This window comes from Lonchura striata, chromosome 1 (genome assembly GCF_050655825.1).
Source record: "Lonchura striata isolate lonStrDom1 chromosome 1, ASM5065582v1, whole genome shotgun sequence".
NCBI classification, from domain to species: domain Eukaryota; kingdom Metazoa; phylum Chordata; class Aves; order Passeriformes; family Estrildidae; genus Lonchura; species Lonchura striata.
In genome coordinates, this window is record NC_140703.1 from 683,992 (window position 1) to 753,359 (window position 69,368).

Genomic DNA, 69,368 nt, shown 5'->3' on the forward strand with positions numbered 1-69,368 from the left:
CATGGCCAGCCACTTTGGGATCATGCCAAAGCCATAACTGGGGGCACTGGGCAGAGCTGCCCACACAGCTGGCACAATCTGGCACATCACCGTACCCGTGTGCTACACAAGTTTTGCTGCCACTGCCGTGTAGCTCACTGGTAACAGAAGATTCACAACAGATAATGGTTTAAATCAAATAATGTGATCCGAGCCCTGCTCTACTAACACCATTATCTCTTTACCTTTCCATTGCTTGCAATAATCAGGTAGCGGCAAGTTAATGAATTTCACAGCACGCGTCACATAGCACCTTGTTACATAGCTGTTTCTTCTGCATCTGCAACAAAATGAAGGGTAAGACTGTGAAATTACTGACAGAAGGCAAGTAACAGTGTCTACTGACCACGGGAGAAAAGATGCCTCCAAGAGACTCATTCCATCATTCCCCTCTCTTTGGCAAATTACAAGAAATTAGCCCTTTTTATTTCTGGAAGAAATACACCACAGAGCAGTTGTGCCACCAGTGCACTGTCACCACGCTGCACCCGTGGGCAGCTGATTCTGCACTGGAAACCAGAGAGCAGGAGAGCAGAAGCCTGGGGATGGGGGCTTGGTGGTATGCCAGAGAAGGCAGCTCCATACCTTTCACAATTCTTTCCCTTCTCAGTGCACCTGCGGCAGAGAAGGCCAAAGCTAAGACATTTTATATACATTTTTTTGATCACCCTGTTAGCTTAAGCGGAAACTTAAGTCTTCCCAGAACAATAAAATTATATAGCATGCAGAGAGAAACGGGCAAGCACCAGAAGCCCAGGGATCACTCCCAAGGGAAAACTAAATTCAGTTAGGGATGAAAAGAGCCAGAAGGTAACATGAGGGAAGGTAACAGGACCTCGCAGCCAGCAAGAGGATGGGAGAAGAAGCTGTGCTATCAGCAAGTACCAGTGCTGCAAATGCAGGGAGCGCCATGCAGCCCCGTCTCTGCCAGGAAAGGCTCATGGAACAGAAGAATGAGCACACGGGCTGCCTCTCAATCTCCTGGCAGGAAGCTTCTCTACTCCCCTTGTGCCTGGACACAAAGCTTTGGGCAGTAAAGAAGGGAGAGGCACGGTGGCACCCGTTCAGGGACGAGCCAAGCTACGGCACACCCTGCCCTGGTTCAGTGCTGGGAACCGACGGTGATCTGGCTACAAAAACCACAGGAAAGATCGTGTTTGACCCCGTGCAGCTTTTCTCTTAGAAATCACTTTAGACACTCTTCTTGTGACTAGCGCTCAGCGAATCCTACCAGGACAGAATGGGACGTGCTGCAGCAGCAACCCTGACCATGGCATGGCTGTCCCTGCTACCTGCACGGACACAGCTCGGCCACAGAGAGAAAATCCTTTGTGCCAGGAATGTTTACCAGTGCCAGGTGCTGGTAAGCACTGCTCAGGGTGCTGCTGGCACCTGGGATGGCTCAAAGCTCCATGGTTTGTGGCAACAGCCAAAAAGCACGTGCCACCTCCTGAGGAGCTCCACCTGCAGTATCCTGGGCTATTCAAAACCCACTATTCCCTTGTGCCTTTGTCTACCTGGAGTCATTCAGGGAAATGAAAATACACTAACTGAATTAAGAAATCTGTTAAGAGACATTTGTCTTAGGCCTCTGATGGAGAATTGAAGCACCATCAATTGCCTTCCTTCCTGCTCCTTTAATTTGCAGAATGAGTGTCCATACAGACTTCTAATGAGGTTTAGTTCTTCTTCCTGAAAAGGTAGCTTAGTTTAACTTTCTTCTATTCCTCCTCTAGACAACTTATGAATTACAGTATTAAAGCACCCTGACTCAAAGGATTCTTGCACTGTGGGAACACTTCCTGCTCAGAGTTTTTCAACAGTTAAAATCTCTGTGCTATCTTTTATGCCAGATTTAGTCAACTAGCCCAAATGGGTCCACAAAAGACATCTGTATGGATGAATGCAATTAAAATCTTCTCCTTCTCCTACTTTCACTCCATTGCTGGAAATGACACAAAACATAAGAAAAAACCCAGTACCTGTTCCATTTTCAGACTGAAGCAACAGCATATTCCTGGCTGCTAATGCAGCAGGGGCAACAGCACTGCAGGGAACTGTTTGGATAATCACATCTTCATTTAAAGAGAACCCAACTTCTTGATCTAAACCATCACTGCCCTCCATCAGAACAGCCAGCATATCCATGAAATCTAATAAGTGAAGGGAAAAACGTAAGCAGAGGATCCAGACTAACTGGGAAAACAACAGAGGTAGAATGCAACATTCCAGGAACACAAGGTATCTTTCTAGATTCCCCCCCCAAAAAAACCCAAAACAAAACAAAACCGAAGATAAAACCAACCAACCAAACAACAACAAAAAAACACCAACAAAAAAAAAACCCTTAAATTAGTAACAACAAGATAAATGTTTCTACCTCAATAAACCCATAACGCCTCGAACCATTCCAGGGAGGGCGGCAGGAGGGGCGGGCAGAGCCAGGGCCCCGCTCCGCCGCCCCGGCGGCATTTTCCGGCACGCGGCCGCTCCCGGCGTCTGGAGAGGGGCGCGGGGCCGGGAAAGGCGGCGCAGCCCTGCTCCGATGCCGCTCGGCCGCGGCCCGGGAGCGCTGCGACCGCGCCTCCGCCGCCCGCCGGCACCGGCCCCGGCCGCCCTCGGCCCGCGGAGCCGCCTCCAGCCCTCCCCTCACTCACAGACACCGCCCCGCTCGCCGCTCGCTCCCGCCCCTCGCCCCTCCCGCCGCTTCGGCCGGGCTCCGGCTGGGGGCCTGCAGTACCGCCCTGTGCCCACAAGGCGGCAGCACTTGTCCAGAGGGTCCGCGACACGATGGCGGCCCGTGGGGACCTTGACGGAGAGAGGCGTTTTTCGCCCATGCCTGTCGGCTCCCGCCAAAAACCCGCACGCTCGCGGTGCTGCTGACCCCACAGCCCGTGTGCACGGCACCAGAACCGCCGCGGAAAATCCCGTCGGGGGGCGCCGGCGGTGCGCGCAATTCAGGCAGTGTAAAAAACAGACACGGGTCCTCGAATTTCAACGTCCTCGTTTTCGCGCCCTCTCGAGAAGGTCAAGCGAGGCCGCTCCACGCCACTCCCAAGATGGCGGCCGCGGGCTGCAGTACCGCTCTCTGCCCACACGGCGGCAGCACCGCGCCGTCCCCGCCGGCACGGCCTCGGCAGCGAACGCCCCAAAGCGTCCGCGCGGGAAAGAACGGAACAAAAAGCCTGCCTGCGACCCGACAGGAACCGAAAGAAAAAAGCTTTCCTCCTAAACTGCATTTCAACAAGGCTTGGTTTTATATTTTTCAGATTTATACTCACAGTCGGATTGGTAATGGATATTGACGTATAATCGTATTTTTTAAATTTCTTAACATTTATTCCTATTCTAATTTTTATTTCACTTTTATGTTTTTATATATACACCTGTAGACATTGATTATATATTTCCATATTTAGAATGATATCAAACTAAAATGTATATTCATATCTTTTCCATTAAAGCCCTGCCTCCAACCAAATAAAAACAAAAAAAGCCCTTTTTTTAAACGATTTTCGAATATTTTTATATTTTTTTCATCATTATAGTCACATTTGAACTTCTACTTTATATAGATGTATTTATAAATATATTTTATATATATATATAATAAGGTAGCGAGATAGATAAATTATTTTTTAAATTCTATTTTGTACACACTGCTAATACTTATATTTACTTACCTTTAAATTTTCATATAGATCTTAACGTATTTAGGATATATTTCTATACAAAGACTTCTAATTTTATTTTATTTCTAGTCATAATTTTAATAATAAAACCCCTACCTACTACCAAATCGAAAATAAAAATCCCCTTTATTCTAAATTATATTTAAATATTTCTATACTTCTATTTTTGATTTTTACAAGTACTCATCTATTCTATCACAACATATTGAGGTACTATATTTCGATATACAGTATTTATGACATGAAATGCGTTATAATAAGACACATACAGTAAAATACGCATTAGGTACTGTATTGATTCCTATTGTTTTGTAATATTCATATATCCACATGTATTAATTATACATTTCTGTATGGACATTTATGTTTATAATCGATATTTATATGCATATAAACATATAAAATACTCCATATCAAACAAGGTTATACCTAATTGTAATGGACAGCATTATTTATGTTACATGTTTAATGTATATGTTTTCCATTTACATTTAAAATTGAAGTTTCATATTCCCATTATCATGTTTATGCATGTGTTCTATTTCATTAGAGTTATAGTTAAAACACTGCAGTTATAATCGAATTCCTAAAAATAAAATGCCAAAACAAACAGCATCAAATTCCCACCAGTACCGTCCAAAAAATTCAGAAAGGCTCCACCAGCCAAACAACTACCAGCAAAAAAAAACCCGCACTACACTCCTTTCACTAGCAGCTCTTATCACGTCACAAAAACGAAACAAACATTTTAAAAACCCTATAGACACCCACACAGCAAATCACAAAAACCACTCTAAAGGAAAAAAAAAAAGCCAACTAACTTACCATACTCCAAACCATACAAGAGACTCCCAACGATTCTAAAAAAAATAATAACCAAAACTCTACCACTACTTTAACTCATAAAGAGAACCCAATGCTCTATAAAATTAACTAAAAAAACCCACCAAATAATTACAGATATAAAAATATGGGAACCACGAAGAAACAAAAAATTCACCCCCCAAATAAAATAAACACCTAAAGAGATCCACCATGGAAATGCCCATGCTCCCAAAAATAAAACCAATAAAAACAACAACCAAACACATCAAACAACAACAAAAAAAAATTAAATTAACAACAACAAAATAAGTATTCCTAACTCAAGAAACAAAAATTGCCTCAAACCATCAAAACACAAATACCACCTAGAAAGAAACACGTCGCCAAAAGAGATATGTAACCACAAACAATATCTCCCAAGTTCTCTGCAACAATGAAACATACACGGCAATCAAATAAGCCAAACGAATGAAACCCCTATAGTGTAATAAACAAGAATGCATTCATCAATATTTAAAAAAACCTCACCGATTAACTCCAGGGCACTCCCTCAAGCCCAGCAAAACAAATACTACGCCCTCGCGCTAATAAAAGCCTCCACAACCGAATTGAAAAACGACCCTCTACTCCATGCTCCGACCCATAAAAACCAGTGTAAACCTTTAGAAACGCATCCTTAAAAAACCTAAGAACCGATCAAAAATAAATCCAACAACAACACTCAACCCAAAAACAAAAACCTAGCCATGAGCAGCCGAAGCAAGAACGGTAACAACCAAGAAGCGCCCGGGGCCCTTCTGCTACAGCGACTCTGATCAAAAGCCACCGATCCCAGGAGCTCCTCAGGAGCGCCTCAAAAGCAGCGCAGCGAGGGAGGCTGGAAGATGCGGAGCCGCGCTCCCGGCCCCGGGCGCAGCGCGGCTCCGGCAGGAAAGCGGCTCCTCCGGCAGGCAGAGGCGGCGCCGCGCCGGCAGACCCCCGCCCGCTGCCCCCGGCCCGGCGGGGCCGGCACCGGGCCCGGGGGGCCCCGGCGGCGCCCGAGCCCCGCGCCCGGAGCGGACGGAGCGGCGGCACCGGCCGGCACCGGCCCCGCCCGCGCCGCCTCCCCCGCCCGCCGGCCCGGCCAAAGCTCCGCTCGGCTCCGCACGGCTCGCACCGGCGCGGCTCCGGCGGGCCCGCGGCAGCCCAGCCGCGCCCAGCTCCCCTTCCGCCCCGGCCAGCCCCGGCACTGCCGGCAGGGCTCCGCGCCGGACCCTTCGCTGCCGGGCCGGGGGCAGAAGAAGCGCCCCGAATGCAGCGGCACAGCCCGACCCCCGCCCTGCCAGCGCTGCCACGGCTGCAGCTCCCTTCCTCTGCAGCCCCGACTCTGACGCCACGCTCCGGCGCTCACCTCACCCCAACAAGGGAAAAGAAACGTAGGCTTCCCTTCAATCGCGTCCTCTAGAAGAGAAGAAAAGAAGCGCCTTGCCTCAAACCATGGCAAAAGGGGGCTTTTTACCTCAGTCCAAACCCCTTAAAAGGCGGGACAACAGGACTGCCCCCTCCAATTCAACCTCAGGATGACGAAATTTCAAAGGGAAAGGGGAAAAGTCCCCGTTATAAAAGCGCACCGGCTCACCTGCTCGGCTGCTGCTTCTCGGCACAAAGGTTTGTCCCTCAGCTCCTCCTTTGAGCAATGCTTCACGTGCCCAAGTGTGTATCCAGGGGATTCCCCGGACCCTGTCCGAAGCGCCCACCGTCCTTCCAGGAGACAGCCCCGGGAGCCCCCCAAAAACTCCTCTCCTCCAGCAGCTCCGTGCAAAAGCCAGCAAAGACAAACCCTCGCCCTAAAATAACCTCCCCCCGGCAGGAGCCGCCCCTCCTCCTCATCCTCACAGCTCACACCTGGGGCTGCTCTGAGCCCTCATCATCCTCACATCAGCTCACACCTGCCGCTGTTGCCACCCTCCAACAGCGTCTCTCCATCTCCAGCACACAGCCCACTTCTCACAGACACTGATCCATTGGAAATCTGCTACGGGTGTTGTCTTTTCTTAATCCATCTGGGTACACGATTAAAGCACGTACATGCATTGATGGTCATTGAGAGAAAGCTTTCCCCTGGAGAAAACAGTCCTTTTGCTGGCACACTTTGATACACCTTCGCAAAAAGCAGAATCAGCACCAATTCCTAAGACCCCTGCCGAGGAACTCAGCCCTCCTTGGGACACCCAAAGCAGCAGACCTCGAAAAAGGAGGGGAAAAGTCAAGCTTGGAGGGGAAAAAGAGGATAGAAGTACAGCAGCCTTTAAAAATGCCTGCACGGAGCAATAGTGGGAACCAGTCACATTTCTTCCTTCCTTGCTTTCTGTGATGACATAAATAGGAAGTAAGAACACGTTAAACAAAAGGCAGAGCTAGGATTTGACAGGTCTTTATTTTGGCAGGCTGCATGGCAAACGCCTCTTCCAGGACTGCGACACGTTTTGGGGAATAGCTGAGAACGGAGGCAAAAGGTGCCGGGAGCCCTTTCTGTTCCCTTCAGCCCCTTGCTCCGCTGGTTTCAGGGCACTCGCTTGGTTCGTTCCTAGAGAAAAACGCTAGGGCATGATTTTCAAAACTACTGCCCGTCCCCAGTCAGAGTTTCCTACATTCGTGGGTACAAATGAGTGGATAGAGAGAGGGCTTCTTTCCAAATGAGTTTAGCCATAGATTCCTGTTCTTTACCAATAGCTATAAAAACGAAACACTTGCCAGGTTTTGGTATTCTACACACACCCCTCCCTGGGAATTTTGGGGCAGCTTTGGGTCCCTCTGCGGGACGGCACCCAGCGTGACCCCCTCCCCTCATTCGCCACCCACCCGCTCTTATCTTTTCTTTTTAGTGGTTTTTGTGATTTGCTGTGTGGGTTTCTATCTGTCTTTTTAAAAATATTTGTTTCGTTTTTGTGACGTGATAAGAGCTGCTAGTAAAAGGAGTGTAGTGCGGGTTTTTTTGCTGGTAGTTGGCTGGCTGGTGGAGCCTTTCTGAATTTGTTGGACGGTACTGGTGGGAATTTGATGCTGTTTGTTTTGGCATTTTATTTTTAGGAATTCGATTATAACTGCAGTGTTTTAACTAGAACTCTAATGAAACAAAACAAATGCATAAACATGAAAATGGGAATATAAAACTTCAATTTTAAATATAAACGGCAAACATATAAATTAAACATGTAACATAAATAATGCTATCCATTACTATTAGGTATTATATTGTTTGCTGTAGAGTATTTTATATGTTTATATAATATAAATATCCATCTAGAAATGTATAATTAATATGTGTGGATATATGAATACTACAAAACAATAGGAATCAATACAGTACGTAATGCGTATTTTACTGTATGTGTCTTATTATAACACATTACGTGTCATAAATATTATATATCGAAATATAGTACCTCAATATGTTGTGATAGATAAGTACTTGTAAAAATCAAAAATAGAAATATAGAAATAATTAAATATAGTTTAGAATAAAGGGGATTTTTATTTTCTATTTGGTAGTAGGTAGGGGTTTTATTATAAAAATTATACTATACAAAGCAGTTAAAAGTAAGTTGTACCATATCGAAATACTTGTGCTGCAAAAAGCTGATCTATGAATGTGAACGTCAATATTATTGTCCCCTCTATAGCATCCGACGACTGTGTCGGGAGAAAGAGGGTGAGCAGCGGGCTCGCAACAGGCGGAGGGCGGGCAGGGGGACGCGGGCACTTCACTGTTTTTGCGCGCCCTCCCCACTCCCCGCCACCGAGCCGCCTCCCCGCCGCGTCGCCGCCGCTCCCCGATCCGAGCTGCTAGCGCGGAGTCCGCCTTTGCCGCCCGGAACCAATGCCGGGCTGCGCCTCTCCCCTGCCCCGAGTGCCGACGGGCGGCTGCAGTTCGGGCTCTGCGGGGCCCTTTTCGCCGGGAGCCGGGCACGAGCACGGGCCGAGAAGGGGACAGGGGGTCTCCGAGCGGAACCCGGGGCGCCCGCGGGCCCTTCGAGCAGCGCGGGCTCCGCCCCAAGCTGCCACGGGCCCGGCCGCGCAGCTCCCGAGCCCCGCCAATCCCGGCCCGCCTTTCTCCGCCCTGTCCAATCCCGGCCGCCCTTCCAATCCGGGCGCGGTTCCTGCGATTTCGGCCCGCTCAGTCGCGGCCCGACTCCTCAGCCTGGCCCCGCTCCCCCGTGCGCTTGAGGCGCCGCTCCCGGCGCCGCTTTGGGAGCCGGCGGAGCGCTATCCCTGCTGCCGCAACCTCGGCAGGCGCTGGGGCCGGGAAGGGCGGGCGGGAGCTCCCCGTCAGGCGCCGGCCGGGATTTCTCCCAGGGAAACGGGCTGACGGCGGGGAGCGGGCGGACCCGGCCCCTGCAATGGCGGCGGCGGGAGCGGCGCGTGAGGGGAGCGCGGGGTGGTCGCGAGCCGAGCGCGGCGGGAATGGGCGGGCTCGGATTGGTGGGGCCGGCGCTGCCTCGGGTTGTGATTGGCTGGCTGGCCCGGCTCTGAGGCATAAGTAGCGTGCGTGGGGGAGGCGGGGGCGTCAGTTCGGCGGCGGGGCTGGAGGCGACGGGAGCTGCGGAAGCGCGTTCCGAGGAGGAGCGCCGCTGCGCCGGGACGGGTCCCCCGCGGCTGCCGATCCGAGGAGCGCTGGTGAGCACGCACGCGACTCCCGCGTCTGCCTGCGGCGGCGTCCGGGGGCCGGCGGTGTCCAGTTGTTTGCGCCGCGCCCTGCCCGGCTCGGGCGGCCAGAGGCTGGTGCGGGGCCTGGCGTGGCGCAGGGGGGACCGGCTGCTGTCACTGGGGAGTAGCCCTTTCGCGCTTTCTGGATTTAAAGTAACATTGAGAATACTGGGAATAAAGCCGGTTGTTTGCTTTCTTACTATTTGATTTTGATTTTACTTAATAATTTTATCTATATTGCATTACTTCATTGTTTTGTTCGTTTTATTAAGTTTAATTTGTTTCTGTTTGTTTTCTTTTTCCGATTTTGATTTAGTAAGGGTTGTGCGGCTGGGGCTGAATCACGGGTTGTGAGGTCACCGGAGACATAAAGGCTCAGGGTGTGGAATAAGGACTTTGGCACGAGTCAAGCCCAAAACAATGTGGAGCAGTGGAAATGCTGGGGCTGGAGTTGGATAAATGCCCTGGGAGAGGGGCATGGAGCCGCAGTGCAGGGCCTGCAGGAGATGCCTGGGGGTTCCCAGCTCCTGCCCCGTGGTACCAAGCAGAGGCTGAGGATGTGGGGGCTCGGAGGGTTCCAGGGCCCACGCAGCAGCACAAGGGCACCTATTGGGATGTGGGAGCAGGGGCCCGGTGGCTATTCCCAGCCCCTGGGGCTGCCTGGGGGAGGTGAGGGGGCCTTTGGGGAGGTGCTCGGCTGAAACCCAGGCTGTGGGGGAAGGTAGATGTTTGGCTTCAGGGCTCAGGGGTCCCTAAAGTTGGGATCCCATTAGGGTGGGTGGGATAGCTGCAAGAGGCATTGACATTATGACAGTAACTGATTTCTGCCCTTATCAACAGCTCCAAGCAGCAGTGAGAAGCAGGAGCAGCTTTTAGATGCAGGCAGTAGGAAGCTGAGGAGCTGGAGCTGAGGCAGCAGAGCCGGAGGACACAGAAATGTGGTAGGGTTCGGGGTAAAACCCCTGTGCAGCTGGGATAGGGAATATGGAGCTGGGATGGGAATTGCATGGCTGGAGCTGAAATTGCTTCAAGGGCTCTGATAGAGAGTGTAGAGCAGTTACTGGGGGAGGGATGGTTAGGATGGGGCAGGAATATAGGCTCAAGAGCTGAACTGAAACCATACAGAGCTAAAGCAAAAGCAAAGATCCTGCCCTGAGAGCCAGAAGCAGTGTTACGTAGCACTGCTGGGAAGGTGTTGAGGAGGAAGTGAAACGGAAGAGATGGCAGTGAAATAAAGCTTGTGGGTGAAGAGCTGAAATCACTGGGGCTGGGAAAGGGGATTTGTAGGGCGGCTGCTGTAATCACTGCAGGGCTGCGAAAGGGGGCTGCACACTCCATAGGATCCGAAGGGCTGGCACAGGGACTGTGGGGTTCTTGCTGCCACATCCCTTTTATGCCTCTGACATGGATGCTGGGGCTGGGCTTGTGACTGAGACTGGATCAGGATGTTTGGTATATATATATTTTTTAATTGTGTAACCAGATGGATTAAGGAAATCGGACACCCGTAGCAGATTTCTGTTGGATCTGTGTCTGTGAGAACTGGGATGCGTGCTGGAGATGGAGAGACGCTGTTGGAGAGTGGCAACAGCGGCAGGTGTGAGCTGTGAGGATGATGAGGAGGGGGCGGCTCCTTCGGTGGCTGATTTAGGGGGTTTTCCTCACATCTCTTTTGCACGGAGCTGCTGGAGGAGAGGAGTTTTTGGGGGTTCCTGCGGCTGTCTTCTGGAAGGACGGTGGGCGCTTCGGACAGGGTCCGGGGGATCACCTGGATCCCCACCTGGATACGTGGAGCATTGCTCAAAGGAGGGGCCGAGGGACAAATCTTTGTGTCGAGAAGCAGCAGCCAAGGAGGTGAGCCGGTGCGCCTTTGTAGCGGGGATTTTTCCCCTTTCCCTTTGAGATTTCGTCATCCTGAGGTTGAATTGGAGGGGGCAGTCCTGTGGTCCCGCCTTTTAAGGGGTTTGGATTGAGGTAAAAAGCCCCCTTTTGCCTTGGTTTGAGGCAAGGCGCTTCTTTTCTTCTCTTCTAGAGGACGCGATTGAAGGGAAGCCTACGTTTCTTTTCCCTTGTTGGGGTGAGGTGAGCGCCGGAGCGTGGTGTCAGAGTCGGGGTTTCAGAGGAAGGGAGCTGCAGCCGTGGCAGCGCTGGCAGGGCGGGGGTCGGGCTGTGCCGCTGCATTCGGGGCGCTTCTTCTGCCCCCGGCCCGGCAGCGAAGGGTCCGGCGCGGAGCCCTGCCGGCAGTGCCGGGGCTGGCCGGGGCGGAAGGGGAGCTGGGCGCGGCTGGGCTGCCGCGGGCCCGCCGGAGCCGCGCCGGTGCGAGCCGTGCGGAGCCGAGCGGAGCTTTGGCCGGGCCGGCGGGCGGGGGAGGCGGCGCGGGCGGGGCCGGTGCCGGCCGGTGCCGCCGCTCCGTCCGCTCCGGGCGCGGGGCTCGGGCGCCGCCGGGGCCCCCCGGGCCCGGTGCCGGCCCCGCCGGGCCGGGGGCAGCGGGCGGGGGTCTCCCGGCGCGGCGCCGCCTCTGCCTGCCGGAGGAGCCGCTTTCCTGCCGGAGCCGCGCTGCGCCCGGGGCCGGGAGCGCGGCTCCGCATCTTCCAGCCTCCCTCGCTGCGCTGCTTTTGAGGCGCTCCTGAGGAATTTTTTGGGTCGTTTTCTTTTGTTCGTAGTTGGTGTATGAGAACGGTCACGGTGTACTTGTTGGTTGTTACGGTTCTTGGTTCAGGTGCTGTGACAAGGGTTTTATTGGATTGAGTTTGTTGTTGGATTTTTTTTTTTTTTTTGTGCGATATGTTGGATGTTTGTTTTGTTTTGATTATTTTCATATTGTGAAAATGATTGTAGTTATCTTCTTAAAGGATATGTTTTTTTAAGGTTTTACACTGATTTTTATGGGTCGTAGCCTGAAGTACAGGGTTGGTTTTTAATTAGGTTGTGGTGGCTTTTATTAGCATGAGTATGTAGTGTTAGTTTTGGTGGGCTTTAGGTAGTGTGCTGTAGTGAATTAGTGAGTTTTTTTTTTAATCTTGGTAATTGCATTTTTTAAATTTTCCGATAGAGGTTTTATTCATTTGGTTTGTTTAATTGTTCTGGACGTTTTATTGTTACCGGTAATTTGGGACTTATTGTTTGTGGTTACATTTCTCTTTTGGTGACGTGTTTATTTCTTGTTGTGACGCGGCAGGCACTCCCCTCGCCGCGGCACCCCGAGCGGTGCCGTGCTGGGCTGCGAGAGGGAAGAGAATGGGCGGCCGCTCCCCCTGTGAAGCTCTGCTGTGGTATTTGTATTTTGATGGTTTGAGGCATTATGGGTTTATTGAGTTAGGAATAATTTTTTGTTGTTGTTACTGTATTTATTTGGGTTTTTGTTTCAGTTTGATGTATTTGTTGGTTGCTTTTTATTAGTGTTTTTTTTTAGGAACTTGTGTATTTATACAGTGGATTTTTTTAGGTAGTTATTTATGTGGGTGCTTCTCTTTTTATTGTCTAGTGGTTTAGGTTTTTGTTAATCTCCTTTATTACTTTGATTTTTAAAGCTAACTTAGCAGAATACTGGTTACTCTTTGAGTTAGTGTAGAGGTACGGTTTTAATTTTTAGCAGCTTTCAGGGTCTGTTGTATGGTTTGAAGTTTAGTAAGTTGGTTGGACTTCTTTTTCTAGTGGGTTTTGTGATTTGTTTTGTGGGTTTCTCTAGGGCTAGGGATTTTCTCTAGGGATTTTTATTTTTGTTTCATTTTTGTGATGTGTCTCACTGACAACTGTGAGTGAAAAGAGTGTAGTGTGGGGTTGTTTTTGCTGGTAGTTAGTTCTATGGTGGTGTATTTTTAGTCTCTGTTGTTTGTTTTTGGGTTTCTTTTGTTAAAGTTTTCATTTTGGGGTTAATTTTTAATTATTTTTAAGGTTTTAGGGCGATTGAGATTTTTTTATATGGATGTCCTGTATGATAACAGTTAATTTATTTGCTTTATGTGGCATTGATGGCAGGGTAGAGGACATTTTTGTATAGAATGTGTATTTTAATCATAGTACTAAAATAATACCATGGTAAGAGGGGCTGTGTTTTATTGTTTGTTTCTGAGGTGGTTTGGCATTTTCTTGTAGGTTGGGGTTTTTTTTTGTTGGCTCGTGGAGCCATTCTGGCTGTTTTTGATGAAATTGGTGGGACTTTGATGCTTTTTGATTTTGCTTTTTTTTTTTTTTTTTTTTTTTGTGGTGTAATAGTCTTTTAGAAGAATTTGGATGATTTTAAAAGTATTTTTGTTATACTTTTCATCTAATGTTGCTGGATTATTACAGATGTTTTGGAGCTTTATTTTTTTAAGTTTCATTTGGATGAATTTATGCTGGATGGTAGGACTGTGTTCTTATTTTTGGGGCAGTTGGTTGTAGATGTATTGTATGTTTTTCAAGTGAAGGTAAATCAAGGTTTGTATTTGGTTGTTAGAGGAATAGAGAAAAATGTTTTGGTGATGTTAACAGTGGTGTGTTTTTTTTGGGTTTTTGATTTATAGTAAGTCTGGTACGGTAGTGTTTAATGGTGGAGTTCTTTAAGGTATGATAGTTTATAGTTAATTCTTATTGGTTTTAGATTTGTGTGTAAGTTAGAGGAGGTTATTGAAGGGTAAGCGGGTGTTTTAGATGAGTTTTAGTGTTTCAGTTGATAGAGCATTTTTTGGATGGGAGTTAGAGTATTTTGAGTTGTTTGGTGTCGCTGGTGATGTATTGTTGAGGTGGTAAGGAGTATTTGTTGGGTTTTTTTAAAGAAGGTTTATTGTAGATAGTTTTAGATAGTTGTGGTGGGTTGCTTGATTGTTTTATGTTTTTTAGCCTTTTTGTAGTTATTTGAAATATGTTAGAGTTTTTTGGGTTTATTGAAATACTTGATTTTGAGGAAGTTCCTATTTAGAATGTATGAATTTTTTTGGCTTAAAATAAAAAATTTATATTCTAGTTATAGTGAGGATTATTTTTTTTTTCTTTTCTTACTGCTATATTTTGTGATATTTGTGTTAGGTAGTAGTAGGGATAGCTTTACTTTTATACGTTGAAACGAGGGTAGTGCATACTGGTGTTCATAAAGGTTTAATATTTTTATGGTTCTGATGTGTTAGGTTAACGAATTTATAACGTTTACAAGACTTTTTTTTGTTTTTATTTCAATACAGGCAGGGTTTTCTTAGTTTTCAGGATTTGTTTGGCATAGATTTTAGAGGTGTAATTGAGGGGATAGGACAGGGTGTCTCTGTTAATCTATTTGGCAATTTGGATACTGGGTAAATAAAATTAATATTTTGGTAGAATTTTTGCATTTCATTAGTTTATTTATTTATGGATTTGTGTGCCTGCAGCTGTAGTGTCTCTGCTGCAACTCTCAGTATCCATTCATGTTTGTGTGCGTTAGGCAGTCCACTCGTGTACCAGCGAGTCCCCCCTGCAAGCGGCCGCAGAGCCGCTCCTTCGCTCTCCTGGGAATTCGGGGAGTGGCACGCGGCTCTGCGACGAAGCCTTGATCTTTGTCACTTGAAGGTGGCACCAGGGAGCCTCAGGAGCGGCCGAGGAGTTGCTGTAAGTGGGGGAACTACTAGTGAGGGGGACCAGGGTCCACTCGAGTTTTGGGAACGCCACCTCACCTCGCCTGCTCTTCAGCCATGCAGACCCTGCCAGGAGGGTGTGGGCGAAGCGTGCGGCCCGAGGAGCCCGGCGTTCTCAAGAGAATAATGGTGAGCAGCAGAATTGCTGAGTTGTGGCTGCTGTGCGGCTGAGATCGTGCAGTGATGTTTGGTGTTCTCGATTGTAGCTGAGCACGGGACCACAGCCCGGTGACCATTGGACATTCCCCGCAGGCGAGGCAGCCTCCATTGGCACGCGACGTGGATTCTCATCCCCAGATGCCAGAGAGATAAGTGGAGGGCTAAGGCCCACAGTGGGGGTGAAAGTGGGGTGCTGGGAGGGCCTTATGAATGAGCTTTGGGAGTGGGGATGTGCAAGAAGCATCTCCTAAGGCCATCTAAAGGCAAAAAGTGTCTGTTTTGATCACAGTGCTGAGGTGCTCAGGGCAGAGCAGTTCTGGTGTGTGTCCTGTCACTTGTCTCTGGTGCACTCTGTGTTCTTTGGGTCTCTCGGTCCTTTCTTCTCCTCAAAAGCTCTCTCTCCCTGTCCTGTGTCATGGGTGTCTGCACGTATCTGTCCCACAACTGCTCTGCCCTGCTGCATAGCCTGTAATAGCACAAGTCCTGGGGACTTGAAATTTGTAATGCAGGGTGTAGTTGGGCTCTGGATTATATGGGGAGATTGACATAACATGTTTGGTGCTGTTAAGTTGTCCTGCAGCCATTTGACACTAGTCCTAACTTCCTTTCAGGTGCTGACAACTCCAATCAGTGGCAGAGAGCCCCAGTCCTGGGTGAGGGTGTTGCCATGATCAGGTCAGTCATTGTTTGCATTTGCAGGAGCAGCCTAAAGGGTGACCGTGTTACAGCAGTGTTCTTTGCCTTTATTTTTAGAAGGTCCAGGCAGATAGCAGCAGTCAAGGCCCATTGTGCTAGGTGAGCAGTGGACCAAAGCAGTTGTTTTTGCTCAGCTTTTATTTTTTGTGGAACTATAAGCATCCACTGTTGTTTGTGTGCTTTAGGGAATCCACTCAGAGTACTCATACCTCTGTCTCCACCTGGCTGATGGACCGGGTTTCATGCACGTGTGGTCTTGCCAGAAGCATTACAGGACCCTGTGACAGAGCCTTCCAATTTTGCATTTCAAGGTCCCCTCCTGGTAACCCACAGGAATGGGCAAGGAGTTGCGGTGAGGCAGGGAAGAGGAGCGAGGGTACACTTAAGTTGCAGCAGTGCCATGTCACCTTGTCTGCCCTTAACCTAGGTGTGCCTTGAGATGACGGTGTCAGAATCCAAGCACGCCTGAGGTGTGTGGCCCGATACTTCTTGGGAGACGGTGAGTAGCAGAATTGTCAGGTTCTGGCCCATGTGCTGTTAAGGTAGTGCACTGACATTTGGTTTTCTTTCTCTTGGCAGAGCAAGAGATAACAACCTGGTGACAACTGGAACTTCCCAGACAGGCAGGAGGCCTCATTCTGCACCTGATGGGGATTTGCATCCCCAGATATGTGCAAGATAAGTGGAGGGCTACCACCCACAGAGGGGATGGAAGAGAGGTGCCGGGTTGGGACTCCCCAGGAGGGGTTTTTGAGTCAGTTTTGGAGATGGGGATATCTAAGAAGTGTCTCCTAAGGCCACCTAAAGGGAAAGTGTCTGTTTTGATCAAAGTGCTGAGGTGCTCAGGGCAGGGCAGTTCTGGTGTGTGTCCCGCCACTTGTCTCTGGTGCACTCTGTGTTCTTTGGGTCTCTCGGTCCTTTCTTCTCCTCAAAAGCTCTCTCTCCCTGTCCTGTGTCACGGGTGTCTGCACGTATTTGTCCCACAACTGCTCTGTCTTCTGCATAGCCTGTAATAGCACAAGTCCTGGGGACTTGAAATTTGTAATGCAGGGTGTAGTTGGGCTCTAGATTGTATCAGGAGATTGCCTTAATATGTTTTGTGATGCTAATTTGTCCTGCAGCCATTTGACACTAGTCCTAACTTCCTTTCAAGTTGCTGACAACTCCAATCAGTGGCAGAGAGCCCCAGTCTTGTGTGAGGATTTTCCCATGATCAGGTCAGTCATTGTTTGCATTTGCAGGGGCAGCCTAAATGGTGACTGTGTTACAGCAGTGTTCTTTGCCTTTATTTTTAGGAGGTCCAGACAGGTAGCAGCAGTTAAGGCCAAGTGTGCCAGGTGAGCAGTGGACAGAAACAGTTGGTTTTGCTCAGGTCTCAATTTTTGGTGCAATTCTAAGCATTCATTCTTGATTGTGTGCTTTAGGGAATCAACTCGGAGTGTGCATACCTCCGTTACTAACTGGCTGATGGACCAGGTTTCATGCACTTTGGATCTCGCTGGAAGCATTACAGGACCCTGTGATGGAGCCTTCCAATCCTGCATTTCAAGGTCCCATCCTGGTAGCCCTGAGGAATGGCCAAGGTGTTGCAGTGAGTCGGGGAGGAATGAGATTCCACTGGTGTTTCAGCAGTGCCATGTCACCTTGTCTGCCCTTAACCCAGGTGTCCCCTGCGATGACGGTGTCAGAATCCAAGCACGCCCAAAGCGTGAGGGCCAAGAACCCGGGCATTCTGAGGAGGATGGTGAGTAGCAGATTTACCAGGTTTTGGCCGATGTGCTGTTCAGATTGTGCACTGATGTTTAGTTTTCTTTCCCTTGGCAGACCAAGAGGTGACAGCTGGAACTTACCAGACAGGGAGACGGCGTTCTTCTGCACCCAACAGGGATTTGCATCCCCAGATATGTGCAAGATAAGTGGAGGGTTATGACCCACAGAGAGGCGTGATAAGCGAGGTGCCAGGTTGGGACTCCCCAGGAGGGGTTTTTCAGTCAGTTTGGAATTGGGGATGTCCAAGAAGTGTCTCCTTAGACCATCTAAAGGTGAAAAGTGTCTGTTTTGATCTTAGTGCTGAGGCATGCAGGGCAGAGCAGTTCTGATGTGTGTCCTGTCACATGTCTCTGGTGTCCTCTGTGTTGTTTGGGTCTCTCGGTCCTTGCAGATATTATTCTCATCAAGAGCTCTCTCTCCCTGTCCTGTCCCCTGGTTTGTCACATCCTGTCCTGTGTCACGGGTGTCTGCACATATTTTTCCCACAGCTGCTCTGCCCTGCTGCACAGCCTGTAATAGCACAAGTCCTGGGGACTTGGAATTTGTAATTTGCAGGGTGTAGTTGGGCTCTAGATTGTATGAGGAGATTGACATAACATGTTTGGTGCTGTTAAGTTGTCCTGCAGCCATTTGACACTAGTCCTAACTTCCTTTCAGGTGCTGACAACTCCAATCAGTGGCAGAGAGCCCCAGTCCTGGGTGAGGGTGTTGCCATGATCAGGTCAGTCATTGTTTGCACTTGCAGGAGCAGCCTAAATGGTGACCGTGTTACAGCAGTGTTCTTTGCCTTTATTTTTAGAAGGTCCAGGCAGATAGCAGCAGTCAAGGCCCATTGTGCTAGGTGAGCAGTGGACCAAAGCAGTTGTTTTTGCTCAGCTTTTAGTTTTTGGTGGAACTATAAGCATCCACTGTTGTTTGTGTGCTTTAGGGAATCCACTCAGAGTACTCATACCTCTGTCTCCACCTGGCTGATGGACCGGGTTTCATGCACGTGTGGTCTTGCCAGAAGCATTACAGGACCCTGTGACAGAGCCTTCCAATTTTGCATTTCAAGGTCCCCTCCTGGTAACCCACAGGAATGGGCAAGGAGTTGTGGTGAGGCAGGGAAGAGGAGCGAGGGTACCCTCAAGTTGCAGCAGTGCCATGTCACCTTGTCTGCCCTTAACCTAGGTGTGCCTTGAGATGACGGTGTCAGAATCCAAGCACGCCTGAGGTGTGTGGCCCGATACTTCTTGGGAGATGGTGAGTAGCAGAATTGTCAGGTTCTGCCCCATGTGCTGTTAAGGTAGTGCACTGACATTTGGTTTTCTTTCTCTTGGCAGAGCAAGAGATAACAGCCTGGTGACAACTGGAACTTCCCAGACAGGCAGGAGGCCTCGTTCTGCACCTGATGGGGATTTGCATCCCCAGATATGTGCAAGATAAGTGGAGGGCTACCACCCACAGAGGGGATGGAAGAGAGGTGCCGGGTTGGGACTCCCCAGGAGGGGTTTTTGAGTCAGTTTTGGAGATGGGGATGTCCAAGAAGTGTCTCCTAAGGCCACCTAAAGGGAAAGTGTCTGTTTTGATCAAAGTGCTGAGGTGCTCAGGGCAGAGAAGTTCTGGTGTGTGTCCTGTCACTTGTCTCTGGTGCACTCTGTGTTCTTTGGGTCTCTCGGTCCTTTCTTCTCCTCAAAAGCTCTCTCTCCCTGTCCTGTGTCACGGGTGTCTGCACGTATTTGTCCCACAACTGCTCTGCCCTGCTGCATAGCCTGTAATAGCACAAGTCCTGGGGACTTGAAATTTGTTATGCAGGGTGTAGTTGGGCTCTGGATTATATGGGGAGATTGACATAATATGTTTGGTGCTGTTAAGTTGTCCTGCAGCCTTTTGACACTAGTCCTAACTTCCTTTCAGGTGCTGACAACTCCAATCAGTGGCAGAGAGCCCCAGTCCTGGGTGAGGGTTTTCCCATGATCAGGTCAGTCATTGTTTGCATTTGCAGGGGCAGCTTAAAGGGTGACCGTGTTACAGCTGTGTTCTTTGCCTTTATTTTTAGGAGCTCCAGGCAGTTAGCAGCAGTCAAGGCCAAGTGTGCCAGGTGAGCAGTGGACAAAAGCAGTTGTTCTTGCTCAGGTTTCAGGTTTTGGTGCAATTGTAAGCATCCATTGTTGTTTGTGTGCTTTAGGGAATCCACTCAGCGTATGCCAAGCCCTTGTCACCAACAGCTGATGGCCTGGATTTTCTGTGCTTGTGAGCTCTTGGGAAGTATTGCAGGACTCTGTGATGAAGCCTTGAAATTTTGTATTTCAAGATTGCATCAGGGTTGCCTTTGGCAATGGCTGAGAAGTTGCGGTGAGTCGCTGAGGTAGGGAGGGGGAGCCAAGGTCCACTCGTGTTTCAGCAATGCCGAGTCACTTTGTCTCTTCTTAACCCAGGCAGACCCTGCGATGACGGTGGCAGCCTCCGAGCCTGGCCAAAGTGTGTGACCCGAGCATTCTCTGGAGAATGGTGAGTAGCAGGATTGCTGGGTTTTGTCCATTGTGCAGCTAAGATCATGCAGTGATGTTTGGTGTTCTCGATTGTAGCTGAGCACGGGACCACAGCCCGGTGACCATAGGACATTCCCCGCAGGCGAGGCAGCCTCCATTGGCACGCGACATGGATTCTCATCCCCAGATGCCAGAGAGATAAGTGGAGGGCTAAGGCCCACAGATGGGGTGAAAGCGGGGTGATGGGAGGGCCTTTAGGATCAGCTTTGGGGGCAGGGATGTGCAAGAAGCATCCCCTTAGGCCAGCTAAAGGGAAAGTGTCTGTTTTGATCACAGTGCTGAGGTGCTCAGGGCAGAGCAGTTCTGGTGTGTGTCCTGTCACTTGTCTCTGGTGCACTCTGTGTTCTTTGGGTCTCTCGGTCCTTTCTTCTCCTCAAAAGCTCTCTCTCCCTGTCCTGTGTCACGGGTGTCTGCACGTATTTGTCCCACAGCTGCTCTGCCCTGCTGCATAGCCTGTAATAGCACAAGTCCTGGGGACTTGAAATTTGTAATGCAGGGTGTAGTTGGGCTCTAGATTGTATCAGGAGATTGACGTAACATGTTTGGTGATGCTTAGTTGTCCTCCTTCTGCCAGGCCCTGAAGGACTCCCCCTTCCCCCCCAGATCTTTATTGGGAAATCCCCCTGACCCCTGCGACCCCCCAAAACGATCCCCCAGGGATCCACCTTGAACTCTCTGGGACCCCCTGAATAGTCCCCAGGGATCCCTGAGAATCCCCAGTGGCCCCCAGGACACCCTGGGCCGCCTCCCCAGACCCGCTGGAGCCCCTCCCGGTGTGACAATTGAGAGACCCCCTCAAGCACTCCATGCCCCCCTTCCGGAATCCATCTGGGACCTCCAACCCCCAGAGTGGCACCCCTGGGACCCCCACATCCCTTCCCGCCCTCCCCGAGAACCCTCAGAGCCTTCCCATAGTGGCAATAAAGGCTCAAAGCAGTTACAGAACCACTTCTACTGTGTCCAGTACCTGCACTGGGAACACTGGGAGGGACACTGGGAAAATCAGGAGGGAAGCGGGAACATTGGGTAGCACACTGGGAGGGAACTGGGGCAGCTGGGAGGACTCGGGGACTCCTGGAAGCGATCTGCCATGGAAAAGGAGACAAAGGGAGCTGATGTCATCCCAGAGCCACAGGATATTCCATACTGAGACCCCGGGGCCACCCAGGACCACGGCAAGGGCAGCCAGGCCAAGAGCCAGGGGCAGCTTTGGTGTGGGAGGCATCTGGCATCCCATTCGGAATTTCAGGAGGCCCAGTGGTGGGCACAGGGCCATGAGCACAAACAGCGGTCCTTTTACCTGGGAAAGAAAACTCGCCAGTCCAGGTTCCTGATGTCAGTTTGTAGGGCTCCCTTGGGACTCTCAGGGCAGCACAAGTTTGAGGCGGGGACAGCTTTGGTCTGGGATACGTTCTTTGATATTTGGATTTTGTGAAGTCAGGGGCCAGCTGAGGGCCAGGGGCACCTGGGCACATACTCTGGCCCTTTTCCATGGGAAAGAAAACTCACCAGTCCTGGTTCCTGATGTCAATTTGCAAGTTGTACTTGGGATCTTCAAGGCAACTCCTCATCGACATGAGGGCAGCTTGGGTCCACAACACCTCCTTCTTCATTCAGATTTTCAGGGGGTGGCCCTTCTTTCGGGGCCCCTGGCTCTTGGACTCTGTTGCTGGCCCTATTCTCTGTGAAACACGGCTCACCCTCTACACTTCCTGATGTTGGTTTCGAGGAGGTGCTTGTCTCTTCCAGGGCAGGCAGAACTCTTGCTGGCAGCAGTTTTGCTCCAGGATTAATCCTGTGCCATTCAGAACGAAAAGATGTTGAAAGTCACTTGGGGCCACAGACCTCGTGACCTGACCTCTGCCCTTTTTCCCTGTAAAACCAACCTCACCCTCCCTGTGTGTTGATGTCTGTTCACTCAAGGCGTGCTGCTCTCCAAGGGCTGCGGGAGTTTCTGGTGTCGGCAGGTGTGGTCTGTGAGAAATCATTAGCTGTTTGCAATTTTGGAAGCGCAATTCCTGTTTGGCCAGGGGAAGGACTGTTAATTATCTTTGAAATGAAAATCTGGCACCCCATTGTTTAAGGGTCTGGCAAGGGGCTGTGTAGGGGAGGGAACACCCCACAGGACCTTTCTTCACCTCATCCCTCACTCCTAGGTGTAGCAGCTCCCTGCGTGAGCAGCTGCTTTCAGTGCAGCTACCTGGGCACACCTGCCAGGAGCTATGGTCGGAACATCCAGCAGGGACCAGGGAGCAGCCGGACCCACCCAGGCACGGAGCATCCCTTGGAGAAAATGCCAAGGGAAGAGCCCTCTTGCCAAGGGGCAGCACCTGAGCAGGCCAGGCAGCATGTGGGGTTCCACGGGAGAGCTTTCAACTTTCCCCTTTTATTATGTCAGTCCTCCCCTAGAACCCCCAGACCTTCCACAGCACTCCCAGAAAAAAGAGGGGTTATGGAGAGAAAAGGGGTTTCAAGTATGGGAAAAAGCTTCCTTTTCCGTCATTTCTTGCGTTCAAATAATGAGGAAACGCACTTCCCCTGCAATTTTAATGGTCTCATTTGAAAGAGTCCCTGCCTTTTCTATGCTGTTAGGGGTGCTAATTGACAGGGAATCCCCATATTCCATTTTTTTCCAGTTTAAATAGAGGGGGAAAACCTTGACAGTGTCGTTTATGGGTTTGAATTAAGAGTAACCATTTTTGTTGTCCTAAGGCTTAAATTGAGGGGGAAGCCCAGCTATCTCTCTTTCTTAAGGGTTTGGATTGAGGGGAAAATCCCTCTGTCTTCATCACTGGAGAGATTTAAAGTGAGGAAAGCCTCTCTTTTCCCAGTATTCAAGGGATTAAATGAAAGGGCAGAAGCCATTTATTTGCCACGGTATCCATTTCAGTGGAGGTAAATTCCCCATTTCCTCATTTTAAGGGATTCACTTGAAGGAGGCTCTTTTAAAATGATTTTTCAGCATTTAAAACTACCTTTCAGGGCACTTCTTTCTGTGCCCTAGGACTAAGTACCTCAGAGAAAGGCAAGCCTAGCACATACTTAACCTTTATGCTGCCCAGGAGCCTATTATTTTTCTTATTTATAATGTAGTTAGTCCTAATTAGTAACCCCAAGAAGAAGACTTAGACTGTTCATATAATTAGTATTTTTCTCCACCCTTAGTCTCATGTTGAGCACTACTTAGTAGTCACTGAGGAATAATTATGTAAGTTAACAGCAAATTACCCAACTTATCTAGATATGCTGCCTAAAAACAAAGTTTTATTTCTTACCAGTTTTTTTGCCCTTTCGCTCCAAGTAGTTGTAGAAAAAAGAGCTGTCATTTCCCTGAAGAGTTTCCTTCTATATCCAGCCCTTTATTCCCCTTGAATTCAAGCCAGAGGAGCCGAACAGCTGCAGCTGCTCTGAGGGCTTTTCTACTCGGTGGGGTTTGCCCCTTCCCTTTTCCTGGGTGCCACGGGAATGAGCGGCGGGCCCAATCAGGGTATATTAACCCCAGCCTTTGCTAAGGGGCTTCATTCCCTCAGCCATTTCACATTAGTCCTAACTTCCTTTCAGATGCAGACAGTTCAGATCAGTGGCAGAGAGCCCCAGTCCTGGGTGAGGGTGCTGCCATGATCAGGTCAGTCATTGTTTGCATTTGCAGGGGAAGCCTAAAGGGTGACCGTGTTAGAGCAGTGTTCTTTGCCTTTATTTTTAGGAGGTCCAGGCAGATAGCAGCAGTCAAGGCCCTGTGTGCCAGGTGAGCAGTGGACAGAAGGAGTTGTTCTTGCTCAGGTTTCAGGTTTTGGTGCAATTGTAAGCATCCACTCTTGGTTACTTTGTTTTATTTTAGGCAGTCATCTTGCAAGATGTCTCTGGTCCGGATGTCTGGATGTCCAAGGCCAGGTGGGTGCAAGCGTAAGGTCTGGGTGGGTGTGCTTTTCAGGTCAGGGGGATGTTGTTTTCACAGTATCTCAGTGTGGGTTGTTTTGCTTTGTTTTTTTGCAGGTGCTGTCGCTGCCCTAGCTGTGTGAAGGAACAGAGGCGAGCGGGTGAGTTGGCATTTTGGCACAGTGACTCACAGGTGACCCTTATGCAGCAGCATGCTAAGTGTGTACCTTTTTGTTTTTCAGGTATCCTCCAGGCAGCCTGTGGAGTCAAATTGAGACTTCAGGTGAGCCGGGGCAGCGGTGTGTCGGAGTTTCGGGGATTCCTCTTTTCGTGGGCACTAGTTGCATTTTCTGTTTTGTCTTAGGTACCCTGAGGAGGAGCGTAGCTGAAGTTTGGAAACGGCAGCACCGAAGCTGATGCAGAGAACGTCTCGCCGTCCACATCCAACTGACATTGGATTCCATCCGGTTGTCTTGCAAAAGCCAAGTGCTGGGGCCAGTAGGTGGGAGATGGGGGGAAAACCTTTACTATCACAGGAGGCTATTTGATGTTAGCTTGGAGAAGAGGCCCATAGTGGGACGGGCCCCTCGGGAGCAAAGGGAGAGGGTTTCTCCTCAGCCCCCCCAGAGTCTTCGCTGGGCAGGGCAGTTCCGATCCCTCTCTGGTTCTCGTGACGTTCGCATCGGCGGCCTTCTTTGACTCTTGACGTTGTCGTGGATCTTTTCACCATAGGAGCCCGCCTTCATGTCTGGAGCTATAGCTACAGTCACCCTGTAGTCATTTCTTCCTTCTCTAGGCCTACTGAGCTTCTTAGGCTTCCTCTTAAGTGCTTTGGCACTAACATCTTGAAAGGAGTTGCATGTCATCATCAAGTGCTACTGCCCTAGGGCTTTCTTTTCTTTGGCATCATCAGCCCATGGCTCATCTTGGGCTAGGAATCTTGGGTCCATAAGGTGAAATTGCCAGGCAGTTTCCACTTGTGTCCGTGTCACGTTGTCTGTGTCCGTGTCACGTTGTCTGTGTCATAGGCCTTTGTTACATCTCCATGCTTTAGCAACATCATTTTGTGCCGTATTGGCCATATTTTGCTCACGTACCTTCCCGGATATCAATTATTCTGGCATTTTTACATATTCACTTTTTGGGTCCGGACGATGTACACGAGATGTTCTCATCCATCTTCATTCTCAGTTTTGGTAGCCCTTCTCATGGACTTCCGTACGGAGCTTATTAGCCCCTCATCACCTGACCACAGTAGTTCCGTAGCATCTGCCTTCTCAAAGGATATAGGGCTCAAAAATTAGTCTTCTGGAGAATTATATCAAGTCCTCACTTATCTTGTATCTCTGTCAGCTTACGTTGTATGCACTTATGATGCACCTACCTGTGTCTGCTTCTATTGTATGTGCGTATGTTGCGCCTACCTATGTTAGCTTATATTGTTTGTGCTTACACTGTATGTACCTACGTTGGCTTATGTTGTTTGTGCTTATACTGTACGTACCTACGTTGGCTTATGTTGTTTGTGCTTATACTGTATGTACCTACATTGCCTTATGTTGTTTGTGCTTATACTGTATGTACCTACGTTGGCTTATGTTGTATGCACCTCTGTTGTGGCAATTATGATCGGAGCTGCCTTGCCCAGGCAAGTAGTCACGCTCAGGTAGAGCAGTTATAAAGCTTTGCCGTTCATCTGTTCTCTGCGGGGTTTGGGGTACAACACTGATGGGCCCAGAGTTGGTATAGCTCCTAGCTCTCAGATAGTCAGTCACTGACCGCCTCCCCTTGTCTCGTAGGTCCCCGGGTCCCTACAGAATTTCCTGGAATCTACCATTTGACATGGAGGTCCTGCGGTCAGAAGAAGCGTTTAAGCATATTCTTCAGTGCAGCGTTTCACGTAAGGGTGGCAGCCAGCGTGTCAGCAGAAGAATGTGTGAGAGTGTGACTGTCTGTGTCTGTCTGTGAGAGTTTGTGTGTGCTTGTGTCTGCAGCTGTGTGTGTGTGTGGAGCAGATACAACCTTGTGTGTATGGCCTTTGCCTTTCAGGGGGGGTTTTCATCAGGCAGGAGGATTTTTTGGGAGTCTCCGGAGCGAGTTGCCGTGAATGTGAGTTTGTGCGTAACGCGAAGGGGGCGTGCACGTCGGCGGAGCGTTTTGCGCCGTTTTTGTTCCGGGTGCGTCATAACAATAAAAGCGTTGTGGACTTTTCTGAAATGGAGACACGGTTATATTGTGTCAATATGTATTTGGCTTGTAGTACATTATATTGTTCTGTCTTTGCAGTTGTTCCTATCTTTTGATGTATTTTGCTGTATGTAAATTGGACTTGTACTTTTGTGCCTAGGTATGATGTATTCTTTGTTGTATTTGTCTCTGTACTTGCATTTGTATGCATTGTTTCCCTGTGTATTGCTGAAGTTTAAGGGAATAAAGATTAATCAGCCCTAATAATGATGCCTCTTACCCTCTGCCCTGCCCACCATTCATCTCCTGTCTTTCTTTGGTGTGGTTGAGTCCTATCATTTTCACCCTTTTTCTCCCTTTGCCTCTTACTTTCCTCTTTAGTCTATTCCTCACTTTATCCTTCCATGTGTAACTCTTTGTCTCTGCCTGTGTTTTCCTTTGTTTCCATTTCTAACACATCTCTATGTTTCTCTAACCCTATTTCCTTCTCACCCTATTTTCTTCCATTCCTCTACATGTATTTCCCCATGTCTCTTTGTCTGTCTCTTTCAATCTAGGTTTCACTATGTTTTCTTCTTTTTTTTTTCTTTGTCAGCCTTTGTCTTTCTAACACTTGCTATCATTGTCTTTGTCTCTGACCCTTTTTCCTTTTCTGTCCAACTTTAACTTTTTTGTCTAACTCTCTATTTCTTTCTCTCTTGAACCCTACCTTGTGTTCAGTCTCTCCATTTGTTTTCCTGTAGGTTTTCAGCTCTATTTCTTCTTTTTCTTGTCTCTCTATTTGCTTTTCTCTTTCATTTCAAGTGCTTCCTTTTCTGTTTGTCTTTCACTCTTTTTCTCTTTACCCCACCTTTCTTTCCTCTTTCTCTGCCTTTCTCTTTCCAATCTGACTTTTTTGGTTTTTCTTTTTATCTCTGACTCTTATTTTTCTTGCTCTGTTTTCTTCTTACTCTCTCCTCTTCATTTTTTTTTTCTCACTCTCTCCTCTTTCTTCTCACTCTCTCCTCTTTCTTCTAACTCTCTCCTCTTTCTTCTTCTTCTTCCTCCCTTCTCTTTTTCTTCCTCTTACTCTCTCCTCCTCTCTCCTCTTCTTCTTCCTCTTAGGCTAAATACTTGTATCAGACATTTTAAACAGGTCTTTTATACAGAAGTGAATACATTAAAAGAGAAAGGAAAAGAAAATAACTGGTAATATATTTCAAAAGTCAAACCAGTATTTAATTTCTGCATCAAGTATTGCAATCAAAGACACCTAAAAGATTCACCTTTCCATAAAATCAAGGTTTTAGTTAGTGAGATGGTGGTTTACTTATTTAGGTGGTTGTTTTTTGTCCTTCTAACAGCTTGTATTTTTAACTGTTCAGTCCATCAGCAGACAGACACCCTGTCCATCTTAACATAGGCTAAGATGGCCATAAAAATAGTGCAGGTGATGACATTGGTTAGCAACCTTTTCTTCTTCATCATCATCATCATCTCACATTAACAAAGAGAGACGAAAGGCACAAGGAATTCAAATTATTAGCTTTGAGAACTGAAATAAAAATCTTCTTTCCACAATTAGCCTACATATAGTGGCATTAGAAATACCACTTTAAGTTCTGAAAGTACTGGAAGGAATTTATACCCAAAGGATCCTAATTCTTTGGTAAGTCAAAGCTGCCATTTGTACCTGTGAACAGTATCACTTGGAGAAAATGCAACACTTAGGAAGAGTTTTAATTGTTTTTTTCATTACTTGACTCTGTCATTTTTTTCTGAAGTTTTTACAGCTTCTTGCATTCAAATGAAGGAAGATTAAGGCTGGATGGTTAAGGTTGTAATGCAGCATTTCAAAGTAATATTAGTGAAGATGTACTAGAAACTGCATTGCTTAGAAACCTATTATTTCAATAATCCTTTCTCAGAACTTCACAAAGGTCCTTTTATTGTGTCTCTGATAAATAAAATGTGATTTCTATTTAGAAAGAATTAAGGTAGTGAAGACTAACTGGAGAAGAACATGCAACCTTATAGATACTGAGGCAAAAAATAAAGCAAAATGGTTAGTTGCTGGTTCCAACTGGTATTTTTAAGTCTGTACGGCTAAGCATCTCTATCTTATATTTGTGATCTTTCTGCAATTTTGTATTTATGGGGTTTATGCCTGTTCAGAGTAATTAGTGTTGTTTACATTAGAACAAATACTGAAATACAAAAAATGAAAAGTTATTGGCAAATGGGATACAGAGTAGCAAATCTGGAAATTAGACGCTGCTGATATTTATCTGTAATGAAATTTGGCATAGGACCAGCAATAGCCAGAAGTAGGTAGAATATCCTGTGATACAGCATCTGAAATTCATCAAAACCCCCCTCCAAATTACCTTCAGTATTGTAAAAGTTTCCATTCTTTTTATTATTTGTACTTTATTAGAGGCATCTTGTCAGTACTACTTTTTCTTAGCCTTATCCGGAGATGCTTTCTTATGTCTGACTCCTGAAAGCCTCTGTGCAGAACCAGAGTTCTGCAGAGCTTTTTCCCCTGTATTCCTTCCCTTTTCTGTCTTCCCAAAAGCTTTTGGGATTTTGGCTTTTACACCATAATTTACTTAATTGCCTTTTCGTGTCAGATAATTCTTATGCATATAACATCTCATTTTTAACTACCTGCTTGGTATTGCTACAACATCAAAGAATTTATAAAATTATTCTTTGTTCTCTTATTAGATTTTTTGCTTTGTCCTTACAGAATCTTCTCTGATAAATAGAAGTGGTAGTGCTTTTTATTTACCGCCTTAATTTCCTGCAGTAAAAAAACACTCTATGTTCATTAATCATTCAACGACAAAGGATATTCTGTATTGGAGCCAAAATTGTATACATTTCTAAGCAACTACAGCATTTTGCTTTATTTTCTTAAATCTGTTTCAGAGCTTTGATCAAATTGCACTCTCCAATTGTTTTCCAAAGGGTGTAATAAGAGAAAAAAAATAACCATTTTTATAACGAAATTTCAAGCAAATAAAATCCTTAAAGGAAATTTGATTCTGTAAATGAGGACTAGGAAGAGGAAGGTCATAAGAAGTTACATCATCGGAGTTTAACCATCCCCTTAGCACACTGATCTAAAACAGGAAAAGCGTATGAAAAACTGCAGAGGTGTCTTCTGAGAAGGTATATGCACATTTCACATACTTCTTGTTCTGTATCTTTCTTCTAAACAGTGATTAAAGCAGCTCCCAGTACAGATCTGTAACAAATTCATGAGCAAATCTGATAAAACGTGTCTTTGAGTAAACTGTGAACCTAACCTGACAACTAAGATAAATAGTTTGTCAGTTGATCTAACCACACCATTCTTTTCTCCTGTATCTGGTTTCTTTTCTTCAGAATTAACCCAGTACTTTCTCCCCCATCGTGCTTTACAAACAACCTCCCTATCTGCTTTTTGTGCCCTATGAAGCCAAGAGGAGCAGTGATGCACAGGAACACTGAAACTCCAATGTCTGGTCAACTAAATCTGGATGATGCTCTTTAGGAGCAGCAGAATGATTTTTCTAACTGCAAAAACTGTTATAATACCACTTATTTAAACTTGATTTCCTGTTCACTTGTGAATTGATTATTTGACCTTAAATTGTTATGGTTTTTTTGACCATAAAGCCAGTTCTGATTTGCTGAGTTGATGCAGTAGAAAATACTTATATTTACATTGTCCAGCTGTTCGCAGGTAAAGTTGCATGATTCAATAGCCACTGGACATGCTGAGTTCTGACTGGCGTGTTAAAATTTTTCTAATATGTGGGAACTCAAAATGTCTCTCAGACATTTTTAGAGGTTCCAGGCCTTGGTCAGAGGCATTCTAGACCCTGGCAGACAGCTGAAAAACAGCTGTGATTTTGAGTTTGAGCCATGGAATGAATTGCCAACTTTGGAGGTGGAACAAGCAATCACAAAAGGTTAGATAGTATAGTAAAAGTAGTTACAAAGTAGAGGGGAAATTTTTTTAGTATTGTACAGGGGGGTTTTCACTTTGTAGGTGGGGGTCAGAAGTTCTAAGATGGAGGAAAGTGGGCTGATCCTGTTCTTCCTCCTTCTTTTTCCTTACCTCCATGTTCTTGGTGATGTTGGCACTGACAGATCGGTTTAGAGTAGAAAAACACTTGGCAACGTAGGTAGTAGGTATTGGGGAATAATTGTAAACATGTTATACGTAATATATCTTATAAAAGATAGCAGCAGCCCTGGGCGGAGAGGGAGACGAAGAAGGCAGCAGATCGAGAGGATGTCAGGGGGTGTGTGTGCCTCTACCCAGGCCGCTGATCAAACAGCCGCAGTCCAAGAACATAATCTGTTAGATAACTAGCGATAAACTGCCTTGAGACCGAACAGCTAAAGCCTGCGGAGTTTTTCTTTGGAAGCACGGGTTGGAGGAGGAATTTCACCACCACATGAGACCCCAGAGCAAGGCCGGGGTTCTCACAGTAATAAAGATGCACCCTTTGTTTATCCACCTTTGTCATTTATACATCCAGCTGTGAAGCTCTCCAGCTTTGCAGTGCTGTTTACTAGGACAATTGAATACCATAACTTCCCAAATTTTGTGTACGTGACCAATCAATATGCAGATTTTATAGCCATAATTTCACACACAGATAATTTGTTAATCGGGCTGCACGCTAAGCTGAGGAAAGCAACACAGCAAATAGTTTTTGCTTTTTTGATAGTTTCTGCCATGTTGAGCTCCCATTCTGTCCATTGGTAATGATTGTACCTCTCATGGGAGGAAATCTGACGGACAAACATACAAAACAATCCACTATTTGGCATAGAGGGAACTAACAACAATAACAGAAGTTTAATATTTTGCTTTCTTTGTCACCTAAGGGTGTGAAAGGTATTCTAGTTCATTGAGTTTATATTCTGCCGCTGATCTTTAGCTGAGGGACACAAAGATATATGTGTTATGCGTGTTTGCATATTTATGTGTTTATATATGCATGTAGATATAGACATATAAAAACACATAAATACACACAGGTGGGGGTGTATGTATATGTATGTATTTATATATATATATATGCCTGAGGTCATATGTGTGTGGGATTCAGTTTGTGTTCTGTTAAACCCAGCCCTCTGTGTGTGTGTGTTTGCACCTCGTCCACAGGAGCTGGTTACAGTGCTGGCTATTGAACTGTTGTTGTTTTCAAGCTGTAATTTATTTGGTAATGATATACAATGTTTCACAGTGATAAGGAGTCAATAATGAATATGTTATGCTTTAACATCATAAAGACATCCTTAGGAAAAAGTCCCTGTCTTTCTCCAACAGTGATCCATATGGTGTGCTACTAAAAGGAGAAGATCTCTGAGTGAACAAATGTGAAATAATACAGACTTAATCTTTATTGCTCTTTTCCTATCAAGATAGCCTTTGTTGTCTGGCCTATGAAGACACTGCAAGACTACTCACTCATACAGCATTGTTTTATTGTTCACTTTTATTTTCTCTAAAGCAGACCGGGGTTGTTTTTTTCTTTTTCCTTTGCATATGTCTTAAGAAGTTGACCTTTAGCATTACTAATGCAATTAATAGTTTTTGCTTCCTATCTCCTATAAATGATGTTGGTGAAATAGGTCACCTGATTTCATGTTCTAGTAGGTACAGTCAGAGAAAATTCTGGATATGTAAATTATCATATTTAATTAGCATTATTTCTATCCTCTTTATTACACATTTTGCAATACTATTGATTGTTGGACCTAGAGTATCTTTTGTCCTCAAGCCACACACCTAGAAGTCACCTAAATCTTCATTTTTTCTGAGGATAATTCAGCTTGGAATAATTTTTTTAAATCTAGATTAAGAGTAAATAATTTAAATGGAAGTTTTGACAGGACCACACGTATAAGGTTTTGAAGTATTTCAAGACTACGAAAAATTGCTACCCTGTCATCTGACTTTTTAGTCTTTATCTAAGACATAAACCACATGTTTGTTTGATGTTTGATTTTTTGTCATAAAAGGAGTAGGTGCTTTATCAATAGACTTTATTTTAATCAATACTGCCTCGATTATTCCCTACATGAATCCAATTTTTATTTCTACTGTCTAGAGTGGGAAAATATGAGAAAGAGTTCCCCACATCAAATCCATCTGCATCATCTCAGAGGCTGCCTTCAGTAGCTTAAACATGACTAAACCCCTCCCACTGTTACACTGGAAAGAGTCTTGCTGACTCAAAACTTTAAAAAAACCTTGTAGTTTTCACTCCATTTAAATGTGTCACTTTTAATAGCAAAACAAGTAGAGAAATTCCAATGTGAACTCATTTTAGAGCAATGACCAAGTATTATGAATATTTGACTGTATTTAATCTTTCAGCTCCTTTTCTTATTGCATCCTTAACCCTACTCCTGAAGGGACTTGGATTTAAATACAGTAGAATTTCCAGTGTTGAGCAAATCTCTGGTTTCATACCTGAAGATCTCCTTAGTTCAAAAATCCACTTTGTAATTAATTTTATTTATGCTGTGCAACTCTGCTTTCCCAGATATTAAAAAGCATATTGGCAAAGAATATGACATTATTTCTTGAATAAAATGACAGGAAGTAATGCAGCAAGATTTTCTGCCTTGAGAGTCACCTGACTTCTCCATTCAGTGACTTTATATTCCTATTCAGGGATTATTATACCTAAGAATCCAGAGTATAGCCAAGAGAATAGTAATAGAGAAGTTCTAACTGTAATGCTGATTTTCTACTGTTTGTTACTATTTCCTCACCCATAAAAGGCACTTGTAATTAATTTTCTGTTCCCTAGGACCACCTGTAGAAGTAAACTTCACTATTGGTGATGAGATTTAAACACGAAGAAAAAAAGCTGGGTAAGTATGAAGTTGTTAAACTCGCTGTCACGAGACTGTATTGTTGAAGACTGTTACAGGGATGATGGGAGTCTGGGATAAGTTTAGCTATGAAAACTTAGTTCCATTTCATCAAGGAGGCTTAAAAGAAGACCCAAATTGGGTTGTTTTTTTTTGCTGTTGTTGTTGGTTTTTTTTTGGTTTTTTTTTTTTTTAAACTGAATATTTTTGGAAAAAATATGAAGTAGTTATCTCTGACATTTCTATTGACAGGTGGCCAAGACATGTCTGGGGAATCGTAATGATTCAACATCTCGTTTGGAAGCAGCAGAAACAGAGACAAGCTTTCAGGTATTCTCTTCCAGAGTAATTTTTGGGGTTTTACTAAAAGGTCTCATGAGATTCAGTTACTTAAAGTAGACTTACACATTCTTCACCAAGTTCTGTCTCAAAAGAGAAGACTACTTAATTCAGACTTTGACTGTGTCTGATTGTAATTGATCTGTTCAAAATTATTTCTGGCTGGTAACAATTTGCAAACTATTAAATATTTAGAAAGCTGGTAGTCAAATTACTTAATTTGACAGTGTCATGTGTATAGCCCTGGAAGCAGGAGTAAGGAGAGTTTTCCAAAATAATTAAATATTAAATACCTATGTGGTTGTTTATATATATATATATAATATGCAGTGATATGAAGCTGTATGTAGCATCAGACTTGTATGGTTTTGCACTTAGAGATCAGGACCCTTTTCTAGGGACAATTCCAATTTTAACAGACTTTTTTATTTCTGTTTATGTATATATGTATTCTATACACCATATTTTTACCTTTACAGAAGTTTCGCAGCCCTCCATGGACTAAACCTGAAGATGAAAAATCACCTGAAGAAAAAGAGAAAAAATACAAAGAATCAGTTAGTACACCAGAATAAAAACTCTAAATGCTACTAACCTACATTGAAAAATGCCAATCACTTCCATTTTCATGTTCTGCTAGCACAAAGGCATGAAATGTCCCAGGTTTCTAAAGCATGCATTTTTCACTATTTTATGAATGTCTGTAAATTAGTCTATAACAGACCAGTTAGTACCTTCCAGCAATAATCCAAAATTGATGTTTGAAGAAGTGCTTTGTAATGCAGTCCAGTTTTTGAACTCTTGTTCTACCTTATCAGTAATTGTATACTATAAATTACCCATTTCGTAAACAACAGTCATTCTCAAGTATATTTCTCACTGTTTTATTTCATGTAATTTTGTGGCAGATTAGTTCTAATATTAAGAGGCAGTCAATGTGGAGGGGGGAAGATATCTGTGTAACCATATTTGAAGTACAATCCTTAAGTGCAACTGCAAAAAGACAACTGTGTGTGTGGGGGGTCCATGTATGCTTACCTTTTAGTAATTCCATCTCAAATCTAATTACTTACACAATAAAATATGCTTATTTTCTTCTTTCTTTCCCCAGTGCTATCTTAACTAGTTCATTTTTGAACACTGAAAAGCTGACAGAATTGGATTTTAAGGGATGGAGATGGAGAGAATCATTACTTTAAGGATTCAAGCAAAAAAAATGTGCAGGTGGTACTGAGTTACAGTGTCATAGCTTGGATGGCAGCCGTGGGAAGTCGGTTTCATCCCTTGTGTTTGTGCTGATCTCGACGGGATGGAATACACTTCCAAGGGGAAAGCCCTGTTTGGTCCACTACAGTTGGCCTTTGATCCCTCCATCGGGGAGGACTGATTGGAATCAGCTCTGTCACTCATGGATTCTTTCAGTTTCTCCTTAGTCACACTATGACAAGAAAGCAGAAAAGAAAGGGAGAAGAGAGAATGTTTTTCTTTTTTGGGTGCATGTCATTATTGGTCTAATTTAAGAATTCATATGCCATATCTTTTTGAGATGCACATCTTTCAGGAATGGTTGGAATAGTAAACTGCCTGATGCAATGCTATCTATCCCTAGCAAGAATTGTCTTAAGCATTTGTAACTTGTAAACTTCCACCTTGGTCTTAATGCACACCTCAGCACATTTTCAACTAGATTTGAAGTAGTTATAATAATTTACTTTGTCTTGCTTTGTATCAGTTTAAAAGCAAATAGACAAATCTTTAACTTAGTGATGCTCTGTCTTCAGTTTTAGCATTTAAGACTTTACCTCTCCTTCAACAGTCTCCTTCAATACCTCCTTGTCCTTGCTGGTGTGAAAAATGCATATTTTATGATTGGCTTTTCGCAAAGGCTATAATGAATATTCTATGTGTAATGTTAGAACGTTATGCTGTGTTAATTCACTTAAGTAGTGTGTTAAATACAGTTTTAGGTTCTAACCTAATGTTAAAATAGAGACTATGTATGTGGGGAAGTTTTTTTTTAGGAATGAGATACTTACTTCAAAGAACACCTAAATCTTCCAAAGCAGAGGAATTTATGGCTTTTATCAGAAGAAGTTAATTTCTTCAGGCCTTACTCAGACTCAAAGATGCCAGGGGATTAAAGGAAACAATTAACATACAACAAACAGAGTTTCTTGTTTAAAATAGAATGCATTCGTAACCATAAAAGATATATAAATATGCAACAAGTATATTAGTTTAAGGGTGATTCCTTTATTCACAAGTCATGCTTTTCGTAACTTAATGTCCGAGAACATCCGGACGTCCGTAATTCTTTACTTTTTTTATTGTCTTGTAATTGTCCTAACTCTAAACTTTAGTACTCTAGTGATATTATTATTTTTATAACCATTTTATTATTATTAAACTTTTAAACTTTTAAAAACCAAGTGATTAGCGTTTTTCACACTGGTATGAGTAATCTTTCACCCTGACATTTTGTATGTGCTCCTCTACTCAAAGATAGATAGTTGCAGTTTCTCTGCCTTTTTTAAAACTAAAAAACCTCATGAGCTGACCAAATGATGACAAAGTACAGCTTAAGACTATCCATGTTAAGAGCCAAAAGACACGAAATCGTGGCTATGAAATTAATCAGGTAAGAGATATGTGGCTCTTTGCATTTGATCCTAAATCTTGCTGAAGACAGTCTGCTTTCTTTCAAAATTTTCAGTGGGCAAGACACTTGTGGTTTTGTCATATCTACAGCTGGCATTAATTTCTAGTGATGCTAAAAGCAGCATTTCTTTGCATGTGACAGACCTTAACTGAGAAGGTCACTGGAACTCTGTTTCAGTCACCTGTCAAGAAAGGATCTGCACTGCGCAGTGGTTGAAGCCCTCCAGCAGGACGAAAGCCAACGAGCACAATGCTTCCTGTAGCTTTAGAAAGAAGCCTTTGTCAGCAGGATCCCCTTCATCAGGCAGCCTGGAGTAGATACTATCCACAGGGCTCCTTGGCTGCCTTGGTCACGGGTTCTTGCCTACAGGCTTTGGACTTGCTCGTGGCTGTTCTTCAAACACGGCTCCTCACGTGGAATCCACTTCTTGGTGCAGAGGGCAATCCCTCCATCTCCCCTTCCTCCCCTGTATCTTCTGACCAGGCTGGAGCTCTCAGTAGTGACACTGCAGTCATGGGATTCATCCCACCACATCCCAGAGATGCAAAAGGCCGTAACTTTCCTGCAGCACAGCGGCTTCCAGCTCCTCCTGTTTCTTGCCCGTGCTGCAGGTGTTGATGGAAGGCGCCTCAGCCTGCCTGTCAGCCGTGTCACCTTCCCAGAGGAACACCCCTTTTCTTCCTTTCTCACAATTTTCTGGTGTTTTCCCGCCAGCTTTTATTCCCTTGGCTTTCCTGACAAAGCCAACCCTAGACTTGCCTTGGCCTCTTACCACTCCCTGGCACTTCACTGCCTTGCATGCCCATCTCCCGCCTTGGATAAATGAGGTTTTTGTTTTAAATTGGTAACTATTTTTATATTAAGAGTTAATAATGTAAGGGCTTTTTAATTATATGGATTATTTGTAATGTTTTTTATTGGTATATTAAGTAAGTAGGTAAAAAATGGATTTTTTTGAGAAGTGCTAGATAAATACAAAGTATTTAAACTTGAAACTTTAGTGAAAGTTACTTAAATGTTTGTTTTAGGTTGGTTAATTGGTAAAGTGATATAATTAAAAGTAAATAAAGTAAATAGAGTAGAAGTATAATATTTGATAGAATTTTATACTTTGAAAGTTATTAAATAAGATTTTTATAATATTGATTTTTATATTTATAAAGAAACCTAAAGTTTATATATTTTGGTGGGTGCAGTACAAGACGTCAGGTGTAAGTTGCAATTCTTGCATAATCTACATTTGTATTTACATAGTGTAATTTATCTGTGTATTTACATTGGTGTTTTGTGGAGTGGTGAGTGTGTTTTTTGTGTGATCTGGTTTTATGTTCCTTATTGAAATTTACTTGGGTTTTTGTACTTGTTGAGATATAAGTAAACTTTATGTTTTGATATAAGAAATAAGTATTGTTAAGTTTTGTTTTATAAAATTGTATAGACTTGCAAGATAATGGTATAAGTTGTTATAATTTTTCAGTTATAAGCATGAAGAAATATAAGAATAAAATAATGTATGTAGTAAAGAAGAAATTGATAATAATTAGGAATTACTTAGATAATATCTATAATTAGTAACATAGGTGAAATTATATCATTAGTAAGTATTAAAAGATGGTACATTATTTTAGAGTTTTTAACAATTGATAAATGTTAAATTAGTAGTAAGTTAAATAATTATGTGTGGATAATGATTTTTTAAGTTTAAAATAATAAGTTTATTTGTTATATTGATAAAGTTAAATTGTTAAGTTAAAATTATTTGAATTTTATTTTTGACGCAGAAAATATTTGGGTTTCCTGTTAATTATTTTATTTAGGTAGATATAGGGTTAGGTTATAGTTTAAATTTTAATTGGTGTATGTTACTTAATATATTTTTATATAATGTTTTTAAAAATAGTAGTTAAGAGTAAAAATGTTAGGATTAAAGATGAATCACATTATTTAATAATTGGATTTTTTAGAAGTGTTTTTAGAATATATTTGAATATAGTAAACTTTTTTTTAAAGATTTGAAAGTGGTTATGGACAGGATTGTGAGTTTGGATTTGGATATTGAGAGTGTGAAGGTGGAGGAAATGTATGAGAGAGCGATTACTTAGTGTGAAACTTAGAAAAAGAAATTAATGTTGTAGTTGAGTTTTATATTGAAGTGATTTTGTAATAATAACTGAGGAAAGTGATCAGATTAACAGTTTGGAGGAGGTTTTTAATGAAATATATTTTTTTTAGTCTTGAAAAATATTTAAAACTATGAGATAAATTTAGGTTAAATTATAGAGTTAGTGTAGAGATTAGTTAGAGAGTTAACTTGTTTTAAGAGCTGTAAAAGTAGAGAAAAAAAAAGTAGGAATTAGAAATTTTATGTAAGAGTAGAGATTGTAATGAAGAACAGAATTTTTGATGAAATTGATGATACAATACACTGTATTTTTTTTACTTCTGAATAGGTGTTTGGTAGTGTTTTCTTTTAGTTGTTTTAATTTGAGTTGTTTTATTTTTTTTAAGAATATTAACCATATACTGTATAGTTTAGAGAAGTGATTTTTAATAAAACTTAGGATAGGTTATATTAAATAACATTTAAATTTAGATTGAATGAATTTTGATAGTAAGGAATAATAAACTTAATTTTAATAGATAAAAAGAAACTTAATGTATTTATTTAAATGTATTGACATTTAATTTTGTTTGATTTTATTAACACTTAACATATTGAATGTTGTTATTTATAAATATTGAAGGTATTTTAAGTCTTTTGGTTTTGGAGACATTTTAGCTTGTTGAGTTAAGATTATTACTTATATCTTTACAGGGTGGTTTTATTTATTGGGAAATATGTTTCTCAGTAATAGATTTTTATTTATGTTACATTTTAAATGGTACTAATTTGTGTAGTGGGTTTTGTTAAATGTAGGATATTGATTAGATTGTTTTATATTTTTTGTGGGCTTGGACAAATATTTATCTATACAGTTAGGCTTTTCTATATTTGAAGTAAGTTTTGATGGGGTTTTTTTTTAAGAGTTATTGATTTAGAATTTTAAGAATATTTGGTGTTTGGAATAAATAAAATCGGGGGTTTTTTGGATACGGTCGAGCTGTATTTTTAGTGTTAGCAAGGACTAGTTTTGGTACGTTATTTTGATTTTTTTTGTTTGCTTACGGGGAGGGTCTCCTGTTAGATGTGGAAGCCTGAGACTGGCACAAGGACTTTTTATCTAATGCTTGATGAGTCTGTTTTATGGGGAGGAGGTGTTATTTTAAGTTTTATAAAATACACTGAGAATTAGTTAAAATCATGGAAGAAACATTATGGTAATTAAAGGGTGCTACGTTTGAAGAGCTATAAATCTTTTTAAATACCTGCTTGATGTAAGGTGAGCTTAATCTCCTTTTTCTGCCCCAGAAAGCATCGGGCACGTCCACATCGATGGCACCACCTCTGCCTACTGCTCCTGCTCCACCCGACCAAAAGCAAGAGCAAAAGTTGGTTGGGCTTTAAGAACTTGCAATAACTTTGAAGCAAAATAAATCCCATTTTCCCCTGTGTTTTTTCCTTTCAGGTGCTGCACTCACCTCTGCGGACACGCACCGAGCTCTCGCTGCAGGAACCCGTCAGGCCTCGGTGGCTGTGAGTTCATGTTCTTCTCCCTGGGGAAGAGGAGAAGAATGTGATTAAATAAGTAAATAAATAAATAAATAAATAATTGCTGAGGAATCGCAGAAATGTTTTCTGGAGCCTTTCCCCTTCGGTGCCCCTGTGCTGTGTGGGACACGGGCAGAGGAGCCTCGGGCTGGAAAGGGGCAGGAGAAAGGCAAAGGGACCCCCCGGTGTCCCCAGGGCACCGTGGGGACAGAACGGACACTGCGCGGGCACGGGGAGGCGAGGAGTGACAGTCTGGGCCAAAATCCCAGCTCACCCCAGGGAAATTAGTGAGGGACATTTTGGAGGGGAAAGCTGAGGTCACGAGTTCACCCAGCCCGGCCACGTTGTGTTTGCACAAAGAGGCACCAGAGGTGAAGGTCAATCCTGAGCCAACCCTGCTCAACCTCTAAGTCCCAGAATAAATCCTACAAGCTGCCCACTGAGGGACTAAAAATACATAAAAGAGAACCAAGAGCATTCCGAGAGCAAACCAGAAGGTTCCTGGGAATCCCGTTGCAGTGATGTCACAGCCTTTTTGACAGAGCTGTAAGATTTTTATTTCAATGCTGCGTTTCTCTCCTGGGATCATTCACTCCGTGGGCTGTGGGGATTTTTCGGGTTTGAACTCCCTCACGGTGGCCCTGACACTGCTCAGGAGCTGGAGGAAGAGCAGAGCCAGTGCTCCTGGCAGGGGCAGGGAGTTTTCCCCCAGAGCAGATCCAGCAGCTGCCCTCCAGCCCGGCCAGGAGGGATCTGCTTTGGCTCCTGCAGGGACAGAACGTGTTCAGGTGCTCCAGGTGACATTCCAGCAGCCTCATCTCCCATCCCTGTTCCTGCCCCTCCTGCTCTCAGCTCCTGCCCCACCAGCTGTGCCAAGGGAATTTGTCCCACCAGCAGCAGGGGAAGGACAAGAGCTCCCACCCTGGCACTTGGATTGTCCCGCTGGGGGATGCTGCCTGCTGGGATTTAGATCATTCCATACATTTGGCTGCTGAAATTTCCCAGCCCAGGGGCTTTAGCACAAAGATTGTTCTTTGTATGGTGCCTGGATTTGGGGTTCAGTATCAGCTTTGCTAGTTCAGATGAATTATACCCACAGCCCCAGGTTCCCTGCTGAATTCCTGCTGGAATAACCTGACAGTGCCTCGTGGAGATTGGAAATTCCCATGCAGAGCTGCCACTTTAGCACCAGCTGTGTCAGGAACCAGCAGAGGTTCCAGGGAAGCTCAGTGGGATCAGGACAAGGACAGGTCTCTATTCCACAGAACTTGCTATTTAAAACCCTCATCCCCCAGCCCCAGGGATGTGTCTGGGGTCACTTGACAGAGTTCCCTGGAATTCAACTGATTTCACTCCCCGGAGCTCAGGCTCCAGTTGATGTTTTAAAGCAGGACAAGGCAGTGGCTGGATGAGCTCCCGGCCTGTGCTGAGGCAGAACATCTCTCCTGCAGAAGCTCAGCTCCTTTCAGAGCCTCGGCAGTGGCCTCTGCATGTCCTTTCCCCTCAGGAAAGGGATGCACATCCCTGCCTGCAGCACATCTCCAGTGGGACCCACCTGTGAGAGTTTTCCATCCCTTCTGCACCTCCAGCTGGCTCCCTGGAAATCTCCAAACATAATTGCACTCCAACCTCTGATTTCAAGGCATCTCCAAGGCTCTTGCTTGGCATTTAGTACCTGTGAAGGAAGATTGCCTTGGCTCAAATGCTGCTGGTGAATGATAGCCTCCGGCTGGAAAAGAGGGAGGAGATTTGGGGTGGCTGGAACATACCTGGCAGCTGTGTGGGAGCTCGGGGAGGTCGGCAACAGGGATTGCCGTCAGAGCCCCTCTGCAAACGGCCCGTGCCTCCATTCCCAGGTAATGCCAGCCGTTCCCTGGGGTCCCTGTCGGCTGTCGCTGTCGGCTGTCCGGGCTGAAGCATCCCTGCGTGCCTGTGGGGAGCAGCCCCTGGCCGAGGAGCCGCGGGCAGCCCTTCAGCCGTGTCCGTGCCAGCGCTGTCCCGTGCGCCGGTGCCCGTGCCGGGACGTGCGCTCGGCACGCTGCGAGCCACGGGCAGGGCACGGCAGCTCCCGCCCCGCAGAGCCAAGGACAGGAGGTGCTCTCTGCCCTTCGGAGCTCCGGCGCCTCCAGCCCCGCACCGGGCACAGCCGGAGCGGGAGCAGCGGCCCCGGCGGAGCGGCCGCTCCCGGCCGCGGCGCCGCAGCCCCGCTCGTCCGGCGGGGCTCCCCCGGGGATGCGGACACGGGACGGGGGAGGCGGGCGCTGCTGCTCGCAGGGGAGCGCGGTGGCCACGGGGCTACCGGGGCGGGGGGGCTCGGCATCCCGCGGGGGCTGCGGGGCGGCTCCGTGTCCGCCCGCGGGGCCGGAGGCGGCGCTGCGGGAGCGGCGGTGCCGATGGGGTCCCGGCCCCGACGCAGCCCCAGCTCCCCGCGGCCACAGCGAGAACGGGACCCGAACCCCGGCGGGACCCGAGCCCCGGGCCGGCCGCAGCTGGAGCGGCGGCGCCCGTCCCGGAGCGGCTCCTCCCGGCCGCGGCGCTGCCGGTCCCGATCCCAGCCCCGATCCCGCCTCGACCCCCCGGCCCCGGCACCCCCTCCCTGCCCGCCGAGGAAGGAGCGGCTCCGCCCGGCTCCCCCAGCAGACACCGGCGGGCCCAGGACCCAAATCCCGATCCCGATCTCAGCTGAGCGCCTCGGATGCCGCGCAGGCCGGGAGCTGCCCCGATCCGATCCCCGCACGGAGCTCCGAGCGCCGGTCCCGCCGCAGTCCGTCCGAGCATCCACACAGAACGCGGGGCGGGCGCGGAGCCGCCGCCATTTACGGGCGGGGGGCGGGGCCGGGGGCGGGGCCAGCACAGGTGCGCGCACAGGTGCGCGGGGCCCCAGCGCGCCTGCGCGGGGCGGGGCCGCGGGTATTTAAACCGCGGGGCGAGCCCGGCGGAGCCATTTGGTGCTGGGCGCTCGGAGCGGGAGGTTGCGGCCGGTCGGGCTCTATATCTCTTTTTCTTTTGCTTTTGTTGCGCGTTTCTTTTCTTTTGTATTTTTTTTTCTCTATGCCTCTCTTATCGACCCTCCCTTCCTCCCCTCCCCCACCCCCTACACCCTCCCCCCCCCCAAACCCCCCCCCCTCCCTCTCCCCCCTAGCCCTCCCCTCCCTCCCTCCCGGGCGGGCCCCCCTACTCTCCTTTCCTTGTCCTCCCTCTCTATTCCCCTACTCACCCCTACGCTACCCTGTTCCTCCATCCTTTCCCTGTTCCTTCTCTCCCCAGCCGGGCTCCCCCGTGCCCCCTCTCCCTGCTCCCCCCCACGCGCTCCCGGTTCCTCCTGCCGCCTTTCCGTGATACCTTTCCCCCTCCACATATTCCGCCTCCTTCCCCAAAGCTGCCTTCAATCTTTCTCTTCCTTCACCCTGCCTTCCCCCAGCCCCCTGCACACCCCGACCTGCCCCCACCTGCCCCCTGTCCCTGTCACCCTCCCCTTGAGCGCCCCCTCTGCTCCCCTGTTCTCGTTCCCCATTCCCCTTTTCCTTCTTTCCTCGCAGCCGCGGGGCTCGGGGCGCCGCAGAATAAAGCCCAGAGGGCCGGAGCCGGCGCCCCCCGCCCTCGCTGGGGTCCCCACACGGGGCCGGAGCCGCTCTGCGGGTCCCCCCATTGCAGTCTAATACACGGCCCGACACTGCCGGGGTGCGGCTTTCCCGACATCACACTGGGGGTCGGGCTGGGGGTCGGGAGGGGGTCCTGGGGGGAGGAGGGTGGGGGGGTTAGGAAGGGCCCCCTCATTAGGAGGGGGTCCCGGGGGAGGAGGGTGGGGGGGGGGATAGGAAGGGCCCCCTCCGGAGGAGGGGGTCCGGGGGAGGGGGGCCAGGGTGGGCCCCCTCCGGAGGAGGGGGTCCGGGGGAGGGGGGCGGGGTGGAGGGGGGGGCCTTCCCCCCTCCAGCCCCGGCCCCTCCCCGGGACCCCCTCCTCCGGACCGGGGCCCGGGGGGGTTGGGCGGGAGGGGGGGTAGGGGGGGGGGCGGGGGGGGTGGGGGGGTGGGCCGGGGGGGGTGGGGGGGCGGGTGGGGGGGGGGGGGGGCGGGGAGCACAGGGGGGCATGTCACTCTGTGCCGTGAACAGACATTAAAAAAAACAAAACAAATGGCCGGCCGTCCCCCCCCCTCCCCTCCCCCCCCCCACCCACCCCCCCCTCCCACCCCCCCCGCCCTCCCCTCCCCCCCCCCCTCCCCCCCCACCCCCTCCTCCCACCCCCCACCCCCCCCCTCCCACCCCCCACCCCCCCCTCCCACCCCCTCCCCCCCTCCCCAACCCCCCCGGGCCCCGGTCCGGAGGAGGGGGTCCCGGGGAGGGGCCGGGGCTGGAGGGGGGAAGGCCCCCCCCTCCACCCCGCCCCCCTCCCCCGGACCCCCTCCTCCGGAGGGGGCCCTTCCTATCCCCCCCCCCCACCCTCCTCCCCCGGGACCCCCTCCTAATGAGGGGGCCCTTCCTAACCCCCCCACCCTCCTCCCCCCAGGACCCCCTCCCGACCCCCAGCCCGACCCCCAGTGTGATGTCGGGAAAGCCGCACCCCGGCAGTGTCGGGCCGTGTATTGGACTGCAATGGGGGGACCCGCAGAGCGGCTCCGGCCCCGTGTGGGGACCCCAGCGAGGGCGGGGGGCGCCGGCTCCGGCCCTCTGGGCTTTATTCTGCGGCGCCCCGAGCCCCGCGGCTGCGAGGAAAGAAGGAAAAAGGGACGGGAAGAGAGGAGGCAGAGCGGGGCATGCGGGAAGGTGGGGAGGGAGGTCGGGCTGCGGAGGAAAGCGGGCGGGGAAGGGAAAGGCCGGCAGGGGGAAAGAGGGACGGGACAAAGGAGGGAGAGAGGGGGAATGGAACGGAGCAGCGGGGCAGGGACAGGTGAGGGACGAGTGGGGGGCGTCGCGTTTGGGGGAGGAGGGAGAGTGGGTTTAGGGGATAAAAAACAGAAATATGGAGAAAACGAAGGAAGGGTAGATGGTGGGACGGGAGGCCGAAATGGGACGAGAAGGAAAAGGAGGAAGACAAAGAAGGGGAATAGGAGCAGAAGGAAGGAAGAGTAGAAGGGGGCACAAAAGGGGAGCGAAAGCAGTCGGCTTTGGGGAGGACAGGAAAACGGGGGAAAGGCAGGGAAAGAAGGGGAATGGGAGCAGGAGGAAGGAAGAGTAAACGGGGGGAAGGAGAGACGGGCGAAGCTGCGGAGCCCGCACAGAACCCACCACCCGCACCGCGCTCCGAGTGAGCAAATGGCGGCTGCAGCGATTCCCGGCACTTAAATAACCTCGGCCCCACCCCACGCAGGTGCCCCGCGGTCCCGCGCACCTGAGCCAGCGCCGGCCCCGCCCCTGAGGCTCCGGCCCGGCCCCGCCCCTGAGGCTCCGGCCCGCCCGGGATGGAGGCGGGGCCATCGCTCCCGGCCCGCCGGGATGGGCCCGGGGCTGCCGCTTCGGCTCCCGGCGGTGCCGCCTCTGCCCCGGCGGGCGGGTCGGGGTCTCTCTCGGGCCGGAGCACCGGGGCGGCGCCGGGGCCGAGCCGGCGGCGGCGGCGATTTCCCGGGGCTGACCGAGACCGGCCGGGGCGCGGGGACCCCCGTGCCGCCCCAGCACCCCCAAACCCCGCCGCTCCCCGCCGTGACAGGGAATTTTCTTTTTCCCGGTGCAGGCCGAGACATTTCTGTGAGAAAACTCAGAACTCAGGGGTACGGGGTCTGAGGGGAGAGAAGAGATTCTGGTATAAATCCAAAACGCGTTGTGAAAAACAACATGGAACGGCTCATTTGCTCTCCCAGCCCGGTTTCTGTGTGACCGTCTGTGATTCCAGCTGCTCCGCTGGCACTGGCAGCCTGCGGGGCTCTAAGGACTTGCCAAGTGCCCAGCACGACAGAAAAGAACGGGAGAACTCCCCGGCTCTGGCAGCGGAGCCTCTCGGCAGTGTCCCGAAAGCCCCGCAGTGCCAGCATCTCTGCATGGAAGCTGAGGGGCTCCAGCGCAGCCCCTCTGCAGCGTTCCTCTGCAGCTGGCACTGCCCAGCGCCCCTGACCAGGGTTTGGGGTCCCTGCACAGCCCCCGGCGCAGCCCCCTGGCTTCTTCCAGCTCCCTTCAGCCAGGATGATTTTCTCGGGGGTAGGAGCACCCAAAGCCAGCGGAACTGGCCTCAGCCACTTTCCGTGGGATCTCTCCTCTTCCTTCCTCACCAAATTCCCACTGTCAAAACCCAGCTTGAGGCACAGATCCCCATCCCCTCAATCTCTCCAAGGAATTGGGCTCGGATTTCCCAATCCAGCAGGGCAGAAATGCTCTTGTCCTTACTGTACATCCTAATTGCAGTAATGGCTCAAGAAATAATTGAAAGAAATTAAAGGAATGAAGAGAAATTAAATAAGAGCTGCCAGCTCCAACTAAGGGATGTTCAAACCCCTTACCAACAATTTGCTTTAATTAACCGACTCAAACAAAGTAATTAACACCACATTGATACAGTATGATTCTTTTTAATCGAGTTATAGATAAATCTTGCAGAATGTAAAAACCTTTGTAAATCCAGAAACTCTTTCAAGAGAGAGACAGGGCACAGCTGCAGAGAGTCTTGGGGAGTTCAGGGGAAAAACCCCAAAGTTTTCAGTGTTTAGCATCTCCCACCCTGTCGTCACTGACAGCAAACACGGCTTCAGCCTCAGGAAAACACGGAGAGTCAGGGATTTTACAGATCCTGGTCTCACCTCAGCCTCTCAGCAGGTACAGTCTGCAGGGAGAGGGAAGAAAAAGGGTCAGAATGGACAGCCTACTTCCAGAAAATCATCACCATTCATAAAGCACTAAGCAGAGCTGTAAGAACTTCCCCAAAGGTTCATTTCCCTGCGGACTGAGGGCTCTCAGTTGAAGCACAGGCTGGACCTGCCAGGGACAGACTCCAGGAACCCCAGAAGTAAAAGCCACTGGGCCAATTCCATAAAACATTCCAAAATCAGGCTCCTAGGATGTGACCATCTCCTCTCTCACCTGGAGGTGGAAGCACAAGGAATGATCTTCCCTCCTGTGGGTTTTCTGGGATCTGCAGTGAACCGCAGGGGGAAGAAAACAAAGCCTGAATGTTTCGCACGACTGGAACAGAAAAGTGGGGAAAAGGGAGGCAGGGGCACTGCTGGGGTGATAACTGGGATCCAGCCTCTCCACACCAATGGAAGCAGAGACTGAGTGACAGAGCCTTTGGGACCACTTTGCTGGGATTCATAGGAAAATGGGTGAGTTTTATTTTGGCAGTAAAGCCAAGCTGCTTCTCACCTCATCAGCCGGGTACAGCAGCAGCACCCGCAGGAACCTGGCCAGGTGGCTCTGCCTGGCAGAGGGCTCCCCACTTCCTGGGCATTGTGTGCTACGGGGCTGTGCCACTGGCCATTAAAACAGTTCCCACCTGGCCCTTCACAAAGGCAAGGTGCTTTTTCCATACAGCAAATGGTTTTTGAATTAAGAAGGTAACACTGGTAATACTCAACTGGAGAAGAAAAAAGTGAGAGCTGTAAAATTTTCCTACGCCAGGCAAAAAAGAAAGCCAAATTAAAACCAAAACAAAAACTAACATAACAATGAAAAAAACAAACCATATCAAGCATGCTTCAAGAGAGTTTAAATCTGAATGAAGTAACTTACTTAGAAGCTTGAAAAGCTGCAATGCTGCAAAAATCTAATGCTGCAAAAAAAAAGGTGCCTTCCCATCCAAACCCATCTGGAATTCCACAATTCTGTGAACAGCTCCGGGCAGAAGGACTAGATTTCCATTGTGGTTCGAAAATGCTGCTGCAAGAACACGAAGAGAGATTTCATATACTGTTAAAGTGGCACAACCACATCAAAAATTACGTTTGGAGGTAAAGTGGCAACTCTGCAATTCCAGCTTCTGATACCAAGGACACACGGAGGGCTGAAACCTGGAGGTCCTTACATGACAGGATTTCTAGATTTCTAGAGTTACCCATCCCCAGTTTGCTGCTTAGGGTTAGAAAAGGTGGAATTCTGTTCTTAAGGGGTTACCACGTACCATCAATGTGAGAGACGGGGATGCTGATGTTTGATCAGAGTCCTGGAGCAGCCTGGAGCACGCTGGCTTCCCGAACCAGGTCTGCTGCCTTGTCCGTGTAGGGGTAGGGCTTTGTCCTCAGCCTCAGCAGGATCTGTCAGCAAAGGTGGAGAGAAAAGTAGAGTGCACCGGCTCCCAAGTGTGGGGGAACCATGTGCTGCTAAGGAAGACCACATGCTGAAAGTGGTTGGAAGCCGGGTGGGTTTTGGGAGGACAAATTCCATATTACTTCTGCAGGATTCTGTCTACAGTTCCTGCTCTACAAACCAAATACATCAAACGACAACAACAAACAAACAAAAAACCACCACATTAAATCAACAACAACAAAATAATTACTCCTACCTCAATAACCCCATACTGCCCCAAACCATTCCAAGGAGGGCGGCAGGAGGGGCTGGCAAAGGCAGGGCCCCGCCGGGCCCCCCTCGCCGCTGCCATCCTTCTCCAGCGCCGCCGCTGAGCCGCCTTCAGCCCAAAACCCACCCAAAAATACCCCAAAATCGTCCTAAATGCCCCCAAAAAACCCACCCAAAACTACCCAAACCCTCCTAAAAATATCCAAAAAACTCACCATAAAATGCCTCAAAACCAACCCAAAACCGTCCCAAAAATATCCCAAAAAATCCACCCAAAAATACCCTAAAACCCACCAAAGAATACCCCAAAGCCCTCCCGAGAATACCCGAAAACCCTGCCCATAAACACCCTGAAACCCCAAATTAACCACTCTGAACCCCAAAATATCCCTGAGCTCCCCATACCCCAAAATTTCCTTCCCCAACCCAAAAATTCCCCCCCGACCCCCAAAATTCACTTCTGGGTCTCGTCCTCGGGGGCCGGCGGCTGCCGGGGCCCCCCCAGGCCCGCGGGCGGCGCCCCCAAACCCGGGGGGAGTTCGGGGTCCGAGTCGGGGTCGTCCTCATGAGCCACCAGCCTGGGGACCCAAAAACCGGGGGGAACCCCGAATCGGGGGGGGACCCAAAATTGGAGGGGGTCCTGGGGGGTTCTGGAAGGTTTTTGGGGCATCCCAGGAGGACTTTTGGGGTCTCAGGGGGTTTTGGGGGTCCCAGGAGGAATTTCAGGGGTCCTAAAGGGAAATTTGGAGGTCACAGGGGGAGTTTTGGGGTCCCAAAGAGAATTTTGGGCGTCCCAGGGAGGGTTTTGGAGTCCTGGGGAGAATTTTGGAGGTTTCAGGGGGTTTTTGGGAGGAATTTTGGGGGTCCTGGGGGGAGGGTTGGGGTCCTGAAGGGAATTTTGGGGGTCTCAGGGGGTTTTTGAGGGTCCCAGGGGGATTTTTGGGGCTTCTGAAGGGAATTTTTGGGTTCCCGAGGCTGTTTTTGGCGGTCCCGGGGCTGTTTTTGGGGGATCCCGCCGGGTATTTTTGGGGGTCCCGGGAGTGTTCTTGGGGTCCCCCCTCACCAGTCCATGGCCGGCTCCACTCCCCGGTTCCCGGTCAGCGCCAGCGCCTTCGCCCTGCGGGACCGGGGGGCTCCCGGTTATTTTTGGGGGGTCCCAGAGGGTTCTGAGGGGTTCCCGGGGGGTTTTTTGGGGGTCCCGGTGGAGTTTTGGGGGTCCCGGGGGCTCCGGGGCCTGTCCGTGTGTCCCGCCCCCCCCCAATCCCATTCCCGGTGCCGGGTCCCCTCCGGCTGCTCCCGCCCGCCCTCCCCCGCTGTCCCCCCGGTGCCGCCGCCCTCAGCGCGCCGGGCCCCGAATCCCACCTCCAGCAGCGCCTCCAGAGCCGCCCGAGCCCGGTCCCACCGCCCGCCGCCATCACGGCGGCGCCGGGCTCCCGACACGTGGGGGACGGCGGCCGGCGAGGGACAGAAAGGCACAAAGCGTTCCGGTACGGACGGCGGCCGGAACGGGACAGAAAGCCTCCCTCGCCGCTGCCATCCTAATCCGGCGCCGCCGCGGAGCCGCCTCCAGCCCTCCCCTCACTCACAGACACCGCCGCGCTCGCCGCTCGCTGCCGCCCCTCGCCCCTCCCGCCGGTTTTGCCGGGCGCTGGCTGGGGGGGCTGCAGTACCGCCCTGTGCCCACAAGGCGGCAGCACTTTTCAAGCGAGTCCGCGCCAAGCCACTCGCAAGAGGGAGGCCGCGGGCGGCCGGGCTGCAGTACCGCCCTTTGTCCACAAGGCGGCAGCACTTTTCAAGCGAGTCCGCGCCAAGCCACTCCCAAGAGGGCGGCCGTGGGTGGTGGGGCCACAGTACCGCCCTGTGTTCACAAGGCGGCAGCACTTTTCAAGCGAGTCTGCGCCAAGCCACTCCCAAGAGGGCGGCCGTGGGTGGTGGGGCCACAGTACCGCCCTGTGTTCACAAGGCGGCAGCACTTTTCAAGCGAGTCTGCGCCAAGCCACTCGCAAGAGGGCGGCCGTGGGTGGCGGGGCTGCAGTACCGCCCTGTGCCCACAAAGCGGCAGCACTTTTCAAGCGAGTCCGCGCCAAGCCGCTCCCAAGAGGGCGGCCGGGCTGCAGTACCGCCCTTTGTCCACAAGGCGGCAGCACTATTCCAAGCGAGTCCGTGCCTAGCCGCTCCCAAGAAGGCAGCCGGGCTGCAGTACCGCCCTGTGCCCACAAGGCGGCAGCACTTTTCAAGCGAGTCCGCGCCAAGCCACTCGCAAGAGGGAGGCCGCGGGCGGCCGGGCTGCAGTACCGCCCTTTGTCCACAAGGCGGCAGCACTTTTCAAGCGAGTCCGCGCCAAGCCACTCCCAAGAGGGCGGCCGTGGGTGGTGGGGCCACAGTACCGCCCTGTGTTCACAAGGCGGCAGCACTTTTCAAGCGAGTCTGCGCCAAGCCACTCGCAAGAGGGCGGCCGTGGGTGGCGGGGCTGCAGTACCGCCCTGTGCCCACAAAGCGGCAGCACTTTTCAAGCGAGTCCGCGCCAAGCCGCTCCCAAGAGGGCGGCCGGGCTGCAGTACCGCCCTTTGTCCACAAGGCGGCAGCACTTTTCAAGCGAGTCCGTGCCTAGCCGCTCCCAAGAAGGCAGCCGGGCTGCAGTACCGCCCTGTGCCCACAAGGCGGCAGCACTTTTCAAGCGAGTCCGCGCCAAGCCACTCGGTGGTTTTGCCGGGCACTGGCTGGGGGGCTGCAGTACCGCTCTCTGCCCACACGGCGGCAGCACCGCGCCGTCCCCGCCGGCACGGCCTCGGCAGCGAACGCCCCAAAGCGTCCGCGCGGGAAAGAACGGAACAAAAAGCCTGCCTGCGACCCGACAGGAACCGAAAGAAAAAAGCTTTCCTCCTAAACTGCATTTCAATATGCTTTATTTTTCTATTTTTCATATTTATATTCACATTCGGATTTGTAATGGATATTGATGGAAAATTATATTTTCATAATTTCTTACATTTATTCCTATTATATTTTATTTCAGATTTTTATACGTATCTTAATAGGTATCAGTAGAAGTCAGGGGAGGGTGTGTGGCTGGGGGCGGGGCCAGGGGAGGGGGTAAGGACGGGGTGGGGGTTAGGGGGAGGGGGTCAGCATTGGGGGCGTGGTTAGGGGCGGGGTCAGGGTGTGGGGGAGGGGGTGGAGGGTGGGTCAGGGAAGGGGTTAGGGTAGAGGGAGGATTCAGGGTGGGGGTGTGGCTACCAGACAGACCCCTCCCCTACCCAAAAAGATTGTCAGGCGCAGCAGTAGAAAATTTGATGCTACCAGGGAGTAAAAATTTTTATTTTTACTTTGATGCTCCCAGGGAGTAGAAATTTTTATTTTTAAAGTTGTTTTCTTTTTTTACTTCCTCGGAGCACAGTATTTTCTACTCCTGCTTTTTTATTCTAAGTACAGAAAGGAAAAAAAAGAGAGAAAGAGAAGGAGACAGTGAGAAGAAGAGGAGAGAGTGATAAGGAGAGAGAGAGGGAGAAGAAGAAAAGGAGAGAGCAGGAAGAGGAGAGAGTAAGGAAAAAGAGAGATGAGGAAGACAAGAGAGTGAGAAGAAAAAGAGGAGAGAGGAGGAAGAGGAGTGAGAAGAAAGGGAGAGAGATGAAGAAGAGTGTGAGAAGGACAGGAGAGAGCAAGAAGAAGAGGAAAGCGTGAGAGGAAGAAGAGAGTGTGAGAAGGAAAGGAGAGTGACAAGAGGAAGAGAGAGGAGGAAGAGGAGTAAGTGAGAGGAAGAAGAGGAGAGAGGAGGAAGATGAGAGAGAGGAGAGAGTGAGAAGGAGAGAGTGAGATGAAGAGGAGAGAGTGAGAAGTGGAGAGAGTGGGAGGAAGAAGTGAGAAGTAGAAGAAAGGAGGAAGAAGAGAGAGGAGGAAGAGGAGAAAGTGAGAGGAAGAAGAGGAGACGGAGAGGAGGAAGAGGAGAGAGAAGAAGAATAGGAGAGAGGAGGAAGAGCAGCGAGTGCGAAGGAGGAGAGAAGAGGAAGAGGAAAGAGAGAGAAGGAAAGGAGAGAGTGAGATGAAGAGAGTGTGAGAAGAAGAGGACAGAGTGAGAAGAGAGAGTGAGAAGAAGAGGAGAGAGGAGAAAGAGGAGAGAGGAGAAAGAGGAGAGAGTGAGAAGAAAAGGAGAGATGAAGAGAGTGTGAGAAGAAGAAGAGAGGAGAGAGTGACAAGAGGAAGAGAGGAGGAAGAGGAGTGAGAGGAAGAAAAGGAGAGAGAGAGGAGGAAGATAAGAGAGAGAAGGAGAGTGAGAAGAAGAGGAGAGAGGAGGAAGAGGAGAGAGAAGGAAGAGGAGAGAGGAGGAAGAGGAGAGAGGAGAGAGGAGGAAGAGGAGAGAGGAGGAGAAAAGGAGAGAGATGAAGAAGAGAGTGTGAGAAGAGGAGAGCGTGAGAAGAAGAAAAGAGAGTGAGAACAAGAAGAGGAGAGGAAGAGGAGAAAGTGAGAAAAGGAGAGAGGAGGAAGAGGAGCAAGTGAGAAGGAGAGAGTGAGATGAAAAGGAGAGTGTGAGAAGAAGAGAGAGTGAGATGAAGAAGAGGAGAGTGAGAGGAGAGAGTAAGATGAAGAGGAGAGAGTCAGAGGAAGAAGAAAGAGGAGGAAGAAGAGAAAGTGAGAAGAAGAGGAGAGGAAAAGGAGAGAGAGAGGAGGAAAAGGAGAGAGAGAAGAAAAGGAGAGGTGAGAAGTGGAGAGAGTGAGGAAGAAGAAGAGAGAGGAAGAAGAGGAGAAAGTGAGGAGAAAGGAGGAAGAGGACAGAGTGAGAAGAAAAGGAGAGAGTGAGATGAAGAAGAGGAGAGGGTGAGAAGAATAAGAGGAGAGAGTGAGAGGAAGAAGAGGAGAGAGGAGGAAGAGGAGAGAGTGAGGAGAAAAGGAGAGAGAGATGAAGAGAGTGTGAGAAGAGGAGAGAGTGTGAGGAGAGAGTGTGAGAAGAGGACAGAGTGAGAAGAAGAGAGAACTAGAAGAGGAGAGAGGAAGAAGAGGAGAGGAGGAAGAGGAGAAAGTGAGGAGAGAGGAGGAAGAGGAGCGAGTGAGAAGGAGAGAGTGAGATGAAGAAAAGGAGAGTGTGAGAAGAAGAGGAGAGTGAAAGGAGAGAGTAAGAAGAAGAGGAGAGTGTCAGAGGAAGAAGAAAGAGGAGGAAGAGGAGAAAGTGAGAAGAGGAGAGGAGGAAGAGGAGTGAGAAGAAAAGGAGAGAGCGAGAAGAAGAGGAGAGAGAGTGAGAAGAAGAGGAGAGAGGAGGAAGAGGAGTGAGGAGAGAGGAGGAAGAGGAGTGAGGAGAGAGGAGGAAGAGGAGTGAGAAGAAGAGGAGAGAGCGAGGAGAAGACGAGGATAGTGAGAGGAAGAAGAAGAGAGAAGAAGAGAGCAAGAAGAAAGAGTGAGAAGAAGAAAAGGAAGAGAGTAAGAAGAAAACAGAGCAAGAAAAATAAAAGAGAGATAAAAAGAAAAACTAAAAAAGTCAGATTGGAAAGAGAAAGGCAAAAGAAAGGAGGGGTAAGGAGAAAAAGAGTGAAAGACAAACAGAAAAGGAAGCACTTGAAATGAAAGAGAAAAGCAAATAGAGAGACAAGAAAAAGAAGAAATAGAGCTGAAAACCTACAGGAAAACAAATGGAGAGACTGAACACAAGGTAGGGTTCAAGAGAGAAAGAAATAGAGAGTTAGACAAAAAAGTTAAAGTTGGACAGAAAAGGAAAAAGGGTCAGAGACAAAGACAATGATAGCAAGTGTTAGAAAGACAAAGGCTGACAAAGAAAAAAAAAAGAAGAAAACATAGTGAAACCTAGATTGAAAGAGACAGACAAAGAGACATGGGGAAATACATGTAGAGGAATGGAAGAAAATAGGGTGAGAAGGAAATAGGGTTAGAGAAACATAGAGATGTGTTAGAAATGGAAACAAAGGAAAACACAGGCAGAGACAAAGAGTTACACATGGAAGGATAAAGTGAGGAATAGACTAAAGAGGAAAGTAAGAGGCAAAGGGAGAAAAAGGGTGAAAATGATAGGACTCAACCACACCAAAGAAAGACAGGAGATGAATGGTGGGCAGGGCAGAGGGTAAGAGGCATCATTATTAGGGCTGATTAATCTTTATTCCCTTAAACTTCAGCAATACACAGGGAAACAATGCATACAAATGCAAGTACAGAGACAAATACAACAAAGAATACATCATACCTAGGCACAAAAGTACAAGTCCAATTTACATACAGCAAAATACATCAAAAGATAGGAACAACTGCAAAGACAGAACAATATAATGTACTACAAGCCAAATACATATTGACACAATATAACCGTGTCTCCATTTCAGAAAAGTCCACAACGCTTTTATTGTTATGACGCACCCGGAACAAAAACGGCGCAAAACGCTCCGCCGACGTGCACGCCCCCTTCGCGTTACGCACAAACTCACATTCACGGCAACTCGCTCCGGAGACTCCCAAAAAATCCTCCTGCCTGATGAAAACCCCCCCTGAAAGGCAAAGGCCATACACACAAGGTTGTATCTGCTCCACACACACACACAGCTGCAGACACAAGCACACACAAACTCTCACAGACAGACACAGACAGTCACACTCTCACACATTCTTCTGCTGACACGCTGGCTGCCACCCTTACGTGAAACGCTGCACTGAAGAATATGCTTAAACGCTTCTTCTGACCGCAGGACCTCCATGTCAAATGGTAGATTCCAGGAAATTCTGTAGGGACCCGGGGACCTACGAGACAAGGGGAGGCGGTCAGTGACTGACTATCTGAGAGCTAGGAGCTATACCAACTCTGGGCCCATCAGTGTTGTACCCCAAACCCCGTAGAGAACAGATGAACGGCAAAGCTTTATAACTGCTCTACCTGAGCGTGACTACTTGCCCGGGCAAGGCAGCTCCGATCATAATTGCCACAACAGAGGTGCATACAACATAAGCCAACGTAGGTACATACAGTATAAGCACAAACAACATAAGGCAATGTAGGTACATACAGTATAAGCACAAACAACATAAGCCAACGTAGGTACGTACAGTATAAGCACAAACAACATAAGCCAACATAGGTACGTACAGTATAAGCACAAACAACATAAGCCAACGTAGGTACATACAGTGTAAGCACAAACAATATAAGCTAACATAGGTAGGCGCAACATACGCACATACAATAGAAGCAGACACAGGTAGGTGCATCATAAGTGCATACAACGTAAGCTGACAGAGATACAAGATAAGTGAGGACTTGATATAATTCTCCAGAAGACTAATTTTTGAGCCCTATATCCTTTGAGAAGGCAGATGCTACGGAACTACTGTGGTCAGGTGATGAGGGGCTAATAAGCTCCGTACGGAAGTCCATGAGAAGGGCTACCAAAACTGAGAATGAAGATGGATGAGAACATCTCGTGTACATCGTCCGGACCCAAAAAGTGAATATGTAAAAATGCCAGAATAATTGATATCCGGGAAGGTACGTGAGCAAAATATGGCCAATACGGCACAAAATGATGTTGCTAAAGCATGGAGATGTAACAAAGGCCTATGACACAGACAACGTGACACGGACACAGACAACGTGACACGGACACAAGTGGAAACTGCCTGGCAATTTCACCTTATGGACCCAAGATTCCTAGCCCAAGATGAGCCATGGGCTGATGATGCCAAAGAAAAGAAAGCCCTAGGGCAGTAGCACTTGATGATGACATGCAACTCCTTTCAAGATGTTAGTGCCAAAGCACTTAAGAGGAAGCCTAAGAAGCTCAGTAGGCCTAGAGAAGGAAGAAATGACTACAGGGTGACTGTAGCTATAGCTCCAGACATGAAGGCGGGCTCCTATGGTGAAAAGATCCACGACAACGTCAAGAGTCAAAGAAGGCCGCCGATGCGAACGTCACGAGAACCAGAGAGGGATCGGAACTGCCCTGCCCAGCGAAGACTCTGGGGGGGCTGAGGAGAAACCCTCTCCCTTTGCTCCCGAGGGGCCCGTCCCACTATGGGCCTATTCTCCAAGCTAACATCAAATAGCCTCCTGTGATAGTAAAGGTTTTCCCCCCATCTCCCACCTACTGGCCCCAGCACTTGGCTTTTGCAAGACAACCGGATGGAATCCAATGTCAGTTGGATGTGGACGGCGAGACGTTCTCTGCATCAGCTTCGGTGCTGCTGTTTCCAAACTTCAGCTACGCTCCTCCTCAGGGTACCTAAGACAAAACAGAAAATGCAACTAGTGCCCACGAAAAGAGGAATCCCCGAAACTCCGACACACCGCTGCCCCGGCTCACCTGAAGTCTCAATTTGACTCCACAAGCTGCCTGGAGGATACCTGAAAAACAAAAAGGTACACACTTAGCATGCTGCTGCATAAGGGTCACCTGTGAGTCACTGTGCCAAAATGCCAACTCACCCGCTCGCCTCTGTTCCTTCACACAGCTAGGGCAGCGACAGCACCTGCAAAAAAACAAAGCAAAACAACCCACACTGAGATACTGTGAAAACAACATCCCCCTGACCTGAAAAGCACACCCACCCAGACCTTACGCTTGCACCCACCTGGCCTTGGACATCCAGACATCCGGACCAGAGACATCTTGCAAGATGACTGCCTAAAATAAAACAAAGTAACCAAGAGTGGATGCTTACAATTGCACCAAAACCTGAAACCTGAGCAAGAACAACTCCTTCTGTCCACTGCTCACCTGGCACACAGGGCCTTGACTGCTGCTATCTGCCTGGACCTCCTAAAAATAAAGGCAAAGAACACTGCTGTAACATGGTCACTATTTAGGCTTCCCCTGAAAATGCAAACAATGACTGACCCGATCATGGGAAAACCCTCACCCAGGACTGGGGCTCTCTGCCACTGATCTGAACTGTCTGCATCTGAAAGGAAGTTAGGACTAGTGTCAAATGGCTGCAGGACAACTTAACAGCACCAAACATGTTATGTCAATCTCCTGATACAATCTAGAGCCCAACTACACCCTGCAAATTACAAATTTCAAGTCCCCAGGACTTGTGCTATTACAGGCTATGCAGCAGGGCAGAGCAGCTGTGGGACAAATACGTGCAGACACCCGTGACACAGGACAGGGAGAGAGAGCTTTTGAGGAGAAGAAAGGACCGAGAGACCCAAAGAACACAGAGTGCACCAGAGACAAGTGACAGGACACACACCAGAACTGCTCTGCCCTGAGCACCTCAGCACTGTGATCAAAACAGACACTTTCCCTTTAGCTGGTCTAAGGGGACACTTCTTGCACATCCCTGCCCCCAAAGCTGATTCAAAAGGCCCTCCCAGCACCCCACTTTCACCCCCTCTGTGGGCCTTAGCCCTCCACTTATCTCTCTGGCATCTGGGGATGAGAATCCACGTCGCGTGGCAATGGAGGCTGCCTCGCCTGCGGGGAATGTCCTATGGTCACCGGGCTGTGGTCCCGTGCTCAGCTACAATCGAGAACACCAAACATCACTGCACGATCTCAGCTGCACAGCAGCCACAACCCAGCAATTCTGCTGCTCACCATTATTCTCCTGAGAACGCCGGGCAAATAATCCACTTTGCTGTGTTGTGCCAAAAACACGCCCGGCCCTTAACAGGGAGAGACCCTGTCAGGCACCGCCTCAGAGAAGAACCGAGCTGTACTGGGGGGACACACCCAGCCAACGTGTACAAGTTAAACAGAATTTTCTCTCAGAACTGGGACTTTCAGCACCCCCCAGGTGCTACTCGACTGCCACAGACACACAGAGGGCTTCGTGAGGCGCTCTGGGGTTGGCCAGTCCTGCTCCAAGCTCTGCTGATGCCTCTGTGGTTTTAACGCTGTCCTCAAGGAGGTGGTAGAACCTCACAGTATTTGCCCCTGGAGCTTAATTTCTGAAGTTTTCTTTGGGAAACACATCCACTTGCTACTTAACAATGCAGTCCCCTCTCCTGCTCTCGGGAAGAGCTGCCCACAGGCATGGGAACCACCTCTCCTCTCCTCTGCCCTTAAAACACTGTGTTACTGAGGCCAACTACTTCCAGACCAAGACTGTCCATGCAGGGACAGTGTCTCTTCTCTTTAGGGTCAGGGAAAAAGGGCAGAAGCACCCACAGAGATTCACTGCCCCTCTTGAGCACAAAGCACCGTGAATCTGCACCTCCTTCTGCTTGCAGGGAAGATAATAAAATATATTTTATTTAATATTATATTATATTTAATATTAATTATAGTTAATATTATAATAAAGATAATATAAAATATAATAGGGAGCCCTACAAACTGACATCAGGAACCTGGACTGGTGAGTTTTCTTTCCCAGGGAAAATGGCCTGTGATTGTGCCCAGAGCTCCTTGGGTCTTAGGGTGAGGCTGACTGGAAATAATCCGAATATTAAAGGATATATTCAGACCCCAGCTGCCCCCCCCCCAAACTTGTGCTTTTCTGACAGTGCCAAGGGAGCCCTTCAAACTGACGCCAGGAACCTGGGCTGCTGAATTTGCTTTCACCAAGTAGATATCCCTCATTTATTCACAGGGCCCTGCAATGCCCCTGGGTTGTCAGGTCCTAAATTTCCTTTTGCCTCCTCAATGTCAAAACAGCGCAGGATTTCTCCCAGTCCAAATCTCCCATCCCCAAGTACTCAGGGTTTTTTATTTCTTACCAAATACCTGTTGCAAACTGACAGTACAAAGCTTGGGGCTTGATATTTTCTGTGCTGGATTTCACCTCAAGAAATCTGCCACCATAAAACCCTAACCACAACCACTTCGCTTTGCTCACAAATCACAACCTTCAGACCAGCATTATGGCACCTTACCCACTGGCCCTCCACTGGCACCTTCCCAAAGCATTCCAGTACATTCCAGTAGTACTCTGCATTTTCAGTGGGCATTCTGTCAGACCCACATCCTGACACTAAAAATGCACCAAGGAATTCTACAATAGCCATTAGGAAGGCATAACAATTCTCTAAAAGTCACCAGAGAAAGCCTTCAAAATTCCCCTAAATATTCCTAATAGCCCTGCAAAAAAAAAACAAACACTCAAGGAAGCCTGCTCAGCCTCCAAACCCCTTCCTGTTGCTCTCTAGCCCACAGATGTCATCCCTACCTTTTAGCAGCGGGTCCTGTTGTCCTCTGAGGGTTCCGGCGTTGTCCTGGTGCGAGGGTCGCTGCCCTGTCCCACTGGGAGGCTTCCGGTGTGGTCTCGCTGTCAGGCTTGCTGTGCTGTGCTGCTGTTGTTGGGGCTGAAAAGGGAAAAGGCTGCTTAGGGTGAGGTACGGGTGGCGTGAGGGGTGCCGTACCTGTACCCTAACTTGCCTCCTAAGCTGTACCCTGTAGCCCTGATCTCCACTGGACTGTCCAGCCCTCAAGGCCTCACCCTTTACCCCTGACCCCTCCCTCTGCCCCCCAGCCCTCAGGCTCTGGCTGTCACCCTCAAGCCCCCTCTCAGCTGCCCCTCAGCTCCTGTGTGCCACCCTTAATCCCTCTCCTCTGCCCCTCAGCCCCCAGCTTCTCTGTGTCACCCTCCAGCTGCCCCTGCCCCCCTCAGCATCTCTCTGTGTCACCCACTGTCCCCTCCCCTGTTCCCCCCTCAGCTCCCAGCCTCCGTCACCCTCAAGGCCCCACAGTGCCCCTCAAGCTGCCCCTCAGCCTCTATGCCATGAAAAGACCCTAAAACCCCATAAAAATGCCCTAAAAAAACCCCACATCTTCAAAATGCCTTAAAACGCCCACAAAAACATAAAAATAGCCTCAGAACGCCCTTAAAATACAATAAAAATACCCTACTTTAAGACACCCCTAAAAGCCCCCAAAGAAGCTTTTAAAAAAAAAAATCCCTACATATTCCTAAGAGCTCTTAGAACAGCTCCATAATCCTTAAAACACATCGATAAGACCCTAAAAACCACCGCAGCGAGGGAGGCTGGAAGATGCGAAGCCGCGCTCCCGGCCCCGGGCGCAGCGCGGCTCCGGCAGGAAAGCGGCTCCTCCGGCAGGCAGAGGCGGCGCCGCGCCGGCAGACCCCCGCCCGCTGCCCCCGGCCCGGCGGGGCCGGCACCGGGCCCGGGGGGCCCCGGCGGCGCCCGAGCCCCGCGCCCGGAGCGGACGGAGCGGCGGCACCGGCCGGCACCGGCCCCGGCCGCCCTCGGCCCGCGGAGCCGCCTCCAGCCCTCCCCTCACTCACAGACACCGCCCCGCTCGCCGCTCGCTCCCGCCCCTCGCCCCTCCCGCCGCTTCGGCCGGGCTCCGGCTGGGGGGCTGCAGTACCGCCCCGTGCCCACAAGGCGGCAGCACTTGTCCAGAGGGTCCGCGACACGATGGCGGCCCGTGGGGACCTTGACGGAGAGAGGCGTTTTTCGCCCATGCCTGTCGGCTCCCGCCAAAAACCCGCACGCTCGCGGTGCTGCTGACCCCACAGCCCGTGTGCACGACACCCGAAACTCCGCGGAAAATCCCGTCGGGGGGCGCCGGCGTTGCGCGCAATTCAGGCAGTGTAAAAAACAGACACGGGTCCTCGAGTTTCAACGTCCTCGTTTTCGCGCCCTCTCGAGAAGGTCAAGCGAGGCCGCGCCACGCCACTCCCAAGATGGCGGCCGCGGGCGGCGGGCTGCAGTACCGCTCTCTGCCCACACGGCGGCAGCACCGCGCCGTCCCCGCCGGCACGGCCTCGGCAGCGAACGCCCCAAAGCGTCCGCGCGGGAAAGAACGGAACAAAAAGCCTGCCTGCGACCCGACAGGAACCGAAAGAAAAAAGCTTTCCTCTTAAACTGCATTTCAACAAAGCTTGTTTTTATATTTTTCAGATTTATACTCACAGTCGGATTTGTAATGGATACTGATGGAAAATTGTATTTTTATAATTTCTTAGATTTATTCCTATTCTATTTTATTACATTTTATTTTTTATACATATCTTATTAGATTGCTTACATATTTCTATAGTTAGATTTAGATTTCTAAAAGGTTTATATTGCTTAAAATAAAACCCTGCCTCTATCCAAGTAAAAATCTTTTAAAAAAAACCCTTTATTTAAACTCAATTTAAATGTATCTCTACTTTTCGCATTTATATTCAAATTTATATTTTAAATGTAGATTGATGTATGATGCTATTTATAGTCTATCTCTTCCTAATACTAATTTTTATTTCTATTTCATATTTTTATATATACACCTGTATACATTGATTATATATTTCCACATTTAGAATGATATCAAACTAAAATGTATATTCATATCTTTTCCATTAAAGCCCTGCCTCCAACCAAATAAAAACAAAAAAGCCCTTTCTTTAAACGATTTTCGAATATTTTTATATTTTTTTCATCATTATAGCCACCTTTTAACTTCTACTTTATATTGATGTATTTATAAATATATTTTAAACATATATAATAAGGTAGCGAGATAGATAAACTATTTTTTAAATTCTATTTCATACACACTGCTAATACTTATGTTTACTTACCTTTGAATTTTTATATAGATCTTAACGTATTTAGGATATATTTCTATACAAAGATTTCTAATTTTATTTTATTTCTATTTATAATTTTTATAATAAAACCCCTACCTAATACCAAATAGAAAATAAAAATCCCCTTAATTCTAAATTATATTTAAATATTTCTATATTCCTATTTTTGATTTTTACAAGTACTTATCTATTCTATCACAACATATTGAGGTACTATATTTCGATATATAGTATTTATGACATGAAATGCGTTATACTAAGACACATACAGTAAAATACGCATTAGGTACTGTATTGATTCCTATTGTTTTGTAATATTCATATATCCACATGTATTAATTATACATTTCTATACGGATATTTATGTTTATAATCGATATTTATATGCATATAAGCATATAAAATACTCCATATCAAACAAGGTTATACCTAATAGTAATGGACGGCATTATTTATATTACACGTTTAAGTTATATGTTTTCCATTTACATTTAAAATTGAAGTTTCATATTCCCATTATCATGTTTATGCATGTGTTCTATTTCATTAGAGTTCTAGTTAAAACACTGCAGTTATAATCGAATTCCTAAAAATAAAATGCCAAAACAAACAGCATCAAATTCCCACCAATACCATCCAAAAAACTCAGAAAGGCTCCACCAGCCAACCAACTACCAGCAAAAAAACCCGCACTACACTCCTTTCACTAGCAGCTCTTATCACGTCACAAAAACGAAACAAACATTTTAAAAACCCTATAGACACCCACACAGCAAATCACAAAAACCACTCTAAAGGAAAAAAAAAAAAGCCAACTAACTTACCATACTCCAAACCATACAAGAGACTCCCAACGATTCTAAAAAAAATAATAACCAAAACTCTACCACTACTTTAACTCATAAAGAGAACCCAATGCTCTATAAAATTAACTAAAAAAACCCACCAAATAATTACAGATATAAAAATATGGGAACCACGAAGAAAAAAAAATTCACCCCCCAAATAAAATAAACACCTAAAGAGATCCACCATGGAAATGCCCATGCTCCCAAAAATAAAACCAATAAAAACAACAACCAAACACATCAGACTACAAAAAAAAATATATATATTAACAACAACAAAATAAGTATTCCTAACTCAAGAAACAAAAATTGCCTCAAACCATCAAAACACAAATACCACCTAGAAATAAACACGTCGCCAAAAGAGAAATGTAACCACAAACAATATCTCCCAAGTTCTCTGCAACAATGAAACATACACGGCAATCAAATAAGCCAAATGAATGAAACCCCTATAATGTAATAAACAAGAATGCATTAATCAATATTAAATAAACCTCACCGATTAACTCCAGGGCACTCCCTCAAGCCCAGCAAAACAAATACTACGCCCTCGCGCTAATAAAAGCCTCCACAACCGAATTGAAAAACGACCCTCTACTCCATGCTCCGACCCATAAAAACCAGTGTAAACCTTTAGAAACGCATCCTTAAAAAACCTAAGAACCGATCAAAAATAAATCCAACAACAACACTCAACCCAAAAACAAAAACCGTGCCACGAGCAGCCGAAGCAAGAACCGTAACAACCAAGAAGTGCCCGGGGCCCTTCTCCTACAGCGACGCCGATCAAAAGCCACCGATCCCAGGAGCTCCTCAGGAGCGCCTCAAAACCAGCGCAGCGAGGGAGGCTGGAAGATGCGGAGCCGCGCTCCCGGCCCCGGGCGCAGCGCGGCTCCGGCAGGAAAGCGGCTCCTCCGGCAGGCAGAGGCGGCGCCGCGCCGGCAGACCCCCGCCCGCTGCCCCCGGCCCGGCGGGGCCGGCACCGGGCCCGGGGGGCCCCGGCGGCGCCCGAGCCCCGCGCCCGGAGCGGACGGAGCGGCGGCACCGGCCGGCACCGGCCCCGCCCGCGCCGCCTCCCCCGCCCGCCGGCCCGGCCAAAGCTCCGCTCGGCTCCGCACGGCTCGCACCGGCGCGGCTCCGGCGGGCCCGCGGCAGCCCAGCCGCGCCCAGCTCCCCTTCCGCCCCGGCCAGCCCCGGCACTGCCGGCAGGGCTCCGCGCCGGACCCTTCGCTGCCGGGCCGGGGGCAGAAGAAGCGCCCCGAATGCAGCGGCACAGCCCGATCCCCGCCCTGCCAGCGCTGCCACGGCTGCAGCTCCCTTCCTCTGAAGCCCCGACTCTGACGCCACGCTCCGGCGCTCACCTCACCCCAACAAGGGAAAAGAAATGTAGGCTTCCCTTCAATCGCGTCCTCTAGAAGAGAAGAAAAGAAGCGCCTTGCCTCAAACCATGGCAAAAGGGGGCTTTTTACCTCAGTCCAAACCCCTTAAAAGGGGGGACAACAGGACTGCCCCCTCCAATTCAACCTCAGGATGACGAAATTTCAAAGGGAAAGGGGAAAAGCCCCCGCTACAAAGGCGCACCGGCTCACCTGCTCGGCTGCTGCTTCTCGACACAAAGATTTGTCCCTCGGCTCCACCTTTGAGCAATGCTCCACGTATCCAGGTGGGGATCCAGGTGGGGATCCAGGTGATTCCCCAGACCCTGTCCGAAGCGCCCACCGTCCTTCCAGGAGACAGCCCCGGGAGCCCCCCAAAAACTCCTCTCCTCCAGCAGCTCCGTGCAAAAGAGATGTGAGGAAAACCCCCTAAATCAGCCACCGAAGGAGCCGCCCCCTCCTCATCATCCTCACAGCTCACACCTGCTGCTCTTGCCACTCTCCAACAGCGTCTCTCCATCTCCAGCACGCATCCCAATTCTCACAGACACAGATCCAACAGAAATCTGCTACGGGTGTCTACTTTTCTTAATCCATCTGATTACACAATTAAAAAACATATACACCAAACATCCTGATCCAGTTTCAGTCACAAGCCCAGTCCCAGCATCCATGTCAGAGGCATAAAGGGATGTGGCAGCAAGAACCCCACAGTCCCTGTGCCAGCCCTTCGGATCCTATGGAGTGTGCAGCCCCCTTTCCCAGCCCTGCAGTGATTACAGCAGCCGCCCTACAAATCCCCTTTCCCAGCCCCAGTGATTTCAGCTCTTCACCCACAAGCTTTATTTAACTGCCAGCTCTCTTCGTTAGCTCCAGCTGTGCCTTTCTCCATCTTCAGCGTGCAGGATCTTGGCCTTGGCTGCAGCTCTGCAACACTTCAGCTCGTGCCCCAGGGTGTCTAAGCCCACCCCAGAATCAATATCCCAGTTCTGAAGTGATTTCAGCTGCCACCCACCAATGCCCAGCCACTGTGCCTAGCCTATATTATTTCAATTCAAAGCCCAGAACCCCGCTCTCAGCAATAGAATTCTTTTTCCATTTTCAGACACAATCCCAGCCTCACAGTGACTTTGCCCCCAGCCCCACAGGTGCCGTCGCAGACCGAGAACATATCACTGATTTCCCGGGATTTTCAGGCGCAATCTTAGAGCCCCCATGTGCGCACTACACATCCTGTTCTAGTTTCAGTCACAAGCCCAGCCCCAGCATCCATGTCAGAGGCATAAAAGGGATGTGGCAGCAAGAACCCCACAGTCCCTCTGCCAGCCCTTCGGATCCTATGGAGTGTGCAGCCCCCTTTCCCAGCCCTGCAGTGATTACAGCAGCCGCCCTACAAATCCCCTTTCCCAGCCCCAGTGATTTCAGCTCTTCACCCACAAGCTTTATTTCACTGCCATCTCTTCCGTTTCACTTCCTCCTCAACACCTTCCCAGCAGTGCTACGTAACACTGCTTCTGGCTCTCAGGGCAGGATCTTTGCTTTTGCTTTAGCTCTGTATGGTTTCAGTTCAGCTCTTGAGCCCATATTCCTGCCCCATCCTAACCATCCCTCCCCCAGTAACTGCTCTACACTCTCTATCAGAGCCCTTGAAGCAATTTCAGCTCCAGCCATGCAATTCCCATCCCAGCTCCATATTCCCTATCCCAGCTGCACAGGGGTTTTACCCCGAACCCTACCACATTTCTGTGTCCTCCGGCTCTGCTGCCTCAGCTCCAGCTCCTCAGCTTCCTACTGCCTGCATCTAAAAGCTGCTCCTGCTTCTCACTGCTGCTTGGAGCTGTTGATAAGGGCAGAAATCAGTTACTGTCATAATGTCAATGCCTCTTGCAGCTATCCCACCCACCCTAATGGGATCCCAACTTTAGGGACCCTTGAGCCCTGAAGCCAAACATCTACCTTCCCCCACAGCCTGGGTTTCAGCCGAGCACCTCCCCAAAGGCCCCCTCACCTCCCCCAGGCAGCCCCAGGGGCTGGGAATAGCCACCGGGCCCCTGCTCCCACATCCCAATAGGTGCCCTTGTGCTGCTGCGTGGGCCCTGGAACCCTCCGAGCCCCCACATCCTCAGCCTCTGCTTGGTACCACGGGGCAGGAGCTGGGAACCCCCAGGCATCTCCTGCAGGCCCTGCACTGCAGCTCCATGCCCCTCTCCCAGGGCATTTATCCAACTCCAGCCCCAGCATTTCCACTGCTCCACATTGTTTTGGGCTTGACTCGTGCCAAAGTCCTTATTCCACACCCTGAGCCTTTATGTCTCCGGTGACCTCACAACCCGTGATTCAGCCCCAGCCGCACAACCCTTACTAAATCAAAATCGGAAAAAGAAAACAAACAGAAACAAATTAAACTTAATAAAACGAACAAAACAATGAAGTAATGCAATATAGATAAAATTATTAAGTAAAATCAAAATCAAATAGTAAGAAAGCAAACAACCGGCTTTATTCCCAGTATTCTCAATGTTACTTTAAATCCAGAAAGCGCGAAAGGGCTACTCCCCAGTGACAGCAGCCGGTCCCCCCTGCGCCACGCCAGGCCCCGCACCAGCCTCTGGCCGCCCGAGCCGGGCAGGGCGCGGCGCAAACAACTGGACACCGCCGGCCCCCGGACGCCGCCGCAGGCAGACGCGGGAGTCGCGTGCGTGCTCACCAGCGCTCCTCGGATCGGCAGCCGCGGGGGACCCGTCCCGGCGCAGCGGCGCTCCTCCTCGGAACGCGCTTCCGCAGCTCCCGTCGCCTCCAGCCCCGCCGCCGAACTGACGCCCCCGCCTCCCCCACGCACGCTACTTATGCCTCAGAGCCGGGCCAGCCAGCCAATCACAACCCGAGGCAGCGCCGGCCCCACCAATCCGAGCCCGCCCATTCCCGCCGCGCTCGGCTCGCGACCACCCCGCGCTCCCCTCACGCGCCGCTCCCGCCGCCGCCATTGCAGGGGCCGGGTCCGCCCGCTCCCCGCCGTCAGCCCGTTTCCCTGGGAGAAATCCCGGCCGGCGCCTGACGGGGAGCTCCCGCCCGCCCTTCCCGGCCCCAGCGCCTGCCGAGGTTGCGGCAGCAGGGATAGCGCTCCGCCGGCTCCCAAAGCGGCGCCGGGAGCGGCGCCTCAAGCGCACGGGGGAGCGGGGCCAGGCTGAGGAGTCGGGCCGCGACTGAGCGGGCCGAAATCGCAGGAACCGCGCCCGGATTGGAAGGGCGGCCGGGATTGGACAGGGCGGAGAAAGGCGGGCCGGGATTGGCGGGGCTCGGGAGCTGCGCGGCCGGGCCCGTGGCAGCATGGGGCGGAGCCCGCGCTGCTCGAAGGGCCCGCGGGCGCCCCGGGTCCCGCTCGGAGACCCCCTGTCCCCTTCTCGGCCCGTGCTCGTGCCCGGCTCCCGGCGAAAAGGGCCCCGCAGAGCCCGAACTGCAGCCGCCCGTCGGCACTCGGGGCAGGGGAGAGGCGCAGCCCGGCATTGGTTCCGGGCGGCAAAGGCGGACTCCGCGCTAGCAGCTCGGATCGGGGAGCGGCGGCGACGCGGCGGGGAGGCGACTCGGTGGCGGGGAGTGGGGAGGGCGCGCAAAAACAGTGAAGTGCCCGCGTCCCCCTGCCCGCCCTCCGCCTGTTGCGAGCCCGCTGCTCACCCTCTTTCTCCCGACACAGTCGTCGGATGCTATAGAGGGGACAATAATATTGACGTTCACATTCATAGATCAGCTTTTTGCAGCACAAGTATTTCGATATGGTACAACTTACTTTTAACTGCTTTGTATAGTATAATTTTTATAATAAAACCCCTACCTACTACCAAATAGAAAATAAAAATCCCCTTTATTCTAAACTATATTTAATTATTTCTATATTTCTATTTTTGATTTTTACAAGTACTTATCTATCACAACATATTGAGGTACTATATTTCGATATATAGTATTTATGACACGTAATGTGTTATAATAAGACACATACAGTAAAATACGCATTACGTACTGTATTGATTCCTATTGTTTTGTAGTATTCATATATCCACACATATTAATTATACATTTCTAGATGGATATTTATATTATATAAACATATAAAATACTCTACAGCAAACAATATAATACCTAATAGTAATGGATAGCATTATTTATGTTACATGTTTAATTTATAGGTTTGCCGTTTATATTTAAAATTGAAGTTTTATATTCCCATTTTCATGTTTATGCATTTGTTTTGTTTCATTAGAGTTCTAGTTAAAACACTGCAGTTATAATCGAATTCCTAAAAATAAAATGCCAAAGCAAACAGCATCAAATTCCCACCAGTACCGTCCAACAAATTCAGAAAGGCTCCACCAGCCAGCCAACTACCAGCAAAAAAACCCGCACTACACTCCTTTTACTAGCAGCTCTTATCACGTCACAAAAACGAAACAAACATTTTAAAAAAGACAGATAGAAACCCACACAGCAAATCACAAAAACCACTAAAAAGAAAAGAAAACGCCAACTAACTTACCATACTCCAAAACCATACAAGAGACCCCCAACGTTTCTAAAAAAAATAATAACCAAAACTCTACCACTACGCTAACTCCTAAAGAGAACCCAATGCTCTATAAAATTAACTAAAAAACCCCACCAAATCATTACAGATATTAAAAAATCGGAACCACGAAGAAACAAAAAAATCACCACCAAATAAAATAAATACCTAAAGAGATCCACCACGGAAATGCCCATGTTCCCAAAAATAAAACTAATTAAAAAAACCAACAACCAAATACATCAAACTACAAAAAAAAAAAATTAAATTAACAACAACAAAATAGGTATTCCTAACTCAAGAAACAAAAATTGCCTCAAACCATCAAAACACAAATACCACCTAGAAAAAAAAACATGTCGCCAAAAGAGCAATGTAACCACAAACAATATTTCCCAAATTCTCTCCAACAATAAAACATACACGGCAACCAAATAAGCCAAATGAACGAAATCCCTGTAATATAATAAACAAGAATGCAATCATCAATATTAAAAAAACCTCACCGATTAACTCCAGGACACTCCCCTCAAGCCCACCAAAACAAATACTACGCACTCGCTCGAATAAAAGCCTCCACAACCGTATTAAAAACCTACCCTCTACTACATGCTACGACCCAGAAAAAACATTGGAAGCCTTTAAAAACACATCCTTTAAAAACATATGAACCGATCAAAAAGAAATCCAACAACACTCCACCCAAAAACAAAAACCGTGCCACGAGCACCCGAAGCAAGAACCGTAACAACCAAGAAGCGCCCGGGGCCCTTCTCCTACAGCGACGCCGATCAAAAGCCACCGATCCCAGGAGCTCCTCAGGAGCACCTCAAAGCCACCGCATCGAGGGAGGCTGGAAGATGCGGAGCCGCGCTCCCGGCCCCGGGCGCAGCGCGGCTCCGGCAGGAAAGCGGCTCCTCCGGCAGGCAGAGGCGGCGCCGCGCCGGCAGACCCCCGCCCGCTGCCCCCGGCCCGGCGGGGCCGGCACCGGGCCCGGGGGGCCCCGGCGGCGCCCGAGCCCCGCGCCCGGAGCGGACGGAGCGGCGGCACCGGCCGGCACCGGCCCCGGCCGCCGTCGGCCCGCGGAGCCGCCTCCAGCCCTCCCCTCA

The 69,368-nt window shown here is 48.7% G+C and overlaps 2 protein-coding genes and 3 long non-coding RNA genes across 14 annotated transcripts; 2 read left to right on the forward strand and 3 right to left on the reverse strand.

Annotated features, from left to right (window-relative positions):
* The first annotated feature begins 18,724 nt into the window (after window positions 1-18,724).
* Window positions 18,725-20,739, forward strand: LOC146768547 (uncharacterized). Its single transcript, XR_014953003.1, has 3 exons — window positions 18,725-19,786; window positions 19,870-19,942; window positions 20,020-20,739. It is a non-coding gene; the product is annotated as an uncharacterized LOC146768547 (long non-coding RNA).
* Window positions 20,740-20,920: 181 nt separating this feature from the next.
* Window positions 20,921-22,023, reverse strand: LOC146768548 (uncharacterized). Its single transcript, XR_014952877.1, has 2 exons — window positions 21,870-22,023; window positions 20,921-21,778 (listed from the first exon to the last, which is right to left on the reverse strand). It is a non-coding gene; the product is annotated as an uncharacterized LOC146768548 (long non-coding RNA).
* Window positions 22,024-23,576: 1,553 nt separating this feature from the next.
* Window positions 23,577-34,353, forward strand: LOC146768549 (uncharacterized). Its single transcript, XR_014952892.1, has 4 exons — window positions 23,577-24,361; window positions 25,659-32,916; window positions 33,169-33,246; window positions 33,735-34,353. It is a non-coding gene; the product is annotated as an uncharacterized LOC146768549 (long non-coding RNA).
* LOC146768550 (uncharacterized) lies at window positions 25,198-41,533 on the reverse strand. 8 transcript variants are annotated; one of them, XR_014952041.1, is made up of 5 exons: window positions 41,119-41,290; window positions 39,494-39,568; window positions 34,495-39,372; window positions 33,727-33,780; window positions 25,198-26,070 (listed from the first exon to the last, which is right to left on the reverse strand). XR_014952041.1 is itself a non-coding variant. In XM_085567307.1 (5 exons), exons 1-5 carry the CDS (start codon window positions 41,229-41,231, stop codon window positions 26,042-26,044), a joined length of 363 nt encoding a protein of 120 aa, XP_085423433.1. In that variant the 5' UTR covers window positions 41,232-41,323; the 3' UTR covers window positions 25,198-26,041. The 8 variants fall into 8 exon arrangements, 3 of the variants coding, with proteins under 3 accessions (XP_085423433.1, XP_085422854.1, XP_085423963.1); XM_085567307.1 differs by having other exon boundaries at window positions 39,281-39,372; window positions 41,119-41,323; XR_014951993.1 differs by lacking the exon at window positions 25,198-26,070 and adding an exon at window positions 26,615-27,183.
* Window positions 41,534-46,043: 4,510 nt separating this feature from the next.
* Window positions 46,044-49,467, reverse strand: LOC144248927 (UBX domain-containing protein 1-like). 3 transcript variants are annotated; one of them, XM_085560929.1, is made up of 7 exons: window positions 49,364-49,447; window positions 49,065-49,118; window positions 48,460-48,579; window positions 47,604-47,736; window positions 47,216-47,362; window positions 46,568-46,619; window positions 46,044-46,310 (listed from the first exon to the last, which is right to left on the reverse strand). In XM_085560929.1, exons 1-4 carry the CDS (start codon window positions 49,414-49,416, stop codon window positions 47,727-47,729), a joined length of 237 nt encoding a protein of 78 aa, XP_085417055.1. In that variant the 5' UTR covers window positions 49,417-49,447; the 3' UTR covers window positions 46,044-46,310; window positions 46,568-46,619; window positions 47,216-47,362; window positions 47,604-47,726. The 3 variants fall into 3 exon arrangements, 1 of the variants encoding a protein (XP_085417055.1); XR_014950186.1 differs by lacking the exon at window positions 48,460-48,579 and having other exon boundaries at window positions 49,364-49,453; XR_013342108.2 differs by lacking the exons at window positions 48,460-48,579; window positions 49,065-49,118 and having other exon boundaries at window positions 49,364-49,467.
* Between the last annotated feature and the right edge of the window lie 19,901 nt (window positions 49,468-69,368).

What these genes read in the sequence shown, in the direction of transcription:
- LOC146768550 (XM_085566728.1), bottom strand. Translation starts at nt 41,231, where the DNA reads ATGCCAAGCAAGAGCCTTGGAGATGCCTTGAAATCAGAGGTTGGAGTG. An exon ending in CTCGGTGCGTGTCCGCAGAG is followed by an intron (nt 39,373 to 39,493) that starts GTGAGTGCAGCA and finishes CGGGTGGAGCAG; the next exon opens with GAGCAGTAGGCAGAGGTGGT. An exon ending in GCTCACCTTACATCAAGCAG is followed by an intron (nt 33,781 to 39,280) that starts GTATTTAAAAAG and finishes CTTTTTCTTCAG; the next exon opens with GTGATTTTTCATCTTCAGGT.
- LOC144248927 (XM_085560929.1), bottom strand. Translation starts at nt 49,416, where the DNA reads ATGGCGGCGGGCGGTGGGACCGGGCTCGGGCGGCTCTGGAGGCGCTGC. An exon ending in CTCTGGAGGCGCTGCTGGAG is followed by an intron (nt 49,119 to 49,363) that starts GTGGGATTCGGG and finishes CCGGTCCCGCAG; the next exon opens with GGCGAAGGCGCTGGCGCTGA. An exon ending in GTGGAGCCGGCCATGGACTG is followed by an intron (nt 48,580 to 49,064) that starts GTGAGGGGGGAC and finishes TTGGGTCCCCAG; the next exon opens with GCTGGTGGCTCATGAGGACG.